Here is a 72,089-nt window from a genome sequence, read left to right on the forward strand (position 1 = left end):
TTATCCGTCCTTGAGGTAGAGATGCGAGTTTAGAAATCCCTGATTACTATCAGTATGTATAAAAGTAGTTTTATTACTCAAAATAAAACAATGAAGAGTAGATTCCGTAAACCAAAGTTAGTTTATACTTATTTGCGAGTCGTATAACCACACTTGATATGACCGAGAGACCTTTACAACGTTCTTCAGGTGTTGAGCTAAATGACATTTGTTCACCACAGGCATGCCTGCCTAACTGTAGCTAGCAGTTCAGGTGTGGGATTGTCAGTTCCGAATAGATCTATTCATAAATCTCACGCTCTCCCTCCAGGAGACTCTGGTTATACTAAAAGGATTTATCTCTGTACACCTAAGGGTACAGTGTTGAAGTAGAGCCTCACAGTATCGTACAATCTAGTTTACATTTAGTGTTGTAGCGTTATACCGTAGTGAAATCCATATGTATACCGTATGTAGTGACAATTACAGTTATGAATGCCATGTTCATGTTGTGATGTAAACTATAACTAAATTTGTCATATATGTTTAATAGTGAAAGTTTTTGTACTTGTTATGTTTCGAAAATCCCAAACTATACCGATTATAGTTTGCATGTATAGCGTAGTGAATATCGAGTCCGGAAAACTATGCAATTTAGTGATAAGTTGAAAAACTTCCCTTATGCTCAACATAGTACAAAAGGGTTAACGTATGAGAATTGCATGAGTTTTATATTTGTTAAAAGCTCTTTGTATAAATTTACAAAAGCATTTATGGTTTAGCTTGTATTCTCCCCCTGAAAACGTTTAAAAACCAGTAAAAGTGTAGGGGTATGAACTCACCTGTAGTGAGTGGTTCTGACGTGTGGTTGGAAGAGGAGTGCAGAATGTCAGGTGTAACCTTGAGCACACAATGATCCTAATAGACACATATAGACATGTATGTGTATGAATTTAGTGTATAGACGACTAAAAAAGAAGGGTAACACCCTTATTGGCTAGGAAACTCTAAGATTTATGGGATACAATCACATATAATTGCATAACTAGGGTATATGGCCACCCTATAGAGTTTACGGTCAAAGAGGTATAACCATTGGAGTTCACGGTCCAAGTGTTCATGGTCTTAGGTGTTTACGGTCTTAGTGTTTACGGTCCAATGACCTTACGTTCATGGCGTTCACGGTCTAAGGAGATTCAACCGTAAACTCATCAATCTTGCACAAATGATGGTTTTCAAGGGCTTCATTTAAAGGCATCGGATTCTAGGGACCATGCTTAGCCTTAGGAAGGGTAAAGGCTATAAGAACACCCTTTATAAGGGTTTACGGTCTATGAAGATTCATAGGACCGTAAACTCTTTTGTTCAAGCAAAGAGTGATGATCTTAAGTCCAAAATGAAGGATTTTAACTCGATTCATGAAGGGGAAGATGATACTTACGGTTTTTGAAGGCAAAGAAGGTGTTTTCGGTCCAAAACACAACCGTGTTCTTGAGGATCTTTGATGATCTAGATAAAAGATGAAATCCTTGGATGAATCAAGAGTGAAACATGGATTTAGGAAGGATTAACACCCCAAAGGAAGGAATCACTTACTTGTTTGAAGATTTGGAAGCAAAATCTTATGATTTTTGAGAGAGAAATCGGCTCATATGCTTGAAAAGTAAAAAAGAATGGCTGAAATGATCAACCATTATATATATAGGGAGTGTTTACGGTTACCCTGACCGTAAACTCAAGGTCTCGACCGTAAACTCATTTTTGAGGAGGTTTACGGTTGCTAGGTAGTTTAGAACTTAAACTGACACTTCCAAATACTAATTCCTTTGATTCACTAGAGTTAGAATACTCAAAACAGGTTCCAAACAGTGATAACTGGAAGCAAAATGAGTCTAACACTGATAAATTTGAATGTTTACACAAGTTAGAAATTTCGGGTTGTCACATCATCCCCCCGTTAGAGGGAATTTCGTCCCGAAATTAGAGTTTAAGCAACTAAATTATTACAAATAACTAAGTAAAAAGATGAGGATATTTAAGTTTCATTTGATCCTCGCGCTCCCAAGTGAATTCGGGTCCCCGCTTGGCATTCCATCAAACCTTCTCTATCGGGATGCGACATTGTTTCGTTCGTTTGATCTCTCTAGCCATGATTTCGACGGGTTCTTCCACAAAGTTGAGATTCTCGTTGATTTCAATCTCATCGAGAGGGATTTTAAAGGTATCGTCGGATAAACACTTTTTAGGGTTCGAGACGTGGAAAACGGGATGAATGTTGCTAAGTTCTTGAGGTAAACGAAGTTTGTAGGCTACGGGACCGATCCTAACGAGGATCTCGAAGGGTCCTATGTATCTTGGATTTAGCTTTCCACGCTTTCCAAAGCGTATCATGCCTTTCCAGGGTGAGACCTTTAGCAGGACACAGTCTCCAACCTGGAACTCCAAGGGTTTTCGTCGTTTATCGGCGTAGCTCTTTTGTCTATCTCGTGAGGCCTTCAGTCGTTCTCGGATTTGTATGATCTTTTCTGTGGTTTCGCGGATGATTTCTGGACCAGTGAGAGTGCTGTCAGGGACTTGCCTCTTGGTTAGCTGCGTGTCGCCCACCTCAGCCCAACACAGAGGGGATCTGCACTTGCGGCCATAGAGGGCTTCGAAAGGCGCAACCTTGATGCTGGTATGGTAACTGTTGTTGTAGGAAAACTCAACCAAGGGTAAATGGGTGTCCCACGACTTACCGAAGTCAATGACATATGCTCTCAACATGTCTTCCAAGGTCTGGATGGTTCTCTCACTCTGCCCATCTGTCTGAGGATGGTAAGTTGTGCTCATATCCAGCTTAGTTCCAAGAGCTTTCTGCAGGGACTGCCAAAATCTCGAGGTGAACCTGCTATCTCGATCGGAGATAATAGACACAGGCACACCGTGCAGTCGGACTATCTCTTGGATGTAGATTCGTGTGAGTCTCTCCATCTTGAAGTTTTCCTTGATCGACAGGAAGTGGGCGGATTTAGTCAGTCGGTCGACAATTACCCAGATGGCGTCGTGCCCACTCGAAGACTTGGGCAACTTTGTGATGAAATCCATTGCAATCCTCTCCCACTTCCACGCAGGTATATCCGGCTGGTGGAGTAGACCTGAGGGCTTCTGATATTCGACCTTCACCTTGGCGCAAGTCAGGCACTTGCCCACGAAGGTAGCGATCTCTGCTTTCATGTTTGGCCACCAATACAACTTCTTGAGATCGAGGTACATCTTATCCGAACCTGGATGAATGGAGTATTTGGTCTTGTGAGCTTCGTTCTTGACAACCTCTCTGTAACCACCGAATTTTGGGGTCCAGATCCGGTCCATGAAATAATAGACTCTGTCTCCCTTGATCTCTAGGTTCTTTTCCATTCCTCTCAAGGTTTCACCCGACATGTTCTCTGGTTTTAAGGCTTCCAGCTGAGCCTCCTTGATTTGCGCGGATAAATGGGAATGGATAGTCATGGTCAGTGCCTTCACTCTACGACCTGAGCACTCCTTCCGGCTGAGGGCATCTGCCACCACATTGGCCTTGCCGGGATGGTAGCGTATTTGCACTCGTAATCGCTGAGTAGCTCAACCCATCGACGTTGTCTCATGTTCAATTCCTTGTGGTCGAAAATATGCTATAGGATTTTATGGTCAGTGAAGATAGTGCACTTGGTTCCATAGAGATAATGTCTCCATATCTTCAATGCGAAGACCACTACTCCCAATTCTAGGTCATGCGTTGTGTAGTTGACTTCGTGTGCTTTCAGCTGTCTTGAGGCATAAGCAATGACTTTTCCCCGCTGCATGAGCACACAGCCTAGGCCCTGATTGGATGCATCACAATAGACAACGAAGCCCTCCGTCCCTTCGGGCAGAGACAAGATAGGTGCGCTGCATAGGGTCCGCTTCAACGTTTGGAACGCAGTGTCTTGCTTTTCACTCCAACAGAAATGTACACCTTTCTGAGTCAAAGTGGTTAAGGGTTTGGCAATTCTAGAGAAATTCTGGATAAATCTGCGATAATAGCCAGCAAGACCCAAGAATTGACGGATTTCTGTGGGCGTCTTCAGTGCTGACCAGTTCTCTATCGCTTTGATTTTAGAGGGGTCCACGTATATGCCTTCCTCGCTTACCACGTGACCTAGGAAGGTTACTTTTCGAATCCAGAATTCGCACTTGGAGAATTTCGCGTACAGCTTCTCCGCCCTTAGAGTTTCCAGCACCAATCTCAAGTGTTGTCGGTGTTCTTCCTCACTTCTGGAATAGACAAGTATATCGTCGATGAACACGATTACGAACTTGTCCAGGAAAAAACGGCACACCCGATTCATCAGGTCCATGAATACCGCCGGTGCGTTGGTTAGACCGAAGGGCATTACTACAAATTCGTAGTGACCATATCGAGTCCGAAATGCTGTCTTAGGAACATCACTCTCATGGACTCGCAGCTGATTGTACCCTGATCTTAGGTCTATTTTGGAGAAGTAGCTGGCTCCTTGAAGTTGGTCGAAGAGATCATCGATTCGAGGAAGAGGGTAACGGTTTTTGATGGTCAGCTTGTTCAGTTCTCGGTAGTCGATGCACATCCGGAATGATCCGTCTTTCTTTTTCACGAATAAGATCGGAGCTCCCCAAGGTGAGGAACTCGGTCTTATGAATCCTTTGTTGATCAGCTCATTGAGCTGGCTGGATAATTCTTGCATTTCTGCAGGCGCTAAACGATAGGGAGATTTAGCTACAGGAGTAGCTCCAGGGATTAGATCGATACGGAACTCGACTTGGCGCTCGGGAGGAATTCTTGGGAGATATTCGGGGAAAACATCAGGAAAGTTACAGACTTCGGGGATGCTCTCGAGGTTTTTAACCTTTTGCGTCTCATCAACAACATGAGCTAGGAATGCATGGCATTCCTTCCGCAGATATTTCTGAGCTTTGACGCATGAAATGATACAAAGGTTCGAACTGAGTTTATCACCGTAAACCATGAAAGCTTCACCAGAGGGAAGATTGAGATGGATCGCTTTCCCGAAGCAAAGAATATCAGCACGATTGGGGCTCAACCAATCCATACCGATAATGACATCAAAACTCTTATTAGATACATGCATAAGATCGATGGGAAAGTAATGATTGCCTAGGGTAAGAGTACAACCTATGAATATGTCGTTAGTGCTCTCTTTATTTCCGTTAGCCATCTTGACAGTGAATGTTTCGGTTAGAGGTTGGGATTTACACTTGATTAGATGTTTGAATGCATGACTAACAAAACTTCTCTCCGCACCAGAATCGAAAAGAATGCATGCATAAGAGTTGTCAAGGAGGAACGTACCCGTAACAACGGTAGGATCAGGGACCGCTTCCTCCTAGCCCATCGCCAACACTCTTCCTGTATTACCGCCCGTTGTCGCCTTGGGGCAGTTTCTTTTGAAATGCCACATCCATAGCAGGCTTGGCTGGCACCCGCACCAGGAGTCGGATTAGTTGGTTGGGCTGGTGCCCTGCAGTATCGGGTTGTGTGTCCCTTCCTTCCACAATTGTTGCAATTCAACTCACGGCAGGGTCCGTGATGATGAAAGGTACACTTGTTGCACAGAGGTAGTTTCCCTGAATAACCACTGGTAGGAGCTTGGGTGGTCGGAGCAACAGTTGGAGCAACAGTAGGAGTAGTGGCAGCGTGGACTGCCACCGTTTGTTGTTTCTTGGAGGGCTCCTGGGGAGACTGGCCCTTGCGTTTGTTCCAAAATTTCTTCTTCTTCTCACCACTCTCATTTTGCGGCTCGGCGACCACTGATGCCTCATCCAGATCGACTCCATGATCGATCAGAGTCTGCGCCAGATCCTTGGCGCTTTCAAATGTAGTTGGTCTAGCAGCCAAGACATTTCCTTTGGTTGGTTGTGTCAGTCCCCAAATGTACCTCTCGATTTTCTTGCTTTCCGGGGTGACCATTCCCGGACAGAGGAGAGCCAGATCACAGAATCTAGCGGTGTAGGCAGCGATGTCAGAACCCTTCATCTTCAAGTTCCAAATTTCGTGCTCCAACTTTTTCACCTCGCCCCTCGGGCAGTATTCCGCAAGCATGAGTTCCTTCAGTCTTTCCCAACCCATGGAATTAGCCGCTGGCAGGGTTAGGGTTTTGACTTGACCATTCCACCAGGTCAAAGCTCTGTCGGTGAAGGTGCAGGCGGCAAACTTTACCTTGTTTTCTTCGAAACAGACGCAAATTTCGAAGATGGATTCGATCTTCTCGAACCATCGAGTCAGAGCGATAACACCTCCATTTCCGTCGAAGGACTTGGGTTTCGCGGTCATGAAGTCCTTGTAGGAACACTCCTTTTGATGTCCCTGACCTCCGTCTTGTCGTTGGGGGTTAGTTCCATCTCCAGCCCCACCAGAGTTCACTTGTGCCATCGCTGCAGTCACGACGGCTGTAACTGCTGCCTGGAACATGACGGGGTCGAACTGAGGGGGTGGTGGTGGTGGTGTGTTGTCGTTCCTTCTGATGGGTCTTCGTCGGGGAGGCATCTTGTTCTAGAAACAACCAGGAAGAAAAGGATGGTAAGTCCTCAAGATATATGAAACAAGATATATCTCATCCTGATAATAATGAAAATGTTCTACCAAATGACAAGCACAGAAAAGGTTATTACTGCAAGAAAGTTATCGCTTAAGAAAGAAGAGGTAGCAACACTTGGAATGAATCTATATGCGGAATTTGGCTCTAGCTAAAATATTCCTATAATATTTTATGTTGAATGTTTTTGTACTTGGTAAGTTTTAGGCTTGTTGTAACACCACAGTCACTCCTAAGCACATGTTGCTCATGTCTCGAATGAATATAGTTGATCAGGCTATATCGACCCTAGACATGATCACATAACTGCCCAGGTTTAACCGTAGTGTCCCAACATCCAAATACTTTTGTTTTGTTCTACTTATGATACTCACTTCAATACCTAGGTATACTTGTTTACTTTTTATAAAAATACTTATATTTCTGAAAGTATACTTTTAGTTTAGAGCACTTAGGCCCCTTGATGTTTATAGTTGTATACCATGTAAGGTTCGGTATACTTGGTTCGCAATAAACAAGGGCTCTGATACCAATCTGTCACACCCCGAAACCAGGATGACGGAAACATTCCGGGGTGGAGGACGTCATGTTTAGCATCACAACTAATGTATAATAGCAATCATAGTAAACACAACCAAACATTGCATACATGAAAATTTAATAAGTTTACATCGGTTTTAAATCTTATTCGAATACATTGAAAGTATAAGGAAAGTATAAAGACAAAATCTTATTTTCTCCGACTTCTTCACCATGTGCGGAAGGTACCTATCTAATGATTCCCTGAGAATACAAGCAGTTTAAAAGAATATCAGCATAAAGCTGGTGAGTTCATAAGCATTTAGTTTTTGTGGAAAATGTTTCTTTGATCCTTTTTGAAAAGTGTTCCTCAAGAAAATCCTATATTTTCTTATGAAAAGCAGTTTTGAAAGAGTATCTATTAGTAGAAAGTAAACCATCAGTTTTAGAAATGTCAGTGTTATCCTGGGAAAATCCCATATTTTCCCTAAAACAGGTTATCCGTCCTACAGGTAGAGATGCGAGTTTAGAAATCCCTGATTACTATCAGTATGTATAAAAGTAGTTTTATTACTCAAAGTAAAACAATGAAGAGTAGATTCCGTAAACCAAAGTTAGTTTATACTTATTTGCGAGTCGTATAGCCATACTTGATATGACCGAGAGACCTTTACAATGTTCTTCAGGCGTTGAGCTAAATGACATTTGTTCACCCCAGGCATGCCTGCCTAACTGTAGCTAGCAGTTCAGGTGTGGGATTGTCAGTCCCGAATAGATCTATTCACAAATCTCACGCTCTCCCCTCAGGAGACTCTGGTTATACTAAAAGGATTTATCTATGTACACCTAAGGGTACAGTGTTGAAGTAGAGCCTCACAGTATCGTACAATCTAGTTTACATGTAGTGTTGTAGCGTTATACCGTAGTGAAATCTGTATGTATACCGTATGTAGTGACAATTACAGTTATGAATGCCATGTTCATGTTGTGATGTAAACTATAACTAAATCCGTCATATATGTTTAGAAGTGAAAGTTTCTGTACTTGTTATGTTTCGAAAATCCCAAACTATACCGATTATAGTTTGCATGTATAGCGTAGTGAATATCGAGTCCGGAAAACTATGCAATTTAGTGATAAGTTGAAAAACTTCCCTTATGCTCAACATAGTACAAAAGGGTTAACGTATGAGAATTGCATGAGTTTTATATTTGTTAAAAGCTCTTTGTATAAATTTACAAAAGCATTTATGGTTTAGCTTGTATTCTCCCCCTGAAAACGTTTAAAAACCAGTAAAAGTGTAGGGGTATGAACTCACATGTAGTGAGTGGTTCTGACGTGTGGTTGGAAGAGGAGTGCAGAGTGTCAGGTGTAACCTTGAGCACACAATGATCCTAATAGACACATATAGACATGTATGTGTATGAATTTAGTGTATAGACGACTAAATAAGAAGGGTAACACCCTTATTGGCTAGGAAACTCTAAGATTTATGGGATACAATCACATATGATTGCATAACTAGGGTATATGGCCACCCTATAGAGTTTACGGTCAAAGAGGTATGACCATTAGAGTTCACGGTCCAAGTGTTTACGGTCTTAGTGTTTACGGTCTTAGTGTTTACGGTCCAATGACCTTACGGTCATGGAGTTCACGGTCTAAGGAGATTCAACCGTAAACTCATCAATCTTGCACAAATGATGGTTTTCAAGGGCTTCATTCAAAGGCATCGGATTCTAGGGACCATGCTTAGCCTTAGGAAGGGTAAAGGCTATAAGAACACCCTTTATAAGGGTTTACGGTCTATGAAGATTCATAGGACCGTAAACTCTTTTGTTCAAGCAAAGAGTGATGATCTTAACTCCGAAATGAAGGATTTTAACTCGATTCATGAAGGGGAAGATGATACTTACGGTTTTTGAAGGCAAAGAAGGTGTTTTCGGTCCAAAACACAACCGTGTTCTTGAGGATCTTTGATGATCTAGATAAAAGATGAAATCCTTGGATGAATCAAGAGTGAAACATGGATTTAGGAAGGATTAACACCCCAAAGGAAGGAATCACTTACTTGTTTGAAGATTTGGAAGCAAAATCTTATGATTTTTGAGAGAGAAATCGGCTCATATGCTTGAAAAGTGAAAAGAATGGCTGAAATGATCAACCATTATATATATAGGGAGTGTTTACGGTTACCCTGACCGTAAACTCAAGGTCTCGACCGTAAACTCCTTTTTGAGGAGGTTTACGGTTGCTAGGTAGTTTAGAACTTAAACTGACACTTCCAAATACTAATTCCTTTGATTCACTAGAGTTAGAATACTCAAAACAGGTTCCAAACAGTGATAACTGGAAGCAAAATGAGTCTAACACTGATAAATTTGAATGTTTACACAAGTTAGAAATTTCGGGTTGTCACATCCAACCCCCTTAGTCTACAATAAGGTGTTTCTAATATCTACTTTTGTTAAGAACATGTATAAAAGTTTTGGGTGTGGGAAAATGTTGATAGGCCCTTTTGTTGATAAGCCTCTACTATTGATAGCTCCTTTTGTTGATATCCCTTTTGTTTACAACCATACAAACTATAAACTTTGGGCCTCTTGATCATGTTTTTGGGAATTTACACAACTAGCTATAAAACTTGTTTGGCTTTGGTTAATATTACTACATGTTCTATAATTTACATTGTTTATGTTTGGTTATATTGATTCCTTGTTTATATGGTTCCAGTCATGCATACATTACTTTTGCTTACATTGTTTACTTATATGGATTCCAGTCATGCATGATTCCGGTCCATTATTAGGTCCTTTTCTTTTACTGACTCATTATGTATTTAGTCCACTATTAACTGATTACAGTCATCCATTGATTCCATTCATTGATTACAATCAACACATTTATAGTTCATACATAAACTAGTTAGTTCATTCATAATCAAATGAGACACAAAATACTACATTCATAGTAACCTAACAACCCTTAGTCATAACCAAAACAAACACAAGCAAAATACATTAAAACAACCTTCTATCCTACCAATCCTTCATCATAACCAACAAAAACACAAAAGAAACCAAAAAGACATAAAACAATGATTTCCATCTTCCTCCTTCCACTACTTGTTTGTGCAACTGGTTGTTGTGCCATTGGTTGTTCCACAACGTCTCCAAAAAAGTTCTCAGCTGGTTGTTCTTGCCTAAACTCCCCAAATGTTCCATCGTTCTGCAAATTGACATTTGTTGTGAAATGATAATAAGAGATTTGCATACAACTGGTTTGGTAGAGGAGGATCCGCCCAACCGAAGTACTTGCAATCTTTGAGTTCATTTTGGTAATTTGGGCATCCTACAAACCTTCTTCATGGGTTTAATGGAGTCCATGAAGTCCATCTTCCAACTGGATCACCACAATAGCACTTGTTTCTGAGATGATTCATCGAAGATGAAGAAGACGAAGAAGACATTTTGCTTGGTCCTCCACTGCTCCTGCTTCAATTGTCATCTGCTAGGGCACGAATGAAGTTTTGCATGATATTTACATTTAATACAAGGACATTAAATGACTCATCAACCACCTTAGCAACTCTTTTCCACATAAGCAATTTTAACCGACTAAATGAGAGTCGCCGGTAAAAGAGGGTCGAATTGTTCAATTTATCCGGTTTTTGGGTTTTTTTTTTTGTTAAAAAAAATGTTAGGACAAACGTGTAACTTTTCCCAGAAGTTTGAGACATTTATAAAGATTTCCCTAAAAACTATATTGCCCAACTCTAAATAAAAGTAACAACTTTCAGTTTCCAACTTCCAATTTAACTATTTTTGCCAATGATGCCATATGTTTATTAATCTCATTTAAAACCCGAGTTCACTTGCGAATTCGTATTTGGAGGTGGAAATGTGTATTCTTCTAGCATGAGAGTTGAGGAAATAAATTACATTTATATTGACATGGAAAGTTATAGCTTTCTTTTTTAGAGAAAACTAGTGAAAACGAAAATTAAATTCGTGATTTCTAATATATTATTTTTAACATAAAATTAACTAACATAAATTACATAATATCTCATGATTAATATGTACCTCAATTTTAAAATTAAGTCATGTGCTTTACCATAAGTGATATCTAATCGGGTCTCCAATGATATCTTTTTCTAAAGATTTTTATTACCATAAAAATGTGGAAAACTTTTTATCATTGTACAACAAAACTTTTTTAAGAGGTCACTCTAAAAACTTATTATTCTCCAAATTTATAATTTCCTTTTAAGCTTTGTCATATTTATCCTTACATTTAGTAATATTTTACTTTATACCCTGCTTATACTTAGTTCTTAGATTTTTTCATTAGTTAATCAATTGCTTTAATAAACAAAAAAAATTGAATATATTTTATAAAAAAGTTATATAATTTAAAATTAACTGTCAAAACTTTCAAAATTAATTTTTTTAAATAATATAAAACATTAGGATTACATAATATTTTATCGTTTTTGAATTTCTAAGCGATATATGTATGATCTTTTATAATTTCAAGAAAAAATACTTAACAAAGTTTTACCATATATTACTAAAATTATAAATTATACGAGTGGGTCTAATAAAATATCTAAGATGGATAAATGATAAGTTAGTTAACTTTAGAAAAAAGCTTTTGAAAAAGTTAACCATTAGAGATAATATTTAGTAAAAGCTTTTGTCAGATAGAAATGAATAGATATATGATGTGAACATAGTAATAAGTCTTTGTAATGTTAACCATTGAAGATGTTCTAATAGACAATTGCTAGTTCATCTTCTAAATGAAGATGACATACAATCAATGCATTAACCCCTTTAATGGTAGGATACCACATAGTGTCCCATATGGTTGGGGTGTCATATTGTAACGACCCAATTTTTCAAAATAAATTTTCATTTTTAATTATCCAAAATGCATGTTTACCATCCACAAAACCAGTTCCAATTGTTTTCAAAAACATATCAATTAAAACTTTGTTTAAAACATCAGAGTGTCCCGTAACATAATAATGAGAGATAGAGTGCACGCCGCGCCATCAAGCCTTGCCCTTGCCCTTGGGCTCAGATGTACCTGAAACAATTCCACAAACTGTAAGCGAATGCTTAGTGAGTTCCCCAACGCATACCACACATACAATTCAAGTATCATATATCATACTAGCCCTAAGGCTACATACATCACATAAGTCATGCATACAACATATATGGATGCCCTGGAAACCCTCCAAGGTCTTACTCTGGGTGCCTCAGGAACCCCCAGAGGTCTTAGCCCACGTGCCTCGGGAACCCCCCGAGGTCTTTCATGCAAATGTCAAAAATAAACAAGCATAACACATCACATAACAATTAATGGGCCGACCTTGGTGCCTTAGACCCATTGGTATGGTGAGGAGACTCACCTCTGTCTGCTGAATACAAAAGCAGCTCTCCTAACAGTCCGAAACCTCCCGAGCTGAATAATAATATTAATTAATTGTCAGGACCTTACTTAATCATAAGAAACCCAAACTTCGAACCCTACCATGAGGCCCAATTATTCTACCCTTACTAATGGGCCCAAAGTCCAAGTCCAAAATCATTAATGGCCCTCTTGGCCCAATAAGGCCCAACCAATATATCCATGGCCCATAACAAATGATCTGACTCATAGTTCCTAGAATACAACCATGCCCAATAATCAAATGAGGCCTAATAGGTCAAAGGCCCAAAACAGATTCGGCCCAACTGTGATGCGTACGCTCGGCGTACCATCCTGGTACGCGTAGCGTACTGGGGTCTTGGGACTACGCGCGGCGTACATTGGGTTACGCCCAACGTACTACCTGATTAAGCACTTTCTCCATTAAGTGTTTAATACTCGTTTCCTTTATGTCTAAAAGGCAGATCTAAGTTTGTTAAGACGTCCTAAGGCATAAAGTTGGCAACTTTATGCCTTTGCATGCCTCATATTCACCCAACACCTCCATTAAGACCTTTCCAAGGTCTTTAACCCATGTATGATGCCAAAACTCCCATCAAGACTCCATTTTTATGATACTAAAGGATCAAGGGACCTCATATTTGTCATTCACACCTTCTGGAGTTGCTTAACTTACAAGTGGAGGTCCAACATCAACCAAACGGACAAAACTAGAAAACCCTAGCTAGATCTAGAGATTTAAGTGGAAAGGTGCAAGCTTTTTATCTCCAGAAGCTTTGCAAGAAGACCAAGATGTAGATTCTTGAAGCACCAAACCGTCCCAAGCTTGCTTAGCAACTCCTCCTTCTTAAAAGAACTCTAAAATGGCCACAAAACCCACTCCTTAAGCTCAAAAACCCTCTCACACAATATCTCAGCTGAAGGTGGACGAAAAGAGGCTAAAGAGGCTGATAGGGTTTGGTCCAAGGGGCTAAAAGATGTTTAAATTGGGAACAAGTCCGAGATTTAGGGTTTTGGACCCCTAGCACGTACGCCCAGCGTACGTCCAGCTCCTCCGCGACCATCCATACATAGTACGCTAAGCGTACACTTAAGTACGCCCAGCGTACTTAAAGGACCAATCATGCAAAAAGTAAATTCTTGAGAGTTTCAAGTCGTACCTGATTTAGGGTGTTACAACACTCCCCCACTTGAACTAGACTTCGTCCTCGAAGTCCGCAGCTGTAAACAAATCGGGGTAATGTTCCTGCATCTCCTCCTCCGACTCCCAAGTCCATTCGGAGCCCTTCCGGTGCTGCCATTGCACCTTTACTAACTTCACTTCCTTGTTACAAAGCCCCTTTGTCTTCCAATCTAAGATGGCGACCGACCTTTCGACATAATTCAGACTCCCATCCACCTGAATGCCATCCAAGGAAATAACCGTGGACTCGTCAGCAACACACTTCCGAAGCTGAGATACATGGAAGGTGTTGTGAATCTGACTAAGCTCCTCTGGCAACTCTAAGTGATATGCCACCTTGCCCACTCGGGCCGTGATCATGAACGGGACTATGAATCGAGGCCCCGACTTGCTCCTCTTCCGAAACCTAATGATCTCTTTCCAGGGCGACACCTTCAGCAACACGAAATCTCCCACCTGGAACTCAATATCTGATCGCCGTCGGTAAGCATAACTTTTCTGGCGGCTCTGCGCAACTCGCAGCCGGTCATGCACCTGCTGAATCAGTCATGTGGTCTTGAGAACTACCTTAGTGCTCCCCATGAATCGATACCCAACCTCGTCCCAACACACCGGAGTTCTGCACCTCCGACCATATAACATCTCAAATGGAGCTCGGTCAATACTGGCATGATAACTATTATTGTACAAGAACTCTGCCAGTGGGAGGTATGTATCCCAACTCCCTCCAAAATCTAGCACGCATGCAAAAATCATGTCCTCCAGCGTCTGGATCGTCCTCTCACTCTGACCGTCAGTCTGAGGATGGTACGCCGTACTGAAATATAGCTGAGTGCCCAGTTCCTTGTGGAACTTCTTCCAAAACCTGGAAGTAAACCGGACATCCCTGTCAGAGACTACAGACACGGGCACCCCGTGTCTAGCCACCACCTCCCGGACATAAATGTCTGCCAACTTCTCCGCGAATATACTCTCGGAAATTGGAATAAAGTGGGCACTCTTCGTCACTCTGTCTACGATCACCCATATGGCGTCCACACCCCTCGCCGTCCTGGGTAACTTCATGATGAAGTCCATAGTGATCTCTTCCCACTTCTACATGGGAATAGGGAGCGGCTGAACCTTGCCATGAGGCCGCTGATGCTCGGCCTTGACCTTCCTGCAGGTCAAGCACCGCTCCACGAACCAGGCGATCTCCCGCTTCATGCAGGGCCACCAATAACCCAGCCTCAAGTCCCTATACATTTTCGTAGCTCCTAGGTGTATAGAGAACTTGGACTTGTGCGCCTCCTCTAATAGTCTCTGCCTCACTACCTCTGTCTCTGGTACCCATACTCGACCACATTGCGTCAGAAGGTTGCGACTATTCTTTACAAACAAAGGATACTGTCCCTGAATCCGCTCGATCTTCCAATTCTCCTTCTTCACCCCCTCGACCTGAGCCTCTTTGATCATGTCCAACAAAGGAGAAGTCACCGTCATCCTCATACAAATTTCCCTAATTGGGGACCCCGCCGTCTTGCGGCTCAATGCATCAGCCACCACGTTGGCTTTCCCTGGGTGGTATAGGATCTCGCAATCATAATCCTTCAGCACATCCAACCACCTCCTCTGTCACATGTTGAGGTTTTGCTGATCCATCAAATACTTCAGACTCTTGTGATCGGTATAGATAGTGAACCGCACTCCATACAAATAGTGCCTCCAAATCTTGAGGGCAAACACTACCGCTCCCAGCTCCAGGTCATGTTTGGGGTAATTCGCCTCGTGAGGCTTCAACTGCGTCGATGCGTATGCTATCACGTGCCCTCTCTGCATCAGTACCGCACCCAAACCTGAAATCGATGCGTCACAATACACCACCAGATCATCCAACCCCTCAGGTAGTACTAGAATCGGAGCCCTGCATAACTTCCGTCTCAGGGTCTCAAAAGCCATCTGCTGATCCGTGCCCCATCGGAAGTTCACATTCTTCTTGGTCAAGCGAGTCAATGGTGCAACAATCTTGGAGAAATCCTAGATAAATCTCTGATAATAGCCCACTAAACCCAAGAAGCTACAAATCTCTGATGCGTTTTTGGTACTTCCCATCGCATCACAGCCTCAACCTTGGCTGGATCAACCGAAATGCCCTCCTGATTGATGATATGCCCCCAAAAACTGTACTTCCCGCAGCCAGAAATCACACTTGGAGAACTTTTCATAAAGTTTCTCCGCCCTCAGGGTCTCTAATACCTCCCTCAAATGCTGCTCATGCTGCTCCCTGGTCTTAGAATAGACCAGTATATCATCAATAAAAACGATCACCGACCGATCCAGCATCGGTCTACACACCCTGTTCATAAGATCCATGAACGCTGCTGGGGCATTGGTGAGCCCAAACGGCATCACTACAAACTCATAATACCCATACTGAGTCCTGAAAGCCGTCTTCGGTATATCCTCATCCCGAATCCTCATCTGATGATATCCCGACCAAAGATCAATCTTGGAAAACCAAGATGCACCCTGAAGCTAATCAAACAAATCATCGATCCTCGGCAACAGATAACAGTTCTTCACCGTTAATTTGTTCAGTTCCCTGTTATCGATGCATATCCTGTGGGATCCGTCGTTCTTTTTCACGAAAAGGATTGGTTCCCCCACGGGGAACTTCTCGGACGAATGAACCCTCGGTCTAGCAGCTCCTGAAGTTGCGTAGATAGCTCCTGCATCTCCGGTGGTGCCAACCGGTATGGTGCCTTTGCTATCAGCGCGGCACCCGACACCAAGTCAATGCGAAACTCCACCTGACTCTCTGGAGGAACTCCTGGTAACTCCTCAGGGAAGACGTCTCGAAAATCCTATACCGATGGCACGCTGTCCACATCCGTCACGGTCTCTATTCTCGTATCCGCGACATAAGCCAGAAATCTCGTGCAACCCTGCTGTAAAAACCTCCTAGCCCTCGCAGCTGAACAAAGGGTCGGTCCATGCGAGGCCCTCTCACCATAAATAACTAGTTCTCCCCCACTTGGGGTTCGAACCATGACCAACTGGCGCTCGGAATCAATCATGGCCCCGTTGGCCCCCAACCAATCCATCCCGACAATCACTTTCAACCCTCGCAACGGTATCAGAACTAGATCAACACGGAACCTCTCGCCCAACACATTCAGGACACAGTCTTGATATACCCTCGCAGCACTAACGGTGCGATCGTCAGCAATCTCTACCTCAAGCGGGGAATCCAAGGTTCCCGGCGCGTCCTGAAACTTCCTGCTAAGCGCAAGAGACACATATGATCGGGTAGCTCCCGAATCAAACAAAACATGAGCTGACACACCATCGACCAAAAAGGTCCCTATACATAAACACAATGCACATATAAGCAATACAAATTAATAGAGAGCGGGGAGAATAAATACATACCAGTCACGACATCTGGCTCTACCCGAGCCTCCTCGGTAGTCAGCTGAAAAGCACGGCTCTTCACCGCCGGGGCATCCACCTTAGGAGGGCAGCCATCAGTGATCCTCAGAGTGGCGGGTGCAGGCACCGCCACTGCTCCTCCCCCTCCCTACAACTTCGGACAGTCGGCCTTTCTATGGCCCGTTTGGTTGCAGTGAAAACATATCAAGCCCTTACTGGGGCAATCTCTGCTCACATGGCCTTGCTGATTACATGTATAACATGTCAGACCCGTCCCCCGGCATGTTCCACCATGAGATCTCCCACACTTGGCACACCAGCCACGGCCCTGCTGGCCCCTACTCGATGAATCCGAGGTCTTAGGCTTTTTAGCCTGACCCACTGCTGTCTGAACCTGCTCTGGATTCCGCTTGCTGCAGAAGTCCAACTCCATTTCCCGCTCACGGGCCTTCTCCACCATCTCATTCAGGGTTTTGCACCATGTAAAACTCACAAACTCCCGGATGTCATCCCTCAACATGGAATGATATCTCGTCCTCCTCATGTCCTCGTCAGTAGCATATTGCGGAATCAACAAAGCTCGTTCCCAAAACATGGCAGTGATCTCCGCCACCGTCTCGGTAGTCTGCTGAAGGTCATGAAACTCCCTCACAATTCGATGCACCTCAATAGCTGGTGCAAACTCCAAATCAAATCGCCGAACAAAATCGGCCCAGTCATCTCAGCCACACCGGCTGCTCCCACCTGGTTGGTAACCTCGCCCCACCAATCTTGGGCTCTGTCTCTCAACATGCAAGACGCAAACCCAACCTTCGCCACATCCGGGCAAGAACTCGTACGTCGGGCGTTCTCGATATCTGCCACCTAGCGTCAGCTGACAATGGGGTCCCTGGCCCCGAAAAACTTCGGCGCCCCGCACGCCTTGAACTCCTGGAACGAGGGAGTTCGGGCCCCAATCTGCCCCGCATCAATCTCAGCCCTGAATGATCTGCGTCTCTCCTCCATGATCTCCATCATGTCGTCCTTGACCGTCCCAAAAATGATTGGGGTAGCGTCAAGGATGCCCTTCGTAACCTCGGCTGCAATGATATCGCGCAGTCTCTCATCAATATGCTCAGTACCGCTGCCCGATCCAGATCCTGATCCCGATCCAGACCCAGATCCTGATCCCCCTACCCCAAATCGTGTCACCACCATGCTGAACTGAAATGTCATAAACCATAATAATCAGGACATATATATTTATAGGGGATTTTCCCATACCGGTCCTCCTTAGAACTGTCAGATCTAGCATTGGTTCGGGTACAGGTCCTGTGCTTTCAGTAGTACAGGCACAATACTACCTTCCACACCTACCTGTACCTTTCCCCAAGGCTCTACCTGATAACTCCAATTCGTCCTAAAATAAATCATAACCCACAAACCACTGCATAACCCAAATCCCAGGATGTCCTAAGATTTTCTCTACCCATATCTATCGGACCAATCATAACAGGTTGCCTTTATGAATGCAAATTATACACAGAAAAGGATCAAATAGACTTTCGAATAAGAGATTCTACCCTAGGACCACAACCAAACAAGGAACAGGAAATAAGGCCAAATCAATCATTCTGAGGCTATAAGCTCCTAACCGTATACAATTTTAAAAGCATACACATAGCAAATCTCATACGATCATCAAGCTCAAATATCAGTATAACATGGCTAACACATTGGGAACTACTTACTTGGCTCGGCCGATCGCGCGCGTTGCACTCTCTTCTTTTCATTTCTTAAAAGTTTTTAACTTTTATTTTGAAAAAAATTTATCATTTCCTTAGTTTGAGTTCTGACACACCCGAGAGTGTGCCCGAATCCCTCAAACCAAGGCTCTGATACCAACTTGTAACGACCCAAATTTTCAAAACAAATTTTCATTTTTAATTATCCAAAATGCATGTTTACCATCCACAAAACCAGTTACAATTGTTTTCAAAAACATATCAATTACAACTTTGTTTAAAACATCAGAGTGTCCCGTAACATAATAATGAGAGATAGAGTGCATGTCGCGCCATCAAGCCTTGCCCTTGCCCTTGGGCTCAGATGTACCTGAAACAATTCCACAAACTGTAAGCGAATGCTTAATGAGTTCCCCAACGCATACCACACATACAATTCAAGTATCATATATCATACTAACCCTAAGGCTACATACATCACATAAGTCATGCATACAACATATATGAATGCCCTGAAAACCCACCAAGGTCTTACTCCGGGTGCCTCGGGAACCCCCAGAGGTCTTAGCCCATGTGCCTCGGGAACCCCCCGAGGTCTTTACCGAGGATGCCTCGGAAACCCTCCAAGGTCTTATACCCAGGTGCCTCGGGAACCCCCCGAGGTCTTTCATGCAAATGTCACAAATAAACAAGCATAACATATCACATAACAATTAATGGGCCGGCTTTGGTGCCTTAGACCCATTGGTATGGTGAGGAGACTCACCTCTGTCTGTTGAATACAAAAGCAGCTCTCCTAACAGTCCGAAACCTCCCGAGCTGAATAATAATATTAATTAATTGTCAGGACCTTACTTAATCATAAGAAACCCAAACTTCGAACCCTACCATGAGGCCCAATTATTCTACCCTTACTAATGGGCCCAAAGTCCAAGTCCAAAATCATTAATGGCCCTCTTGGCCCAATAAGGCCCAACCAATATATCCATGGCCCATAACAAATGATCTGACTCATAGTTCCTAGAATACAACCATGCCCAATAATCAAATGAGGCCTAATAGGTCAAAGGCCCAAAACAGATTCGGCCCAACTGTGATGCGTACGCTCGACGTACCATCCTGGTACGCGTAGCGTACTGGGGTCTTGGGACTACGTGCGGCGTACATTGGGTTACGCCCAACGTACTACCTGATTAAGCACTTTCTCCATTAAGTGTTTAATACTCGTTTCCTTTATGTCTAAAAGCCAGATCTAAGTTTGTTAAGACGTCCTAAGGCATAAAGTTGGCAACTTTATGCCTTTGCGTGCCTCATATTCACCCAACACCTCCATTAAGACATTTCCAAGGTCTTTAACCCATGTATGATGCCAAAACTCCCATCAAGACTCCATTTTTATGATACTAAAGGACCAAGGGACCTCATATCTGTCATTCCCACCTTCTGGAGGTGCTTAACTCACAAGTGGAGGTCCAACATCAACCAAACGGACAAAACAAGAAAACCCTAGCTAGATCTAGAGATTTAAGTGGAAAGGTGCAAGCTTTTTACCTCCAGAAGCTTTGCAAGAAGACCAAGATGCAGATTCTTGAAGCACCAAACCGTCCCAAGCTTGCTTAGCAACTCCTCCTTCTTAAAAGAACTCTAAAATGGCCACAAAACCCACTCCTTAAGCTCAAAAACCCTCTTACACAATATCTCAGCTGAAGGTGGACGAAAAGAGGCTAAAGAGGCTGATAGGGTTTGGTCCAAGGGGCTAAAAGATGTTTAAATAGGGAACAAATCCGAGATTTAGGGTTTTGGACCCCTAGCACGTACGCCCAGCGTACGTCCAGCTCCTCCGCGACCATCCATACATAGTACGCTAAGCGTACACTTAAGTACGCCCAACGTACTTAAATGACCAATCATGCAAAAAGTAAATTCTTGAGGGTTTCAAGTCGTACCTGATTTAGGGTGTTACACATACATAATTTCTTTAGTTTAAGAAAATAAAAATACATAATTCATTATTTTAGGAGTTTATCATAGTTCTAGTTGATTGATGGATGCCAAATGCTTAGATATCGTAACAATGTTTCAATTTTCTATGCCTATGCACCAATGTGGTTTTTATAACGAGTTATATAACATTTCAATTTGTAACCAAAATATAATGAATCACAAAATGGAATCAGTTTTCTAATGACATGGCATCAGTTTTTAGTTTTAATGGCAAGTCTTATGCATAATTGTAAGGTTAAGTACTCATTTTTGCAACTATATCTTTTATTTCTTTTATCAGTTCATATAGTAAAATGATTTTTAACACAAATTATGTGCCTACGTTTTGACAAATTATATTAATATAAGGTTCCATCTTAGAGCTATGATAGTTTTAATTAATATATTTTGATGACTGTTGTTTGATGAATGCTTTGTATGGCCAATGTACTTTATCAATTTTAAGTTAATGGTAAACCCTAAAATGGGTAATGTAACTTTAATGGGCACTTTGGCATTGTGGGCAATGTAGTACTTTTATTGGTGTCAAACCAAGTATATTAAGTATATTGAGACAAAAAAATGGGTATTTTAGGCAATGTACTTTAATAGGAAGTGTTCTTTGGTAATGTACTTTTATGGGCCATATACTTTTATGCAATAATACTTTCATGGACAATGTACCTTTATGATTGTCAAGCTAATAATGTGCAATATGACAAGCTTGGGGCATAAACTTTTACGGGTGTCAAACCAAAATTAGGCGATATGACAAACTAGTAATGTCATTAACATGACAAACCAACAATTACATTTTTCATTGACAAACCAGTAATGCAATTAACACAACAAACCAACAATTGCATACTAACATGAGCAGGAAAATTTTAGGACATATGAGAAACCAACAATTACATATGAACATGGGCAAGAAAGTTGTAATGTCATTAACATGGTCAATAGGGACTTGGGATTCATTGCCCACTTCTTTAGATAAAACACATTGCTGTTATTGGTTATCTTGAAAATGTTAAGCTTGTGACTCCATGGTGCTAAAAAAAGGTTAAAATTTGATGCTAAAAATATTAACCTTTGTATAATTCGAGAATTTGAAAGTAGGATGTTACAAAATTGATGCTAAAAAGCCAATTTGAAAGTAAAAAATTAAAAATTGATGCTTACTTTCCGGTTTGAATTCATGTTATAGAAACTTAATTTGACAGTCCGATTTTAATATTGTATTTTAATTGAAAAGTAGGATGCAATAACTTAAAAAATATAACCATTGACCTTTCTACAATTCAAGAATTATAGGATGCTATAATTAACATTTCTGAAAATTAATGCAATGTTACATTGTGCTTTGCAAATGAACAATTCGAGAATAAAAAGATGCTATAATTAACAATTGGAGGATAGAAGGTAGTATCTAGATTCTACATGATTTTTATGAATTTGCATAACAAATGCAATGTTTCCATGCCTCCACATAATAAGAAGTTATCAACACATCTTCTTGACTCCTTTTTATACCTACTTGACTAGTTTTATATAGTGAAGTAATCTGCTTATTTTTTTAAGTTTGACTACCAGGGTCCGTTTGGAATCATCCAACAAAACAATCTTTATCAAATGAAATTTTTATATAGCCATTTCCTAGAAAAAAAGTTTAGGTTAAAAAATGTAACTAAAATGGTTTTTATGTCATTTTTCCTTTAGTTAAGATAATTCAATAAATTGAACGAATTTACACCCAATTGAATATGCGAATAAAAAATATAGAACACAAGAATTAACATCGGGCACACAACCGGTTTAATTGTGCTAGGTCCACATACGGACTATAGATGTTTTTTATCAATTTCTAAACAATAAAGTTTACAAGATATCTAATTATATAAATGAAAACAAGCATAAACTTGTACAAAATTAACATGGATCACACAATTGGTTTAATCGTGCTAGGTCCACACACTAATTAGAGATGCTTTATCAATTTAAGAACATTAAGATTTACTAGATAACCCCCTGAGTTACATTTGACGCCAAAAGATAACCTCGAATATCGTTGGTCTTCAAAGCACCCGATTCTAGATATATTATCACCTGATAATGTGGTAATTCTTGTAAAGTCAATATGTGGAATAGCCGAGACTCCCATTTCCAATCTCACTTGCAACAATGAGGACTCCACTCTGTTAGGAGTATCATAAAAACAAATTTCCGAAGAAAATCCATATATATCTCAGTAGAATGACATCATAGACTCTTCAGAAGAATACACACAAACCATATGTCAATGGCCTTAGATGATGTGGTGGTGTCAACTTTCGTATCCATGCCACACAATGCCTTTGAACTACAAAAGAAATAAAAAAAGCTGGGTTATATAAGAAATAAACAAATAGACACAATTTAGAAATAATGATCAGACTTTGTAACATTTGTGCAAAGGTGCATAAAAAGAAGACACAACTACACAACAACATTTCTATGTGTTCAAGATAAGATTATGGTTTGTCATTATGGAGCAAAACAAATGAACCGAGCACAACTGTTTAGCTTATAAAATTCTACAGTACACATTCTTATGGGTATTTGTGAGTGTGATCTAATGATTTGATAGCCATGTTTGAAACTGCATTAATTTATCTTGGTATGTTGCATCACATAAGCTCATAAAACAGCAAGCACCTACAATTGAGTAAAGGCAATCTAAAAACTATTGATATAAAAACACCTTAGAATCCCCAAGACGAACATTCTTTAATTCTTTGTTCTTATAAATATTGAAAGCAAACAACGCATCCAGAAGCCCCAAAGGAAGAAATAATTACTAAAATAACTTAATCAAACTAAGAAAACAAAGAAATATAGGCATGTGACAAAACAACAAACAGTTGTGAGCACACTAACAAAAGAAGAAGTAATTGCTAATAATCATCTATGATCTGTTCATGATCAGCATAATAATTTCACATCATTTGGTGTGCAACCCTGGTAAAGCAAACACCAGCACAGCAACACCGTTTTATTCTATGTAAAGCAAATTGGAAAAAAGAAAGAAGAGAGATGAAGGAAAACGCTTATAAGTTATAAGTATATGAAAGAAAACGCTTATAGATACGTGATTCTCATCCTTGTGGTTTAACTAAGACGGAAGAGATAGGACTCAGGAGGCCGGTGATAGCAATGGAAGAATCAGGATTAAAAGAAAGAAGAGAGATGAAGGAGAAAGAAGGTAGCATCATTACGTAAATAACAATTCCAAAAGAAGAAATATAAGAAAAGCAAATTACAAAACCAGGTATCCATTTAGGGTTGCTCAGCCGGCATACGCTACCCATCTATGGTATAAAAGTATCCGTCAGGCCATCACGTGAATTTGTAATTTTCCAAAATTTCTAAGTAAAACAAACATTTGAAAAAATGGGAAGTAATTCGTTATGTTTTAATTTATAAAATATATAATGATACTTTATATATAAAAAAAAGGTTAAATCTTTTCAAAATTTTATACAATGATCGAAATTTATAACTATATTAGAAATCTCAATCTCAATCTTTATACATAGTTCGACTGTTCGAGTTAGAACCCCATACGTTGGAATTCCAAAAATAACTATTAATTTTTCTTTTACATTTTTTTGTCGGTTCCAATATAATATGAAGACCCTTGTATGAGTAAATTTATTAGTTGTCGTGAATTCAAAGTACAATGCCTTAAGTAGGAGAATATTGAAAGTAAAACACTGAAAAACATAATATCTAACATAATGATAGTTTTTGAAAGTTAAACATGGTGATCAATATTTATGGACATCATATGCTATCTACAATGGGAAAATAAAATACAAGTTGGCAGAAAAAAGATGGTTGTTTGACATGTTAATACAACGGATTTTGCCTACATGACACATTGACACCAACAATGACAACATGAACCAACATGCTTTCATAATGGCACCAAAAGTGACGATATAGATTTTTGAACCTTCAAGTATGAAACTACGAAGGGATGGCAATAGGACAATTATAAAGATCTAATACAAACATTATCAATTCATTAACCAAGTAAAGCATACAGTTGATGTCATTTGTTGGTCATTTGCTACTCAAGTTCGGTTTTTGATTAAAACCAAAACCAAACCTTAATTTTTGGATGTTGAGAACCGATAGTGTTTGGTTTTTGATTAACTTGAACCATGTACAAAGGTTGAGGTTTTTGATATACTATAAGCTAATAATCGGAAAAACACTTTATTAATTTCATGTATAAAGCCATTCTATTATTGAAACATCTAAATAGATGACTTAGTCGATGAAATGTTTATAATTTATTGTGTTTTTTCAACAAATTGTTTGTTGATATTAACATAAAAGGCGTTTTCAAATAATGGGAGGATTCTTTTGTATGTATTAAAATTATGTGGGAGTTTAATAGAACTTAAAATCAATATACTGATTTTTTTGGGTTATTAACCTATAATAAATTGTGTTCTTATAATATTTACCATATGTAAAATGTACTTTATTATATTTGCATTTAGTTGAAAACAAAAACAAAATAAAAAAAGAAAAGAATGAAGGAAGGAAGAAAAAACATAAAAAGAAATAAGGAACACCAAATAATGAGAGAGAGAGAGAGAGAGAGAGAGAGAGAGAGAGAGAGAGAGAGAGAGAGAGAGAGAGAGAGAGAGAGAGAGAGAGAGAGAGAGAGAGAGAGAGAGAGAGAGAGAGAGAGAGAGAGAGCCCACAGCTGGGTTCACTAATTTGTTGGGCCGCATACGACATGATAGTTTTCCTATGTTGGGTTGTTGCTCCACCTCATCGCCCTATACCAGTTGGGACGACCATAACATATGGTGAAGGCTATCCGCGATGGGCCTTCCCCCAAAACTATCACTAAGGTCTGTAACTTCCACGGTTTTGCTACCTTCTATAAAAGGTTTGTCGGAATTTTTAGTAGTATTGTGGCTCCAATAACATAATGTATGAAGAAGGGACAATTTAGGTGGACATATGAAGTAGAAAGAAGTTTAAGGCTCATCAAGGAGAAGTTGATGATCACATCTACTTTCTCCCTTCCTAACTTTAACAAAAATTTTGAACTTGAATGTGATGCATGTATTAGACTACAGATGTTTTATTAATTACTAAACATTAAAGTTTACAAGATATCTAATTATATAAAGGAAAACATGCATAAACTTGTATAGAATTAACATAGATCACACAATTGATTTAATCGTGCTACACGAATTAGAGATGTTTTATCAATTTAAGAACATTAAGATTTACTAGATAAACCCCAAGTTGACATTTGACGCCAAAAGTTAACCTCTAATATCCTTGGCCTTCAAAGCACCCGATTCTAGATATATTATCACCGAATAATGTGGTAAGTCTTTGTAAAGTCAATATCTAGAATAGTCGAGACTCCCATTTCCAATCTCAACTCCACAACTCAACGCCCAGTGGCAAAACTAGAAATTTTTTTTAGGAGTAGCACAATAACAACTTTCCGAAGAAAATCCATATATATCTTAGTAGAATGACTTCACAGACTCTGCAGAAGAATACACACAAACCATATGGCAATGGCCTTAGATGATGTGGTGGTGTCAACTTTCGTATCCATGCTGCAGAATGCTTTTGAACTACAAAAGAAAGAAAGGAAAAGGGATGGGTTATATAAAAAATAAACAAATAGACAGAATTTATAAATAATGATTAGGCTTTGTAACATTTGTGCAAAGGTGCATAAAAAGAAGACACAACAACATTTCTATATGTGTCCAAGATAAGATTATGGTTTGTCATTATGGAGCAGAACAAATGAACTAAGAACAACTATCTAAATTGTTTTCTATACCATGATTTAGCTTATAAAATTCTACAATACACATTCTTATGGGTATTTGTGAGTGTGATCTAAATTGTGTTATGTGAGAGTTTAATTGACTTAAAATCAATATAGTGATTTTTTTGGGTTATTAACCTATAATAAATTATGTTCTTATAATATTTACCATTGATATGTGCATATTTAGCTATATATTTAGTATAGATTTTCATTATTTATTAGCTAATTATTTACATATTATGGACAAAAGGTACTTAACAGTGTTCAAATTGTATTTTCAGTCCAAAAGATATGCTCGGAAGCAAAAGGAAGCAGGAGAAGCAGTTGGAAGTTCGGGAGTTGAAACAACGAAGAAAAATGCCAAAAACAAGAAGGACTCGGCGAGTCAAAGCCTGACTCGACGAGTTGGATCGAAGATTCGCGAAGCTCTAGAAATCCTTGCCGTACACGGATTTTTAATGAGGGACTCGACGAGTTGAGACCTTGACTCGACGAGTCACCTCTGTTTCCAGAAAAATATAAATAGGGACTTTGAGATCGAGATGGGGACTTCTCTGGAACCCTAGGAGGCTCAGATTGTGATTGAAGGTACTGCTAGACCGAGAGAAGCTGAGGAATCAACCCTAAGTTCGATTTTGAAGAGGATTAAGGCAAATTCTAATTCATTCTTAGTTAAGCTTTTGATTGAATCATGTTTTAACTAATTGAATTCGTTTTTGAGTTTGTTTTTACTGCAATTATAAACTAAAACCTTTATCTTTTGTTTAGGGTAGATGATTTTGTGAATATGGATTGATTTTATGGTTAGAATTAATTTTAATTGGTGATATTGTTTTGTTAAGCTTGTTAAAGAACCTCATATATTAATAACCACTATTTTCTGTTAATAAATCAGTAATTAAGTTGTATGAACATCTCTTAGTTATTAATTTCATATGATTTATGTGACCACATAGTTATATGTCTAGGAATAACGAATGTGAAACTAGAATTAACTAGAAGATAGGTAAATTAATACGTGAGCTTGTGTGATACACCATCAACAAGAGGTTAATTGAATCACCAATTCAATTAACCATTACAAGTCTTACTTAACCCGAATTAATTAACTAGGGAACTTATTAATTTAGACAACTGGCCACTGCTTGAATTAATCTATTTTCTAAGGATTAGCAATAACGAACGTGAACCTAATCATCTCAATCGGTAGCCAATGAAAAGTTAATCAGAAATATTTACTATAAAATCAACCATAGGATCAAATGACTCGAACCTAGACAGAAGTCCTTTTTATCATTGAATTTAGTTGCAATTTAATCGTTTAGCTGTTTAATTAAGTGCTAGGTAAGTTTTACTTAAGTTTCTAGTCTTGTAAAACTAGAGAAACCCCTCCTATCTTATTATTTGTTTTAGATAATATTAGTAATTAGTTTAATTTCCGTTCCCTGAGTTCGATACCCTACTTATTTAACTATACCACAATTGATAGGTCAACTGCCTTCATGTGTTAAATTTACATTTGAAAAGTAGGATTAAAACTAGCTGGTTTTACACACATCAAGTTTTTGGCGCCATTGCCGGGGAACAGTTCTAAAATTAATTCTAATTTCTAGTATTACCGACCCTTTGTGTGAGATTAATCTTGCACAAAGTTACTGCTTTAGTAGTCTAGGTATTAGGTTTAGTTTTAATTTTAACTGATTTGTTAGAATTTTTTGTTTGATTTTTTTTCAGTTTTAGCCTTGAACTCGCCGAGTGCAATCGAAGCTACTCGACGAGTTCATCGCTGAAACTCAGTTTCGTTTTATTTTATTTTTTGTTCGTTTTACGCGTGTTTTCTATTTTGTTTACAGTTCGTTTATGACCAGGGGAGGAGGTACACCTTTGATTCCACCGCTTGAAGACCCAGAAGCAACCTTGAGGAAAAACAAAGGCAAGAACGTAGGAGAAACTGCAACGTCGAAGAATTCACCGTTAAAGAATTTAAAAGTTGTTTTTAGTAAGAAAAAGAGCAAGAAAGAAGGAGAATCCAGCTTCTCTTCAGTGGCGGACGAAGACCCGAAGAAGGAGGACACCGAGTACGAATCTGAAAGAGAAGAAACCGACTCCGAAGAAGGTAGCGATTTAGAAGGCGAATTAGCTAACCCATGGCTAACATCGATGAAGTTCCCATGGGCGAATGGAAGAAGAGAATACGTGACGATACCGGATCGGGACTAGTGAAACCCATCATTCCCGTAACTGCCACCTTCGAACTTAAAGGCCACATACTTGCTCAACTTAAGGAGATTCCATTCTACGGGAAGGATCATGAAGACGCATACAAGCATCTTGACGAAGTCAATGACATAGCCGACTACTTCAATGTCCCTAATGTGGCTCGCGACACTGTCTTGCTTCGTATGCTACCTGTCACATTCAAGGGAGCTGCAAAGGATTGGCTGAAATCACTTCCCCCAGGAGCCATCACTACATGGGCTAAAATGAAAGAAGAATTCATAGACAAGTTTTGCCCTCCTTCAAAAATAGCCAAGTTAAAGAAAGCCATAGCTAATTTTGAACAACAAGCTGGAGAATCACTATATGAAGCGTGGGAAAGGTACAAAGGCTTACTAAGGAATTGCCCACATCACGATCTAAACAGCCAACAAGAAGTCTCCATTTTCTATGATGGAGTAAATGTGACAACTAGGCAACTCCTTGATTCGCAAGGATCACTCACAAAGAAAGCACCCCCAGTGATAAAGGCCCTAATTGAAGAATTCTCTAAGCACTCTAGAGAATATCATAACCCAAGGAATGAACTGAGTCCGGGGGACGTGAACTCAGTTAATGATAGCATGGCAGCAATGATGGCTCTACTAGAGAATTTGGATTGAAGAATGACTAAGATGGACCAATCGATCCATGCCATTAGGGTTGGTTTTGAGAACTGTAGAGAACCTCATCTCACTAAACATTGTGATCTTGACGAGAACGAGAACCGGAGGGTGCAAGTGTGCTATTCAAGTGGTGATAGGTATGATGACAATTGGCGAAAACCCAAAAAGGATTGGCTTCCTTATGATGAGTACAAAAAGGCAAAGGAGGAGAAATTTAAGCAAAAAGAAAGGGGCTATTATCAAAAAGAGGAACCGGTGCTGGAGAAGAAAGCTAACTGGGAAGATATGTTCACAAGATTTGTAGCTGCGTCTGAGAAGAGGCATAATGATTCAGATGCTGAAATGAGAGAGCAACGAAATATGCTTAGAGAACATCAAGCTATGATGAAGGATCAGCAAAATATGCTTAGGAATTAGCAAGCATCTATTCATAACATCGAAAAACAGCTAGGTCAGCTTGCACAACAAATCCACCAAAGAGCACCCGGTGAAATTCCTAGCAATACCGAGCAAAATCCAAGAATGGCGCATGTGAATGCAATAACAACAGATTCTGAGTCAATTTACACTCCTATGACCACTATCCAGAAGAATCCCAACAAAGTGCGAACAGAAGAAGAAAGTAGATGGGATTTGAGTAAACCAGACTCGACTCGCCGAGTTGCCATCATGGACTCGACGAGTCGATAACCTGATACCAAAAACTGCTCTCTTTTGAAGCCTTACCAACCCTCTTTGCCATTTCCGAGCCGAGACATACCTGATGGGCAGCTTCAAGAATATAGGAGGTTTATGGAGCACATAAAGGCACTCCAAGTAAATGTCCCGTTTGTTGAAACGATATTACAAACACCGAAATACGGTAGTTTACTTAAAAACCTCTTTACCACTAGAAGAAATATAAAAGAAGTTGTTGAAATAGTGCTGAGTGAACTGCCAGAAAAGAGGGGCGATCCGAGAAGCATCACCGTACCTTGTCAATTTGGGAACATAATGACCACACGAACATTGACGGATTCAGGTGCAAGTATTAATATTATGCCATATTCCTTCTTCCAAAAGTTAAACCTTCCGGTCCCAAAGCCTATTCAAATCAAGATTCATCTAGCCGACAAAACGATAATACATCCAATGGGAGTATGTGAAAATATCCTTATCAAAATTGATAAATTAGTATTTCCGGTTGACTTCATAATATTAGACATGGAGGAGGACTCTAAAGTACCAATCATTCTTGTGCGGACGTTCTTGAATACCGCTTGTGCCTTGGTAGACATGCATGAATCTACACTAATTGTAACGCCCCGATTCTCATGTATTGTTTAAATTATGAAGTTCTTTGATTTCAAGGTCTACTCGACGAGTTGGTTGCCTTACTCGTCGAGTAGAAGCGGGTTGGTCCACATGTTTTAGTGACCTACTCGCCGAGTCCATGAAGGGACTCGACGAGTAGGAGCTAGCAGATGAAACCCTAAATCCCGGGGTTTTGCACCCTATTTAAGGAAGTATAAGCCTCATTTGGCCTCTTTGCGGTCCATTGAGAGCCCAGAAAACCCTAATTCGTGTGGTGTTTCATTCTTGTGTGTGTTAAGCTTGGGAGGAAGATCCTTGGAGAAAAGGAACTTGGAAGGTAAGGGAATTGGAGCAAGGAAAGTGTGGGAACCAGAATCTACCTCAGTTAGCATCTTCCAGAGGTATCAAGTCGCCACCTTTACTTCTTTTCCCTTCTAGATCTCTTTTTGGTTGAGTTTGGGGCTTTTATGGATCTTTGAGTTGATATGGTGGACTATGGTCTAGATATGAAGTTGTAACTTCAGATCTGGACCCTTCTTAAGTCCTAGAGTCATAAAGTTTCTGGTTTGGGCGTGAATGAAGCCTTCCTTGGGTAGGAAACCCCATTGTGAGCTTGGATTTGGCATTTAGAGCCTTTGTAGCTATGCATGCACGTAAAGTTTGGAACTTTACATGAAAAGCATGCCTTAGAAGCTTGGATCTATAGTTTGGAGCCGCTGCATGGCTCAAATGAGTCTGTATGGCAAAAAGGACTGAAGGGACTCTGCGAGTCACATGGTCAACTCGGCGAGTCATATGAAGATAGGCATTGAACTCGACGATTTGGATGAACAACTCGGCGAGTCCGATGAAGATTGTCGTAGACTCGACGAGTGGATGAACAACTCGGCGAGTCGGTTGAGGTTTCCCCCAACTTATGTACATGTGTGTAACCGTCGAGTTGCAAGAAGGAAACTCGACGAGTGGTCTTAGGGTTTCGATCGTAAACCGAAGGAACTCGGCGAGTCACCTCGGTGACTCGGCGAGTGGGCAAGTACTTCAAGGAACTCGGTGAGTAGCCGAGGGTACTCGGCGAGTTAGGGTCAACATGGACTGTTGACCTTGACTGAGAACTTTGACTTTGTCCAAGGGTTGACTAGTTGGTCTAAGGAGTACCTTGTAAGGTCAAGGGATTATGGGTATTTTCGTATTATGGTAATAGGTGGTGGAGTCTTTGGCAAGTGATCCGAGAGTTGGAGTTTATCTACCGAGTCAACATCTGCAAGGTGAGTTATCCTCACTATATCGGTAGGATCTAAGGCACCAAGGTCGGCCCTTTAGTTGTTATTGTTATGGTATGTTACATGTGGTTATGATTTGTTAGATCAGAATCAGGATAGACAGTATGTTATGCTCTTATGATCCATAGGGATTGATATGTTAGTGACCTGCTAGGTCAGTGCTCTAGTTATGAGAGATTTCTATGATTGGCGATCAGTGAGATAGATGTGTTTGATGTTTGTATATACCAGTATATGTTAGTTATGCGCACATGGTTATTTGCTTGTTGCTTGGGTTGAGGCGGTCCTGCTTTGTGCTGAAGGCCAATACACCCTATGAGCGGTCCGGGGAGACTGTAGGCCCACGTGGCGGTCCAGTTATTCCGAAGGCTCGGGACAGAATCAGATAGACTGTAGGCACTGTAGGGCAGTCCAGTCAGGCCGAAGGCCCAGTCTGCATGTTGTTGTTTATCTGTTATTGATATGGTATTATCGGTGGGGTATTGGTATTTTAGGGGTAGCTCACTAAGCCCTCGGGCTTACAGTTTTCAGTTTATTTTTTTAGGTACTTCAGGAGATCATGGCAAGGCGAAGGCGTGACCGTACCGCTCCGCATCCTTACGATCTGGTTATTGGGACACTCTGATAAATAATGATTGAAAACATTTTTGTAAACAGATACTATTTGGTTTTATTTATGATTGAAAAAGTTTAAATTTGGCGTAAAATTTATGGATGTTACAAGTTGGTATCAGAGCCTTGGTTTGAGTGAATTGGAGGAACATTCGTGTGAATCCAGTCTCAAACCAAGGGAATATTCGGAGAATAAAAATTTTTAAAATGGTTTTCAAAAAAATAAAGGATGGAGGATGCAGAGGGTACGATCAGTCGGAGCCTGTAAGTAAACCCCAAAATATCATACAATTATTTGATATTATGATATGTTAGAACAGCATGCTAGAACTAGGCTAGGGATCTTCAGGAATCGCATGATAGACTTGCCTGATTATATGATGCCTACTAGCCTAGGGTTTCTTGTATATGGAATTGACATCATTACTGTATTGTTAGTGTATGCATCACGGCTGTGCGTAATCAAGATCTTATAGCCTGAGAATGTTGAATTCAGTCTTCGGATAGGATTATATATTCGAAAGTCTATTGGGTCCAGTGTTATGCGCGGCTAGCATGCACTAGCACTGCAGGGGTCGATGAAAGTTTCATGGATGTGTGAGTTGGGAGGAGCTGTGATATCAGTTGCGAGATAGGCGATGTTTCCCCTAGGAGAGAGGGTTAAGCGCATATTATGTTGATAATATTGTTAGGGTGTTGTGGTGATACTTGAGACAAATATGGGTAGGTGTGGAAGGTAGTATGGGCTCGTACTACTGAAAGCACAGGACCCATACGCGTGGCAAGGAAGTCACAACCCCTAGGGTTTGTGGGTTTTGGTCTCCCAATATTATGTTATTTATCTAATGACTTGAGTATATTTTCAGTATGGTGGTGACGATACATTTTGCTGCTGGGTCCGGATTAGGATCGGGATCCGGATCAGGGTCAGGGTCGGGAGACGGAGGGTCAGAGATGCCGGTAGCACCACAGCCCGTGGTACAGATATGGATGGAGGAGTTGGATGCCAGGATCCGGGAGATTCTGCACGATGAGGTCGCTGCAGCTTTTCGAGCGCAACTACCGGAGATGTTTGGGTCGATTAAGACCGCGATGGCCGAGTATTTTGATGAGCGATATGCAGCTCTGGCAGAGACAGCCGCCACTGTAGCCATATCGGCTGTAGCCGCGGCAGGGGTTGGAGGAGGAGTCGGCAGGGCTTTCCAGTACCGGGACTTCGATAACACGAAGCCCCCAACGTTTGATGGGACACAGGATGCGATTAGGGCTATGAGGTGGTTATCTGACGTGGAGGGCTGTTTCTTCACGTGTTCATGTCCTGCTGACCAGAAGGTCAGGTGTGCCCTGAACCTGCTGAGGCTTGGGGCAAAGGACTGGTGGAGATTGACGACGGGGTCGTACACTGATGATCAGCGAGCTGTTGTTACTTGGGAGCAGTTCCGGGATATGTTCCGCACCCGCTACGTTCCACGTGTTGAGCGGGAGCGGCTGGCTCAGGAGTTTTTGACATTGATGCAGGATGGGGAGTCTGTGATGGAGATTACTCTAATGTTCACGGAGAGGGCTATGTTCTGCCCGGAGTTTGGTTCAGAGCAGTCTCAGATGACTCGTTATCTGAGTATGCTCAAGACGGATATTCGACAGTTTGTGGCTACTCAGCGTTGCGATACCCTCCTGGATCTTCAGGAAGCCGCGAGGCGGCGTGAGTTACAGATTGAGCTACAGTTGAAGGAGCAGCGTCAGGTTCCGGCACAGTCTCAGCCAGCACCTAAGCGGTCCAAGACCACTGATACTCGGACCGGGGGTCAGCAGAGCCGCACTTGTGGAAAGTGTGGCAGGGGTCATTCTGGGGTTTGTCGAGCAGGAGGTGGTTGCCACAAATGTGGCAAGGAGGGGCACTATGCCAGGGACTGTCGCCAGTCCGCCCCGCCAGCAGATATGAGGATTTGTTACCAGTGTCATCAGGTTCGTCACGTGAAGACCAACTGCCCACAGCTCGCCGCCAAGCCGGCGCAGGGATCCGCACCGGCTACTTTGAGGATTGGGGATGGGAGGCCAATCAAGGTGGAGCCTCCGAAGGCTCAGGGGCGCGCCTTCCAGCTCACGGCCGAGGAGGCCAAGGCAGCACCGGATGTGGTTGCTGGTATGTTTCTATTTTCTGTTTCAGTTATTATATATATGTTGTGCTTATCGTTGGTACCTGTGTTTGGGTACGTTTTTAGTAAACTCTTTGCCTGCATTGGTTTTATTCGACTCGGGGGCGAGTCGGTCGTTTGTATCTCAGACTTTCAGTAGGGAGTTCAGTGTGCCGTTAGATGGGCTTGAGTGTCCGTTGCGAGTTTCTATCGCCAACGAACACGGGATTTCTGCTTCTTCGGTCTACCGGGGATGTGAGTTGGAAATTTGATTTGATTCCTATTCCCATGGGGGAAGTATGCGTGATCGTAGGGATGGATTGGCTAAGTCGTTTTGGCGCCATGATCGATTGTGAGGGACAGCGGGTAGTAGTTCGAACCCCAAGTGGGGGAGGACTGGTGGTATATGGTGGGGGCACCAGGGTAGGATCAGGGTTTTGTTCGGCAGCCAAGGCTCGACAGTATATCCAGCACAGGTGTGCCGGTTATTTAGCGTGTGTGGTGGACACGCGGGTCAGGGATCAGACTTCAGTTTCAGAGGTCCCAGTGGTTAGAGAGTTTGCTGACGTGTTTCCATAGGAGTTACCTGGAGTGCCTCCGGAGAGGCAGGTGGAGTTCAGGATTGATCTGGTGCCGGTGCGGCCCCTATCGCTAAGGCGTCGTACCGTTTGGCACCGCCAGAGATGCAGGAGTTATCGTCTCAGCTGCAGGAGTTGTTGGGTAAGCAGTTTATTCGTCCGAGTAGTTCACCCTGGGGAGCACCGATCCTCTTCGTCAGGAAGAAGGACGGTTCACACAGGATGTGCATTGACTATAGGGAGTTGAACAAGCTAACGGTGAAGAACCGTTATCCACTTCCGAGGATAGACGATCTCTTCAATCAGTTGCAAGGTGCATCTTGGTTTTCCAAGATAGATTTGAGATCCGGGTATCACCATGTCAGGGTGAGGGAGGAAGACGTGGAGAAGACCGCGTTTCGGACTCGTTATGGTCATTACGAGTTCGTGGTGATGCCGTTTGGGCTCACCAACGCGCCGACAGTGTTTATGGATTTGATGAATCGGGTTTGCCGACCGATGCTCGATCGCTCGGTCATTGTATTCATAGATGATATCTTGGTGTATTCCAAGACCCGAGAGCAGCACGAGGAGCACCTCAGGGAGCTGCTGGAGGTTCTGCGATGAGAACGGCTGTATGCCAAGTTCTCGAAGTGTGAGTTTTGGTTACGAGAGGTCCAGTTTCTCGGACATCGCGTTAACCAGGAGGGGATTTTGGTCGACCCGGCCAAAGTAGAGGCGGTTATGCAGTGGGAGATTCCGAAATCTCCCTCAGACATCAGGAGCTTCTTGGGATTAGCAGGGTATTACAGGAGATTCATTCGAGATTTCTCCAAGATTGCAGTACCCCTCACTCGTCTAACGAGGAAGGGGTGGATTTCAGGTGGGGCCCTGAGCAGCAGAGGGCGTTTGAGACTCTCCGGCGGTGTTTATGTGAGGCGCCAGTCTTGACACTCCCGGAGGGAGTTGAGGATTTTGTGGTGTTCTGTGATGCATCCATCACAGGGTTAGGGGTGGTCCTCATGCAGAGAGGACGAGTGATAGCTTATGCGTCGCGGCAATTGAAGCCGCATGAGACGAGATACCCTACGCATGACTTGGAGCTGGGGGCGGTGGTGTTCGCCCTCAAGATATGGAGACATTACCTTTATGGGGTCCGCTGTACTATATACACGGACCATAAGAGTTTGAGGCACATCATGGATCAGCCGAACCTGAATATGAGGCAGCGCAGGTGGTTCGATGTAGTCAAGGACTACGATTGTGAGATCCTTTACCATCCTGGTAAAGCGAATGTGGTTGCGGATGCCTTGAGCCGCAAGATAGCTAGGTCTTCTACCCCAGCAAGGTGTATGAGGATAGCGGTGGATTCCCCGCTTGTGAGCTTGATTGGGGATGCTCAGGTCGAGGGCATAAGACTAGAGAACTGGAAGATGGAGCGGATTAAGGGAGAGAGCGCCCGGTTTGTTCAGGATAGCCGCAGATTGTTAACCCGATACGGTCGGGTTTGGGTTCCGATGTCCGGAGGGGTCCGGCAGACAGTGATGGAGGAGGCTCATAAGTCTCACTTTTCTATACACTCGGGGGCCACCAAGATGTACCAGGATTTGAGTTTGAGTTACTGGTGGTCGTGCATGAAGCGAGAAATCGCTTGGTACGTCGATAGGTGCTTGACCTGTAGGATGGTCAAGGCCGAGCATCAGAGGCCGCATGGTAAACTGCAGCCCCTGGAGATTCCCATGTGGAAATGGGAACAGATCACGATGGACTTTATTACCAAGTTGCCAAGAACGGCGAAGGGGTTTGATGCTATATGGGTCATCGTGGATCGATTGAACAAGAGTACCCATTTCTTGGCAATACGGGAGAGTTCGTCGGCCGAGAAGCTGGCCGACATATATGTCTGCGAGATCGTTGCTCGCCATGGAGTTCCGGTCTCTATTGTCTCCGACCGGGATGTTAGATTTACCTCCCGTTTCTGGCAGAAGTTCCACGAGGAACTGGGCACGCGACTGCACTTTAGTACATCATTCCATCCGCAGACCGACGGTCAGAGTGAGCGGACCATTCAGACCCTCGAGGATATGTTGAGGGCGTGTGTTAGTGATTTCGGTGGGAGCTGGGATTCTCACCTACTGCTTGCAGAGTTCGCCTACAACAACAGCTATCATTCCAGTATTGGCGCCCCGCCTTTCAAGCTGTTGTATGGACGGAGGTGTCGCACCCCAGTTTGTTGGGGTGAGGTCGGACACAGGGTGATGGGACAGACGGAGGTAGTCTTGCAGACTACCGAGAAGATTCAGCAGGTTAGGCAGCGGCTGCAGACCGCTCAGAGTCGGCAGAAGAGTTACGCCGACCGGCGCCGATCCGAGTTAGAGTTTCAGGTTGGTGATATGGTACTCCTGAAGGTCTCGCCCTGGAAGGGTGTGATCCGCTTCAGGAAGAGGGGAAAATTGGGTCCCCGATATATTGGTCCGTTTAGGATCATTGCCAGGGTTGGCAAGGTGGCTTACAGGCTAGAGCTGCCGGAGGAGCTTAGTCGCATCCACAGCACCTTCCACGTTTCGTAGTTGCGGAAGTGTATTATGGATAAGGAGGCAGTGGTATCGCTGGATGATATTCAGGTCGATGAGCGCCTGAATTACGTAGAGAGGCCTGTGGCCATCTTGGAAAGGAAGAAGAAGATTTTGCGGAGCAAAGAAATACCTTTGGTGAAAGTGCAGTGGGAACATCGAAGGGGATCCGAGTGGACATGGGAGCCAGAGGCGGAAATGCGAGAGCATTACCTAGCGTTGTTTATTCCAACAGACTTCGAGGGCGAAGTCTAGTTCAAGCGGGGGAGAATTGTAACGCCCCGATTCTCATGTATTGTTTAAATTATGAAGTTCTTTGATTTCAAGGTCTACTCGACGAGTTGGTTGCCCTACTCGTCGAGTATCAGCGGGTTGGTCCATGTGTTTTAGTGACCTACTCGCCGAGTCCATGAAGGGACTCGACGAGTAGGAGCTGGCAGATGAAACCCTAAATCACGGGGTTTTGCACCCTATTTAAGGAAGCATAAGCCTCCTTTGGCCTCTTTGCAGTCCATTGAGATCCCATAAAACCCTAATTCGTGTGGTGTTTCATTCTTGTGTGTGTTAAGCATGGGAGGAAGATCCTTGGAGAAAAGGAACTTGGAAGGCAAGGGAATTGGAGAAAGGAAAGTGTGGGAACCAGAATCTACCTCAGTTAGCATCTTCCAGAGGTATCAAGTCGCCACCTTTACTTCTTTTCCATTCTAGATCTCTTTTTGGTTGAGTTTGGGGCTTTTATGGATCTTTGAGTTGATATGGTGGACTATGGTATAGATCTGAAGTTGTAACTTTAGATCTGGACCCTACTTAAGTCCTGGAGACATTTAGAGCCTTTGTAGCTATGCATGCACGTAAAGTTTGGAACTTTACGTGAAAAGCATGCCTTAGAAGCTTGGATCTGTAGTTTGGAGCCGCTGCATGGCTCAAATGAGTCTGTATGGCAAAAAGGACTGAAGGGACTCGGCGAGTCGCATGGTCGACTCGGCGAGTCATATGAAGATAGGCATTGAACTCGACGAGTTAGTTGAACAACTCGGCGAGTCCGATGAAGATTGTCGTAGACTTGACGAGTGGATGAACAACTCGGCGATTCGGTTGAGGTTTCCCCCAACTTATGTACACGTGTGTAACCGTCGAGATGCAAGAAGGAAACTCGACGAGTGGTCTTAGGGTTTCGATCGTAAACCGAAGGAACTCGGCGAGTGGGCAAGTACTTCAAGGAACTCGGTGAGTAGCCGAGGGTACTCGGCGAGTTAGGGTCAACATGGACTGTTGACCTTGACTGAGGACTTTGACTTTGTCCAAGGGTTGACTAGTTGGTCTAAGGAGTACCTTGTAAGGTCAAGGGATTATGGGTATTTTTGTATTATGGTAATAGGTGGTGGAGTCTTTGGCAAGTGATCCGAGAGTTGGAGTTTATCTACCGAGTCGACATCTGCAAGGTGAGTTATCCTCACTATATCGGTAGGGTCTAAGGCACCTAGGCCGGCCCTTTAGTTGTTATTGTTATGGTATGTTACATGTGGTTATGATTTGTTAGATCAGAATCAGGATAGACAGTATGTTATGCTCTTATGATCCGTAGGGATTGATATGTTAGTGACCTGCTAGGTCAGTGCTCTAGTTATGAGATATTGCTATGATTGGCGATCAGTGAGATAGATATGTTTGATGTATGTATATACCAGTATATGTTAGTTATGCGCACATGGTTATTTGCTTGTTGCTTGGGTTGAGGCGGTCCTGCTTTGTGCTGAAGGCCAACACACCCTATGAGCGGTCCGGGGAGACTGTAGGCCCACGTGGCGATCCAGTTATGCCGAAGGCTCGGGACAGAATCAGATAGACTGTAGGCCCTGCAGGGCGGTCCAGTCAGGTCGAATGCCCAGTCTGCATGTTGTTGTTTATCTGTTATTGATATGGTATTATCGGTGGGGTATTGGTATTTTGGGGGTAGCTCACTAAGCCCTCGGGCTTACAGTTTTCAGTTTATTGTTTCAGGTACTTCAGGAGATCATGGCAAGGCGAAGGCGTGACCGTACCGCTCCTCATCCTTACGATCTGGTTATTGGGACACTCTGATAAATAATGGTTGAAAACATTTTTGTAAACAGATACTATTTGGTTTTATTTATGATTGAAAAAGTTTAAATTTGGCGTAAAATTTATGGATGTTACACTAACATTAAGGGTGGGGGATGATTTGGTAATTTTTGAAGCAGAGAAAAAGGAGAAGCCCAAAGAGTCAAAAGAAGATAAGGTTTCCTCAATAATTTTAGGTGATGAAGTATTGGAGAAAGAACTTGCTTACGTGCAAGAGGTCAATCCAAACCAATTCTTATCCTTGGAAGAGAATTCTGATGCCAAGGGAGATCTGGAGGAGATAGAAAGGCTAATCAAGGAAGCTGACTGCAAGAAAAATCTCAAAAGTGTTAAAAACTCTCTGACTCGCCGAGTCGTATCTGCGGACTCGATGAGTACCAGCGGAAATTCCCAATCTGATGGACATGTTAGTCTGCAAGCCATTAGTACCCTTTGTGAACCAGATGTGCATGTTTTGAATGATTACTTGAAGAATCCTCTTAAGAGAAACAAGGCTATTAAAGATCGTATCGACTTTGAGGATGCACAATTGTCTTTTCTTGAAGCAATTGCAGAGGATGATGCGGCTGTTCAAGAGGAGGATAGAGGAAGTTTGAAAGATAAAGGGGATCTTAAAAATGTGAATGGTGATAATCATACCTCTTCTATTGAATTACATATGCTAGATCAAGAAGAGATGTCAATCAAAAGCAAAAGAACCAAGCCTCGTGCCATTGTCTCTACTACGTGTGAAGTTTTCACTTTCAAAGCACCGTATTCTGTAACAACCAAAAAGGCAATCAAGAAAGATAAGAAATGAAGGGAAACGATGGAGCGTGAAAAGGAAAGAGTGGAGTAAAATAAGCACGATAAAGGGAAAAAGCGTAAAGTGGAAGAAATCACTGCAAGGACGAGAATGGAGGAATTGAAGAGGGCATACAAGGGAAAAATCTACTTGTACAAGACAAAATACAAAGTACAAAAAATAAAGAAGGAGATCCCAATGGAGGAAGCAGCATAAACGTAAAGTGGGAAGGAGTCCAGCTAATGACTCCTTAAAAAGAAGCACTTAACGAGAGGCAACCCGTCAAGAGAGTTTGCTTTTCTTTTCTTTTCGTTTTTCGTTTTTATTTTGTGAGGATTACTTAGTTTTTTTATTTCAATCTTAATATTCATCCATAATTGATTGCTTGAGGGTAATTAAGGCCTAAGTGTAGGGTGCGGTGTTATTTTTAAATAAGGAAATAATTTCGCGATCAGACTCGCCGAGTCGGAACGATGACTCGACGAGTCGCTCAAAATTACTGAAAAAAATAATTTTTACATTTTTGTAAAACTAGGGTTTTAACCTAATTGATAAATATTTTCACTTCATACGGCCGACACCCCTATACTCAACGTGCCAAGATTCTCTCAAGCAACTCATCTCATTTTTCTTGATTTCTTCCACTATCTTCTAACAAGGTAACATCTTTTGTTTATAATCTTCTCAAAGCTTTAATCTTTGTAGAATATTGATCCCAATTTGTGCAACCAGTTTCCTTTGACTTGATTAGGATTCTAGGGTTTTTAATCTTTGCCTAAATAAGATGTTATAGATGCAATTGTTTATGAATTTATACTTATTATGCATCCCGAGACAAACCCCTGGGACCAATTTTGAGTTTTGTTGGATGAATTTATAAATCTCAGACATTCGACTCGAGCAGTTCATGTGACACGTCGAGTCTGTTCGTGGACTCGACGAGTCAGTCCCTGAAGACAGTCGAAATTTTTAATTTTTAATGTTTCTGTGTTTTCTGTTCTGTATGGTTTTCTTATGTTGCAGAAAATGTTTTCAAGAGGTGGACAAAGCTCTAGGGGTAGCCAAGGAGACCATCCTTGGTTAAATTTTCCAAGAATTGATTCGGAATCCACAATGAAAATATGGAAGAAGAAGCTAGTTGAAGTTAAGAAGAAAGAAGTTTGTGTACCCAATGCAATTGATTGGGAATGGTTGGGAAGAGTTCGTTATGAAGAGGAGTTGGCCCCGTATCTTGTCAAAGTCTTTATGAATGATGGGGTATCCATCACTTGCGATGGATGGAACCGGCTATTCCGCATTCAAGAACCGGTGTTCAAGGAGCTGTGTTGGGAGTTTTTCTCAACCATCAATTTCCGTGAAGGGAACGATTATTACAACCCGGGAATTGTCACTTTTTGCCTTGGTGGTGAATTATGCCGATGTAGTATGGTGGAACTAGCTTATAGGTTGGGTATTTATGACCAACAATTGGTGTCTACTGAGGGTTTTGGCACATTTCTTGAGCATTGTCATAAGGAGTTCCCGGAGGGTGTTGTGGGTTCCACTTGGTGGAACACCATTGCTAACAAAGTTTATATCCCCAAGTCCACTCAAGAGGGGAGTATTCGATCACCCACTCATAGATTGATTCACCGCCTCATCGCGAATACAATCAACATGCGGAAGGATGATGACAAGGTTCCTAACCTTGATGTTTTCTACTTATGGAGTATTATTACTCCAAATACTTTTTGCAATCTTCCGTACTGCATGGCGTCTTATTTAGCTGGGGGCGGTCAAGGATCGCAAAACTTCAAAGATCAATGGCGGCATGTTTGTGACCCGCCTAGCCAAATCCTATGGGTTAATGGAAAGAGGAGCATGGAACTTGATGACGATGGTCCCGACCCCTCCTTTTAGTCCCATTCTTTTTAGAAGAGCCCGAATTATTGAAGATTACGGAGGGGGCCATTATGCTATTCCTCATGATGATGCGGTGATAGGACCCGAGGAGCCGGGAAGGAGGGTAAGGCCGAGACGCGAGCAAGCACATCCCGATCCACTGGTGATCCCGGTCGAAGATGATATACCCCCGGAGTGGTTAAATGGGGAGGGAAGAAGATATCAAGATGATTTGGGGAGGGGCTTGAATTTTTCCAACCGGTCCTTTATCCAATTGCTTAATCACTTCAACATTCAACATGTGGACGGGGGTCAATTTCCTTATGTGCCTACTTGGGAGGAGAGGATAAACACAAGACGGAGCGGAGCAAGTGGGAGTGGAGTGCGGAATGATGATGAAGAGGATGAGGAGGAAGGAGATGAAGATTGAAGTTCTATCCTTTTTATTTTGGTTGTGTTTAAACAATTTTTCATTATTGTTTGTTTTTTTTTTGTTTGTTTTGGACGAGTAATTTAGGATTTGTTTATGGTTTGTTTTTCCTTTTTATTACGTGTTTGTTTTAGTCTTTTCAGAATTTGGATAAAGGGTTTGCAGACGAAGAGTCTAGAGAGTCGTTTCATAGAAGCATCGAGTCTAGGCGAGCGAGAATGGAGTTTAAGTATCGAGTCCGGATTTAGAGAGGGTTGAAGAGTGCGTAGATACTGAAGAAGAGAAGGGCCTAAGTGTCTTTTTGATGTTACTTTAGCACACCAAAAGCCGAATTTAAAGCAGAATATATTTTCATTACACAGCAATGGACTCGCCGAGTGCACATACCGACTCGACGAGTCCCAGTGTGATTTCATGATTTCTGCCTTTTCTCACTCTTACTCGGCGAGTCGCCATTCCACTCGACGTGTTGGTGATCATCGCACCTCTAAAGTTACTGATTTGATGCTATTTTATACGCCACTTGACTGCATTATCTTTAAGATTGATTCTTCGAAATTTCCAAGAATTTTTCCCTTATAATTGGAGCTGTACCACACGAGATTTTGACACCCAAGATATGGATGAGCTGTTCCCATGTCTAAAGTCAATTGAAGATGGAGCTTAAAGACGAAATATCAACTTCGCACTACTATCACAGGGGAGTTTGTTCCAATTCTCTCTTTATTTTATTGTTCTTTATCATGCATAATATGCAATGGGGACATTGCATAAATTAAGTGTGGGGTAGGGGGTTGGTTAAATTAGTTTAAATTTTAGTTAAATTTCGAAAGAAAATCTTGAAATTTTAGTTAATTTTTAAAATTTTTGCATAAATGAAAATTGCTAGGACTTAATTTAGAAAATTTGGTAAAAAGCAATTAGGAAATCATGCTAAGTGTTATGTTTGATGATTGCATTAAGACCCAAATGTTTAGTTGAGCCTATATACTTTCTAGTGCATTTGTGGCCTCCTTTATTCTAGTAAAATCATGGGACAAAAACATAACCTCGCTTAGTTTGAGGGATGCAATATGTTTAGCATCGTGTACCAGAAATGTATCCAGGAAATTTTTTATCTCTAATCAATAAAGGTTGAAGTTGAGTGCCCTTGCTTAAGCATGTAGATATTGAGTGAAAAAAAAGTGAGTTACATGTAAAAAAAGAGAGATAATTACAAGAAAATTTGTAAGAATTTTGGAGCAGTTAAAGTGAAGATCAAAAGATCAAAGTTCTGAAGAAATTCAAAAAGTTGAAGATACCAAAAAATCAAACAAAGAAGGTGGTGAATTCAAAGAAATAAAGATCAAATTATTAAAGAAGTGAAGAATTCCAAAGAGCTCCATTGTGGTATCAAAATTTGTAATTTTCTAGTTATGTATGTTTGGGTTGCTCAACCAAAAATACCTTGAGGCAAGGAGGTTTTCTACGGATGGATTCGGAGGGATGCATAAAATGAGCATTGTTCAAAAGAAGTGGGCGAGTGTTTATGAGGATTGTGAGTAATTAGAATTGAGGGGGTCCTTAGGAAAAACTTTAGACACAAATGCATGCGTTGCGGTCTTGACATAATGGTTGGGTTTGATTGGGATTGTCTTATGTAATATTAGTGTGCTAAAATTCAGTTTTGCTTGGGGGCAAACAAAATTCAGGTGTGGGGTATTTTGATATGTGCATATTTAGCTATATATTTAGTATAGATTTTCATTATTTATTAGCTAATTATTTACATATTATGGACAAAAGGTACTTAATAATGTTCAAATTGTATTTTCAGTCCAAAAGATATGCTCGGAAGCAAAAGGAAGCAGGAGAAGCAGTTGGAAGTTTGGGAGTTGATACAACGAAGAAAAATGCCAAAAACAAGAAAGACTCGGCGAGTCAAAGCCTGACCCGACGAGTTGGATCGAAGATTCGCGAAGCTCTAGAAGTCCTTGCCGTACACGGATTTTTAATGAGGGACTCGACGAGTTGAGACCTTGACTCGTCGAGTCACCTCTGTTTCCAGAAAAATATAAATAGGGACTTTGAGATCGAGATGGGGACTTCTCTAGAGCCCTAGGAGGCTTTGAGTGCGATTAAAGGTACTGCTAGACCGAGAGAAGCTGAGGAATCAACCCTAAGTTCGATTTTGAAGAGGATTAAGGCAAATTCTAATTCATTCTTAGTTAAGCTTTTGATTGAATCATGTTTTAACTAATTGAATTCGTTTTTGAGTTTGTTTTTACTGCAATTATGAACTAAAACCTTTATCTTTTGTTTAGGGTAGATGATTTTGTGAATATGGATTGATTTTATGGTTAGAATTAATTTTAATTGGTGATATTCTTTTGTTAAGCTTGTTAAAGAACCTCATATATTAATAACAACTATTTTCTGTTAATAAATCAGTAATTAAGTTGTATGAACATCTCTTAGTTATTAATTTTATATGATTTATGTGACCACATAGTTATATGTCTAAGAGTAACGAATGTGAAACTAGAGTTAACTAGAAGATAGGTAAATTAATACGTGAGCTTGTGTGATACACCATCAACAAGAGGTTAATTGAATCACCAATTCAATTAAACCATTACAAGTCTTACTTAACCCGAATTAATTAACTATGGAACTTATTAATTTAGACAACTGGCCACTGCTTGAATTAATCTGTTTTCTAAGGATTAGCAATAACGAACGTGAACCTAATCATCTCAATCGGTAGCCAATGAAAAGTTAATCCGAAGTATTTACCATAAAATCAACCATAGGATCAAATGACTCGAACCTAGACAGAAGTCCTTTTTATCATTGAATTTAGTTGCAATTTAATCGTTTAGCTGTTTAATTAAGTTCTAGGTAAGTTTTAGTAAAGTTTCTAGTCTTGTAAAACTAGAGAAACCCCTCCTATCTTATTATTTGTTTTAGATAATATTAGTAATTAGTTTAATTTCCATTCCTAGAGTTCGATACTGTCACACCCCCAAACCAGAGGGTGGAAACGTCCGGGGGTGGAGGACTTTAATTGTAGTATCACAACACATGCATCATAATAATCAAAGTAAAAACAACCATTGTATTTAAAAAGTATAAGTATTTACATGTGTTCAATCATTGTATATTGAACCAAAATAGTTATACAAAAGAAGATATGACTCAACATAGCTCCATCTTCTCAAAAAGCTCGGTGAGTACCTGTGTATTATTTCCCTGAGAATACAAGTAATTTGAAAAGAGAGTATCAACATAAAGTTGAGTGAGTGCATAAGTGTTTATGTTTAAAAGAGTATCTATGTATCTTGTATATGTAAACTGTTCCAGAAAATCCTATATTTTCTGTTGTATATGAAAAGTAGTTCTATTCCCATAAAACTGTTCTCTTTGTATCAATGTTTTGTATTTGTATTCCTTTATGAAAAACTTGTAACTGAGAGTGTGCCTGGCTCCACCAGCTGTTATTGAAAACTGTATTGAACCATTGTAGTTTGTATTCTGTAAACTGGTACTTTGAAGGTGTACTTTCGTTTAGTTGTTTATACATTAACGTATTGTTAATATCTTTTTAATGAGTAATTATAACCATACTATGACGGATGGCCTGAAACAAACGCTTTGTGGGCGTTTAAACTGTTGATAATAATTGCCACTCATTGGCGTATATGCCTGACTGTAGCTAGCAGCCTGAGCGCGGGGTTGTCTATCCCGATATAGATCTACACACAACTTGTTTCGATCCCCGGGCTGGAGATTCTGGTTATAAGGTCAGGACTTTACATTGGTTGTCTAAAATGAATTAAACAACCTGAATTGAATGTCTCATAAAAAGCATATAAACGTTACATGTATATTAGTTATGAAAACTCAATCATTCTGAAATAAATGATTGGCAGTATGTTCTTGAATTAGTATTCCGAACATATATTTGACAAGTGTAAACCCTTGATTTGTTCTGAATCAAAACCCTTGTTTCTTGTAAAACAGTGTATTCTAGTATGCTTGAATCATGAATTATTGTTCTATGTATCATAAATTATACCTATTATAATTTATATGTACTTTCTGAATCGGTATTTAACTGTTTTTAGCATGTAACCCCTTGCTCAACATGTTACAAAGGTATTTGAACTGATGAAATAACTTTTATATTTATATACATACACAATTTTATATATAAGTAAAATTTAAACGACACTCGGACAAATAACCGGTACTATAAGCCCACATCCAAACAAGGAAAAGGACCCAGAATGAGTTATCAGTCCTAAGCCTTTTAAATCTTATATATATATATATATATATATATATATATATATATATATATATATATATATATATATATACAAATATGAATTTTGAGGAAAAATATAAGATTATAAAAGAGTTTAATGTTTTGAGTATTTTTGATGATTTAATGTCGTTTTATCATGATTTGAAATCATGATTTTATAACACAAAGTTCTTGTGTTATGCTTGTATTCTCCCCCTTAAAACAGTAGAAATTATGAAAATACGTGGGTATGAACTCACATGATAGGTGGTGATTCGGACAGCGTTTCGTTTCCCGGAAAGGAATTTATTTGACGAAAAACCGGCTCAAATTGGGCAGAGTTTCGACTGGAGAGAGGTTAACTTCTCGGGAATCTCGGGGCTTCGAGGCTTGCTTAGGGTTTGAAATAGGATATCGGGGCTTTAGGGATTGTAAATATGCTTGTGGGGGTAGAAAGTGTGAAGAAAGATGAATTTTGTGGTGAAATATGTGAATTCTTCGGAAGTCCTCGCATGCCTTATATAGGCCGGAGCCTCGGATCCGAAGCTGTGGGAGGCTGCCGCGTGTTCGGACAGGTGACGAAGGGAGAAGGCTCGCTTCGGACAGCTGGCGAGGCGTGTCAGATGGCCATTGGACCGGACTTCGGACGAATCAGAAGAAGGCACGGTGCGAGGGGGTGTCCGTGGGGTGTCCGAGGGGTGTCCGGGGGTGTCTCATGCGAGGGTGTCGGCTGCTTAGTGGACCTCGGCTACGGTCCAATCAGAATGTCACACAGTGAATTGCGGTCCAACCAGAAGATGACACGTGGAGGCCTTGCATGCGAAATTGCCCGGTTTTCAATATTTCTTGATTTTTGTGCCAAAAACTTGCAAAAATCATAACTTTCGCATACGAGCTCCGTTTTCAACGTTCTTTATATGCACGCATAGGTAAAATTATACTCTACGACTTTCGTTTAGATTTCGTCGGCTGATTTTGATTTATTTTTAATATTATTATTTTTAACAGACCGGGACAGGAAATCCTTTAAAAATTCATAACTTCTTCATCCGACGTCCGTTTTTCTATCTTTTTACCGTTGTACTACTATTGACGAGACCTTCAATTCTCGTTTAGGTTGTGTCGGCTAAAAATCACTCGATCTTTATTTCAAGTTTTTAGCTGTACACTGCTATACTGAAACTTAGAAAAATCGTAACTTCCTCATATGAAGTCAGATTTTGCCGTTCTTTTTATGAAAGTTCTCGGTTTAACATAAACTACACCTTTCATTTAGATTGTTAAGGCTAAAAAGCCTTTTATTGAAAATTCAGTTTTTACACTGAACAGTGTTTTGCCGGTTTTGTCACGGATCTTCGATTGGTCATAACTTCTTCGTTATAACTCGGATTTTAGTGTTCTTTATGTTTTTGGAAACGTTGTTACAATCTCTATCACTTGGTTCATCCCAATCGAGATTGTTTAATAATTTATTTTTGAGGGTCACTGATAAGTGTCTCACCTTCCGCAGTAATATGGAAACCATAGTAGTGCTCAGGTGCATTCCTAACCCTTGTGGAACGCCTTAGAGGTACAGACTTGTCAATTGGATCAACAGGAGTTTCCTCCTCAAGTTGACTGCTAGGGTTTAAGGTTCCTTCACCACTTGACTCTTGAATTTCTTCAAGGTCAATTTGCCTCCCACTGTTTCCTTGGCTTATGAACTCTCTCTCTCGAAAGACACCCCTCCTTGCTACAAAGACCACATTCTCACTAGGTCTGTAGAAGAGGTAACCAAAGGATTTCTGTGGGTAGCCAATGAAAATACACCTCTCACTTCGAGGTTCAAGCTTGTCGTGAGTCTCGCGTCTCACGAAAGCTTCGCAACCCCAAATCTTGATGTGGGCTAGACTAAGAACTTTTCTAGTCCACATCTCGTGAGGTGTATTGGCAACCTTCTTTGTAGGGACCAGATTAAGGATATGGGCGGCAGTCTCTAAGGCATACCCCCAGAATGAGATTCGTAGCGAAGCTCGACTCATCATGGAACGAACCATGTCCAACAAGGTTCGATTACGCCTCTCAGCTACACCATTCAACTGTGGTGTCCTGGGAGGTGTCAATTGTGAGACAACCCCACATTCCCTAAGATAGTTGAGGAACTCTGTACTAAGATACTCACCACCACGATCGGATCAAAGCATCTTAATGTTCCTGCCTAATTGATTCTCTACTTCCTGTTTAAACTCTTTAAACCTTTCGAAAGTCTCTGACTTATGCTTGATTAAGTAGACATATCCATATCTACTATAATCATTTGTAAAAGTCACATAATAACGATTAGCATCCCTTGTGGCAGTTTTGAAGGGTCCACACACATCCGTGTGCACTAGATCCAACAAACCTTCACCCCTAGCACACGAACCTGTGAAGGGTGACTTTGTCATTTTTCCAAGTAAACATGATTCACAACTATCATCTGACTTTAGGTCAAATGACTCCAAGACTCCATCCTTTTGGAGTTGGCCTATGCGTTTCTTGCTTACATGTCCAAGACGACAATGCCATAATGATGCTTTATCCAAGTTATTATCATTAGTAGAATCAATACACAACACATTATTTCCTAGATTATCTACAACAGACACAGCTTCATACACACCATCACAAGGTAATGCTTTAAAATAAAATACATTATTAAAGAAAGCATTTATTCCACCAACTTCATAATCAAAAGAAAAGGTAAAACCTTGTTTGTACAAAGCATGAAAGGAAATAACATTTCTTGCCATTTCAGGCGAATAACAACATTTATTCAAATCTAAAGTGAACCTACTACTTAGCAACAAAGTATAAACTCCAATCTTGGTGACAGGTGAAACTTTCCTATTCCCCATGATCAAGTTTATCTTTCCATGCTCCATATTCTCACTTCTTCTTAGTCCCTGCAAATCAGAACAAATATGAATACTGCAGCCGGTATCAAGGACCCAAGAGTTAGAATAAGGTGAGTTATTAGATAATATAGTGTAAATACCTGCATGGTTGGGTTTCACTTTCCCATCCTTCAAATCTTGCTGGTACTTCGGGCAGTTCCGCTTCCAGTGTGCCTTTTCATGGCAATAGAAGCATTCAACCTCTTTTGGGTCAGCAAAAGGAGTGATGAAACCTTTCTTGGTTCCGCTTGAAGAGGAGTCATCAAGGGTCTTACCCTTGGTACCCTTCGAAGGGTTCTTCCTCTTCTTCCCTCTACCTTTCCCGATTGCCAGGACAGTTGCAAAGTTTGGAGTAGGAGTAGGAGTGGTAACAACCGACTTACCTTTAAGACCTGATTCTGCGGTCTTTAGTAGTCCTTGAAGTTTGCTGAGGGTGACTTCTTCCTTGTTCATGTGGTATGTCATGCGGAATTGATCATAACACGATGCTAAGGAGTGCAAAATGATATATATTGCTAACTCCTCTGGGAAGTTCACATTCAGCTTCATCAAACGGTCCACATACCTCTGCATTTTCTGCATGTGGCCCGTGATGGGTTCACCATCTTTCATTCGGGTTGTTATCATGGAGGAGATGATTTCATATCGCTCTTGACGAGCACTCAGATGGTAGCGGTCCATCAAATCCTGATGCATCTCAAAAGGATAGTAGTCCTCATAGGACTTTTGGAGCTCGGCTGACATAGTGGCCATCATGATGCATGCCACTTTGGTAGCATCTCTTTCATGTGACTCATATTCAGCAAACTCCTCAGGAGTAGCAGTTGGCTCAGGTACCTTAAGCTCCTTGTCGAGAACATATTCTTTGTTCTCGTAGCGAGTGACCAACCTGATGTTTCTGATCCAATCAGTAAAGTTGGATCCATCAAAGATGACTCTCCCATAAAGGTTCATGAGAGAGAAGGAGCCAGTAGGGTTTGAGACAAGAGCAGCATTGTTGGAAGACATCTGAAAAGAAGAAAACAAGTTTAGTTTAGATATAAGGTAGTCCTTAATAAAACACCCAAATGTAATATTAAGGCTAGGATCCAATCACAATATATTATAACTTAGAAGAGGGATGCCGTAATCTAAGCTAAAACATATTTGAAAGGTAGGTGAATGACGATTCACCAATTTCCACCATGAAAACGAAGTATAAATTATTAGGCTTTATTTGGTTTTTAGAATTTCCTAGATTCTTTTGAGATTCATTGAACTTTTCCAATGGCATGTTTCAATCTCGAGTGTGCCCTTCATGTTTTCTGACTGGGATACCGAGGATCACAAAACAAGGTGTGAAGTAACCATGCAAATTACTTGGTACCCTTAATGTTTTTCACTTAATCGATGTGCTGGTAAACCACACGTGCTCCACCGACCTATGAAAAACCTTAAGTCACCCGTTGGCTACCTTGTTAAGTCCAAGTTAGTGTGCCGGTTAACCACACATGCTCCACTAACGACTTAATCAAAGTGCAAAGTGTAATTTCATGGGTTAGCACCTTATTCACATTTTCCTAAAGTAACTAAGATTGGGAATTTATAAAACATTTAGTTACTTTATAATAATCATTATACTTTTTAATGAGAATTTTAAGTCATTGTCCTACCCGTTCGGCTAACGACCCTCCACCAGTCAAGGAAGCGGTGGGTGAGAGTGGACACCCATTAAGCTGCCATTTTATAGGCAACAACCTTATACCCCCCTTATAGACCGGCTTCGTGAATGAGGCCTAATAACGGTAAAACGACTTGATCTTATACATATATATATATATATATATATATATATATATATATATATATATATATATATATATATATATATATATATATATATATATATATATATATATATTATTAAACTTATAATATTATAAAGTATAAGGGTTGAATTTTAACATTTAAAATTCTAGAGGTTGGAACTAAAGTTTATTAAGATGGGTTTATATGTTCCAAAACTTGAGGGCAAGTTTTGTAACTTTACAAAACCTTTCAATTCATAACTTATGAGTTATTAAAATGAAGACTCTTCATTTTTTTAACTTATGTGTTCTTTTAATGGCTTTAATACGAAGAGGCTTTTGTTTATCCATAACTTGAGGACAAATTATGGACTCCATTAAAACACGTAAAGATCATGAATTCAGCAATAATCAAGTAATTCCTATGATCTATCAAGAACTCATAAGAACATGAATAATCATATCAAAATTTCAAGAACATATGAACACATATAATCATGTAATTTTGATATTAGCCATTGTAAATGGATTAGAACAATCATTACACCATCTAAAACAAGTTTAATAACACCAAAACAGTTTAGGGTAATGTTTCTAGTCCATTTCCAGCAGCAAAAGTTGAAAAACTGCATTCTGAGGCTCCTACTCGTCGATTGCACGAACCTACTCGACGAGTAGGATGAGTTTGGTCATGGACTCGGCGAGTCCCCCCATGGACTCGGCGAGTTCATCATGCAGACAGCAAGAAAATCAACTTTTTTCACTATTTTGCATCAAGTATCAAACAAGCAAGCCTAGGCTCTGATACCACTGATGGGTTTTGAGCATTCTAACACTCCTAAGTGTACATGCAACCCTAGAAAACCTTGGATCTATGTTTATCTAAAATACATGCAAAATATGATTTCCAAGGTTCATAATCCTATCTAGCATACATGGGGAACTTTTAACATAAAAGATGGCTAGAATTACATACCTTGTAGTTGTTATGATTCCTTGAAAACCTTGAGAGCCTAGCACCCCAAGTTTGATGTCTCAAATGTTTCACACAACACCAAATGCTTTGGAATAACTTTAGAGAATGTATAACACTTGTAAAATCGGTTTGCCCTCACTTGTGCTTAGTGTAACCGATTTTGGTGAGTATCATGCTCCTTATATAGTGTGTCACATCTAGGAGTACTCCATGTAAACTCTAATTTGACATGACTCTTCATTTCCATGACCCATGGGTTTGTAACTCCCATGGAGCCTCCATGGAGCATCCAATGGGTTTAACCCAACTTGATAATCCATGGAGCCTTTTAGCCCACTATACAAGTTATGGATGATTTACATAATCAACCCATATATTTAATTAGTCATCTTTTGATCACTTAATTAATTCTTGATTAATACTAATTAAATAATACTATTAATATATTAGAACTTATAATATATTAATAAACCACAAGTGTTATTTCTCTCATTTAGTCTATCCAAATGCATGATGCCATGCAACCCAAATGGACCATGCCGGATCGGGTCAAGTACATACCAGGAATAGTTATGGACTTAGACACCTTATCCAACAGTTGCTCCACCTCATCGCTCTATACCATTTGGGACGACCATAACGGTGAAGGCTATCCGCGATTGGCCTTCCCCCAAAATATCACTAAGGTCTGTAACTTCCATGGTTTGGCCACCTTCTATAAGAGGTTTGTCGGGATTTTTAGTAGTATTGTGGCTTCAATAAAATAATGTATGAAGAAGGGACAATTTAGGTGGACATATGAAATAGAAAGAAGTTTCAGGCTCATCAAGGAGAAATTTATGATCGCACCTGCCTTCTCCCTTCCAAACTTTAACAAAGTTTTTGAACTTGAATGTGATGCGTGTATTGGAGTAATGTTATCCCAAGAAGGCAATTATGTTGTCTACCATAGTGAGAAGCTCAATGAAGCACATCGGTATGGTCTACTTATGATCAGGAACTATATACAGTAGTTTAAGCCCTCAAACATTGGGAGCACTACTTAATTGGATTCTGAATGTTTATTTTTAACCCAGAAACCAAATAAAAACAATTGAGAATAGTCATCATATTTCAAATATTTTGATCTCCCATTCTCTTAAAAAATGGCGTCATATGCATGAAAAAGACGAGACAAAGTGCATCCATGCTCTCCTACTTCCATACCATGAAATAAACCCTGGATCACAACATCTTCAATCGCAACGTGAAACCCTCCATACATATAATAAACAAAAAGGCAGATAAAGGATCACCTTGACGAAAGCCACGTTCCAAAGGGAATTCCTGAGTATGACTTATTTTGAGGAGAATGGAAGTAATGGGGTATGGGCTCCAACTCATGTAGCACCAGGCCAGCCAATGCACCTGCCCCGGTTAAAAAGCCACAAGAGGAAGAGTGATACTGAGCACGTAGGACAAGAATCACCCTACTCTCGTATACAACCTATGAAGCATCCTAGGAAACACGGAAAAGACAAGACTATTTTAATAAAAAAGAAGTTGTACCCCCATGACCTAAGGACTAACGCATAAACCAAAAGAAGGGATCATGAACCGGTCCGAGCCCTGATTATAAAGCAAGGCCCCATCCAACCCAAAGGAGGTAAGCCATAACTCTTAGCAATTCTTGCAAATTCAATTTCCATGCCCCAAATATGACTTCTAACATAGCCATCAAAAAGCATTATCGGGCTCCAACCCTTGGTATGGCTTTCTAACCTAGATTTGTAACATCCTGTTTGAAATAGAGTAATTAAATAATAAACCCGAAACCCCAAGATGTAAATTTATAATTTATATTAGGTTATAATGGCCCTAAAACTAATAATATTTGGTGGAGAGTGGTTTCGGGGAGCCAAATGATATAATTTTGGACTTTCGGGGGTTAAAAGTGTAAGTTTTGGATTGGTTTCATAAATATTTTTGAAGTCAGGGGCTCCGTGGTAATTATTGGAACTTAAGTTGAAAAGAATGTGAGGAGGAGGAATGAATAATGTCAACATGGCTGAAGTTTGATCATTCAGACCTAATTTGTAATGGATTTTAGATGGTGCGGGTTCAAATGGTAAATTTTGGGTTAGTTTGAAAATAATTTTGGAAGGGAGGGACCATTTCTGCCATTATGGCATTAATCTTCCTAGGGCACGGGTATATAACCCATACTAACCCTAACCCTAGTAAACCCTTCCAGCCGTCACCCCTTATGCCCCCACTGGCCACCCTTGTTCCTCCGACCACCAAGCCGCCGTTGTGCTGCGGAGCCCGCTGCCGTCGCTAACCGCCACCTCCTTCGCTTCCGACGTCAACACCAGCCGTCACCGTCCCTCCACGACTTCTTCTTATTCTTCTTCTTCTTCTTATGCTTCCCTCTAGCCGCCGCCTCCGTGACGCCATGGTGGACCGCCGATTGTGTGAATCTGGCGACAAGAGTGAAAACCGAGACAGCGGTTGCTGTTGCTGCCCTAGATCGCTGCTATATCGCCACCACACCCACAGCGGTTCCACCGCCACCTTTTGCCGCCGCCGCCGGTTTAATTCCTTGTTGTTACGGTTATTGTTTACCACCCAAAGGGCTGTTGCGTTCGCAGGTGCGAGCTTTCGTCGAGTAGGAGTCGTGAAGACCCACCATGGCAGCCGACCATGGTGGCTGTTACCGCAATCCACCGCTAAGCCGCCATGGCTGCCGTTTGTGTTGTCGTTGTTGTCGCTGTGAGCCACCAGGTGGGTGGCAGGGTCCATTTCGCAATCCATAGTGTGGGTGTGTGTTCTGTTTGGTCAGAAAACCAAGTAAGGGCCACCACCACCACCGTGAGGTGGTGGCTGCCGCCACATGCCACCGCCAGCCACCACAAGGGTGGTTGCGAGTGTGTGTTTATGTAGTTAGTGTGTGTATTCATTCTTGGTTAAGGCATTGTAAATTGTAATTGGCTAAAGTATAATAAAAGAAATTGAAAATCACCACCTTAGGGTGGTGGCTGCCGCCACCAGCCGCCGTGTCGGGTGGCGGTGTGCTTACCTCGTAGAGTTTGATTCGTTTAGGGTGCTTGAAACCCTAATGGGCCTTGTAAGCCCTAATTGACCCAATAAAACCCTAATGGGCTTAATGATATTCTAATGGGTCTAATAGGCCCAATAAAACCCTAATTTTGAGAATTAATCGGGACACACACACGGGAATTATTTAATAGTCTGAAATATTAAATAATAATCATTGGCAAACTAAATTAAGGCAATAATGGACTTAATGGATTAAGTCCTTAAGGGGTTAAGTAGGAAACACTTAACCCTAATCATCATTTCATGTGAAAGCCCTAATCTCACTCGGGCCTTGAATTGGGCCTTCCTATTGGGCTTTGGCGATTGGACTAATGATGGGCCTTCCAAGAACAAGTTAATGGACCCATAGTGTGTTGGCATTCCAACCTCTTGGTTGAGGGCCTGGGGTATTCCAACCTGATGGTTGATTGGACCCATAGTGTGTTGGCATTCCAACATGTTGGTTGAGGGCTTGGGGTATTACAACCCGATGGTTGATTGGACCCATAGTATGTTGTTTATGATTATGTGTGTATTGTTATGGGTATGGGTATTTTGGGGGAACTCACTAAGCTTTCGGGCTTACAGTTTCAGTTTATTGTTTCAGGTGCATCAGGGGATCGTGGCAAGGCAAAGGCGTGATCGTACAGCTCCTCACTTTTTATGACTTTGTTTCTGGGATACTCTGATATGATGCATTTTGAAAACAAGTTTTGTAATGATTAATGGTTTTGGAAATGTTTTAAAAGTTTTAAATTGGCTTGAATTTTATGGGTGTTACAAGTTGGTATCAGAGCCTTGGTTTGAGTGAATTGGAGGAACATTCGTGTAACTCCAATCTCAAATCAAGGAAAGGATTTTCAAAATGATTTCTAAAATGGTTTTCAAAATAAGTAAAGGAGGATGCAGAGTGTACGATCAGCGGAAGCCAGTAAGTAGACCCCAAAATACCATACAGTTATTTGATTATGTGATATGTTAGAACAGCATGCTAGTGCTAGGCTAGGGATCTTCAGGAATTGATTGATAGAATTGCCTGATTACATGATGCCTGCTAGCCTAGGGTTTCCTTTATATGAGATTGACAGCATTACTGTAGTTGCTTAGTGTATGCATCACGGTTATACATAATTAAGATCTTATAGCCTGAGAATGTTTGATTTGGCTTTATGTTCTGTTCTTGTTTGATTGGGAGCTTAGGGTAGGATTGGATATTCGAAAGTCTATAGGGTCCAGCATTATGTATGGCTAGCATACACTAGTGCTGCAGGGTTGGTGGAAGTTTCATGGATGGGTGGGTTGTGTGAGACCGGTAGGTCAGTTGTGAGACAGTTGGCCTTCCTCTAGGAGTGAGGTTGAGCAACCACCAGGTGTATGTATAGTGTTAGGGTGTTGTGGTGATACTTGAGACAAATATGGGTAGGTGTGGAAGGTAGTAGGGGCCCATACTACTGAAAGCACAGGACCCATATGTGTAACAAGGAAGTCACAACCCCTAAGGTTGGGTTGGGAGTTGGTTCCCTGTCTCTATATGGGTTATCAGTGATCCTTCTGGTGTTTTACCAGAATGGTGGTTACGAGACGTCTTGAGATCGGATCCAGGTTAGGATCGGGAGCTGGCAGCCAGGATATGCCAGCATTGTCAAAGGACCGTGTCAGTGAGATCATCTAGGAGGAGATGATCGAGTTTGTCTAGGGACAGTTTCCGGGGATGTTTCGGTCTATTAAGACCGCCATGGTTGAGTATTTCGACGAGAGCTATGCATCCATTGCCAAGACGGTTGTCGCGGCAGCTATATCAGCTGTAACGACGGCAGGGAGAGGAGCTGGTCGAGTTTTCTAGTACCGGGACTTGTTATTGGCACATCATCTGATGAGCAGAGGGCTGCAGTTATCTGGGATCAGGGAGATGTTCTGTACTTGTTACATTCTGCGGGTTAAGCGGGAGAGTCTAGCACATGCGTTCTAGATTGAGGCTTCGGGGGTTTTGCTCGAGGCCGGAATATGAGTCGCGGGGACTCCGGAAAGGAGTAATGATTATGTTTAGTTGGAGTTATGCAGCTGGAATTAAATGGTTAATTGATAAGATTGGGATGTCGTCTTCTAGGGTAAGGATTGTGCCCTTTCAGTTTACGAGCTCGAAGGATTGAGCAGGCTTGTGACCCCAGGATCAGGTTATGTTCCAGCTCGGGTCAGTTAGTCGCAGGGGTTGGCGACAGTATTTCAGCACAGGTGGGTCGATGTGGAATGAGTATCTTGTGAGGCGTACGCGATTACCGTTCCGACCCATAGGAGCTAAGATCTGATGCATCTTGGATCTCTTGCATCTGACGGTAGGGATTGATTGTGCGATCTATTTCACTTATGGGGATTGGAGACTATGTCTGGGGAGTAATTTGTGGCCGGTATAGGGAAGAGGTTGCTTCAGCTACTGCAGTTCAGCTATGGACGATTAAGCTGGTGAGTAAGTCAGGGTGCGAGACCCTGAATGATATTATTTCTAGAGCCGAGGGCGGGAGATTTGTTGGAGCACTCTGGGAAGAAGGGTATTATGTGGGAGGTATGCGGACAGGGTCCCGCAGTATGGTTATTCAGCGTTATCAGGATTCAGTAATTCAGTAACCGTTATTGATTGATAGAGGAAAGCGCCAAGGGAAGTAACTCGTTACTGAGATGATAGTTGGAGCATCTACCTTTTGGACTTCAGGATTTGAGTGTGGGATCATTCAAGTTTTAGGGACTGTCGGTTTCACTGGGATTCAGGAAGTGTTCAGCTAGTTCTTAGAAGTGTGTGATCACTTGTGGTTGGCGGGTAATGGAGCCCTAATTGGAAAATTATGGTTGTCATCAGATCGATCGTTGGAAAGTGAGAAGGATTAGGAATTCTCGAATTTTCATGTATTGTGAAGACTTAGTAGAATCTAAGTGGGGGAGAATCATCTCGGAACGCAGAAGTCGGATCGGTTTTGAAACTGGGATAAGTTTCTCATCGTTTTCAGGAAGGAAGAGAACCCTAAGGGCTGCTTGGTTGGAGTGTTGTGTGAGTTGGGAGTTCGATAACACTCCCCATCATATGAATCGTGTCTTCTCTGTGCTTGATAGCAAAACTTGGGGAAATCAGGTTGGGATTCTAGCCATGAATTGAGTTCGGTTGTGTGTCAGGTCGAGTGCGTGTTCGACCGGTATGGAAAGTGTTCTAAGACTGCGGGTGTAGCCGTAGCATTCACCAGGTTGGCATATAGTGTGAGAAGTGTTGTAAGTTTGCGGGTGTAGCCGTAGCATTCACCAGGTTAGCAGATAGTGCTACAGTGATGTGAGTCTGTAGGTGTCGCCACAACATTCACTAGGTTGGTAGATAGCATGAGCGCGTTGTTAGGACGCGGAAAGGACAGTAGTACTCACCAGTTTGGGTGTAGCAGTGAGGATATGGAAATCCACGGATGGGTTTATGGGTTTTCCCCCGAGGGACTAGACCTGGGTAAGCCAGTGATAAGACTGTAGGAACATCACTACAGTTATGAGACCAAGGAAGCAATAGATTGCTTAAGGTTGTTTGTGATTTAAGTCTACCGTTAGTCAGGTAACAATCACTTTTAGCCTTGGATTTGGTGACGTCAAGATTTGACGCATGGATCCGATCGGTTGGAGCAGGAGGTTGATAGAGTCATGGTGGCATGACAACTAGTGGCAACTAGTTCCAGGGAAGGATTTCGTTCGGAAGTCGTGTGAGACAACTATGTGGGAGTCCTTTAGCTCCACGACCGGGCCAGAACCCGGTATTTTAGATGAGTGTTACTCGGTTGTGATGAATCAGAGGATTTGGATGAGATGCAAGGATAGGTCCTTGGATTCCAAGTTACGGGTTAGACCCGGGGTATGTATATAGTGGTATTCCAATGTAGGGTATTCCATCGTGAGGATGACCGGACCCTACGATTGAGTGGAACTGACGTGTTTGGTATTCCAACCCGAGTGTTGATTGGACCAAACATGTGCGTGATACGAGGGTATTCCATCCTAGGGATGATTGGACCCGCCGTAGGCATGCCTGGTATTCTAGCCCGAGGCTGATTGGGCCAGGAATGAGTATTTGTGCTTATGAGCCGGTTATTATATGTATGTGGTTCGGGAACTAAAGGATCATAGTTAGCAGTGTGGGATTTGTGATTCTGTTTTCTAGTGGGAACCTCAGGTTATCAGAAGTTGAGTATCTAGTTGGGAGATAAGAGCAACGACTTCGACAATGATTCCGGGTGAGCGGTCTGCCAGGGAGACAGACCATCTCGAGACTACAGATTTCAGACTGAGTTCATGTGATCATGTTTCAAGGAATTCGTTTCATAATCGAGTTTTAGAACCCTGCGGGGTTGGTTTTGGTTGCCATGGGAAGGCTGGGGTATGCTTGTGGTTTTGATCATGTTATTCAAGTTATCGGGCGTGTAAGGGATGGTAAGGAATGATTTCGAGGACGAAATCTAATTTAAGTGGGGGAGAGTTGTAACATCCTGTTTGAAATAGAGTAATTAAATAATAAACCCGGAACCCCAAGATGTAAATTTATAATTTATATTAGGTTATAATGGCCCTAAAACTAACAATATTTGGCGGAGAGTGGTTTCGGGGAGCCAAATGATATAATTTTGGACTTTCGGGGGTTAAAAGTGTAAGTTTTGGATTGGTTTCATAAATATTTTTGAAGTCAGGGGCTCCGTCGTAATTATTGGAACTTAAGTTGAAAAGAATGTGAGGAGGAGGGACGAATAATCTCAATATGGCTGAAGTTTGATCATTCAGACCTAATTTGTAATGGATTATAGATGATGGGGGTTCAAATGGTAAATTTTGGGTTAGTTTGAAAATAATTTTGGAAAGGAGGGACCATTTCTACCATTATGGCATTAATCTTCCTAGGGCACGGGTATATAACCCATACTAACCCTAACCCTAGCAAACCCTTCCAGCCGTCACCCCTTATGCCCCAACCGGCCACCCTTGTTCCTCCGACCACCAAGCCGTCGATGTGCTGCTGAGCCCGCTGCCGTCGCTAACCGCCACCTCCTTCGTTTCCGACGTCAACACCAGCTGCCACCGTCCCTTCGGGACTTCTTCTGCTTCTTCTTCTTCTTATGTTGCCCTCTAGCCGCCGCCTCCGTGACGCCATGGTGGACCGCCGATTGTGTGAATCCGACGACAAGAGTGAAAACCGAGACAGCGGTTGCTGTTGCTGCCCTAGATCGCTGCTATATCGCACCACACCCACAGCGGTTCCACCGCCACCTTTTGTCGCCGCCACCGGTTTAATTCCTTGTTGTTCCGGTTATTGTTTACCACCCAAAGGGTTGTTGCGTTCGCAGGTGCGAGCTTCTGTCGAGTGTTCTGTTTACCAGGTGGGTGGCAGGGTCCATTTCGCAAGCCATAGTGTGGGTGTGTGTTCTGTTTGGTCGAAAAACCAAGTAAGGGCCACCACCACCACCGTGAGGTGGTGGCTGCCGCCATGTGCCACCGCCAGCCACCACAAGGGTGGTTGCGGGTGTGTGTTTATGTAGTTAGTGTGTGTATTTATTCTTGGTTAAGGCATTGTAAATTGTAATTGGCTAAAGTATAATAAAAGAAATTGAAAACCACCACCTTAGGGTGGTGGCTGCCGCCTCCTACCGCCACCAGCCGTCGTGTCGGGTGGCGGTGTGCTTACCTCGTAGAGTTTGATTCGTTTAGGGTGCTTGAAATCCTAATGGGCCTTGTAAGCCCTAATTGACCCAATAAAACCCTAATGGGCTTAATGATATTCTAGTGGGTCTAATAGGCCCAATAAAACCCTAATTTTGAGAATTAATCGGGACACACACACGAGAATTATTTAATAGTCTAAAATATTAAATAATAATCATTGGCAAACTAACTTAAGGCAATAATGGCCTTAATGGATTAAGTCCTTAATGGATTAAGTCCTTAAGGGGTTAAGTAAGAAACACTTCACCCTAATCATCATTTCATGTGAAAGCCCTAATCTCACTCGGGCCTTGAATTGGGCCTTCCTATTGGGCTTTGGCGATTGGACTAATGATGGGCCTTCCGAGAACAAGTTAATGGACCAACGTAATGAGATGGGCTTTAGGATAAGGCCCATGTGAGGACTTGGGCCCAATTTGGAAAATTGGGCCATAGATGGGCCATAATTGGGCCTTTATGATTATGTGATAATGGACCATGGAATTGGACTGGAATAATTGGATGGGCCTTAAGTAAAGACCATGTAGAGGTCTAGGCCCAATTTGGAAAATTGGGCCATATGTTGGGCTTTGGCCAATTACTTTTCTTTTGGGCTTTTGGAGTGTGAGTTGGACTTTGATCTTGGAACCCAATTATTAATTGGGTATTATTTGATGTTGACAGTTCGGGAATCGGTCAATCAGCAACTGGAGTGTACCTGCCGGACTTCAGCAGTGCCAGGTGAGTTATCCTCACTATACTCAAGGGTCTAAGGCACCAAGGTCGGCCCTTTGAATTGTTATTGGTTATGTTATGCTAGTATGATATGTTAGATCGATATCCTAGAGGGTAGGATGATAATATGTGATATGTGGTATGACCTGTTAGTTAGATATCCTAGAGGGTAGGATATAATATTATATGTTATGTGGTATGATCCGGTAGATCAGTTTGTTGTCTATAGACTGTTATGTGATTATCTGTTATATGTGCACATGTTTGTTGGCGATTGAGGCTTATCTACTTTGTGCGAAAGCCAATAGACCTGGGCATTACAACCTGTTGGTTGTGGGCCGTGAGTATTCCATCCCGAGGATGATTGGACTCATAGTATGTGGGCATTCCAACCTGTTGGTTGTGGGCCTGGGGTATTCCAACCTGATGGTTGATTGGACCCATAGTGTGTTGGCATTCCAACCTCTTGGTTGAGGGCCTGGGGCATTCCAACCTGATGGTTGATTGGACCCATAGTGTGTTGGCATTCCAACTTGTTGGTTGAGGGCCTGGGGTATTCCAACCCGATGGTTGATTGGACCCATAGTATGTTGTTTATGATTATGTGTGTATTGTTGTAGGTATGGGTATTTTGGGGGAACTCACTAAGCTTTCGGGCTTACAATTTCAGTTTATTGTTTCAGGTGCATCAGGGGATCGTGGCAAGGCAAAGGCGTGATCGTACAGCTCCTCACTTTTTATGACTTTGTTTCTGGGATACTCTGATATGATGCATTTTGAAAACAAGTTTTGTAATGATTAATGGTTTTGGAAATGTTTTAAAAGTTTTAAATTGGCTTGAATTTTATGGGTGTTACAAGATTTGTCGACTTCAAGCAGTGTGTTGCCGGGAGTGCTCATTGGAAGAAACTCGTATGCGGACAACCACACATGCACCCGGGCAACCACGTAGCAACATGAAGCACTAGATGAAACCAAGTAAGAACAAATCCAACTTATCTATTTCTGATCAAAACCCATAAATCTTAATAATTGTGAAGATAGTTCCAACTAACCGAATCATAAGCCTTATCGGAGTCCACTTTGAAAACCATCGCCTTCTTTTTTTTTCTATTGCACCAATCAATTAATTCATTCACCATCATGGGGCCATCTAGAATTTTTCTACCCTTAACGAAGGCATACTAAATTGGGCTAACTAAGTATCAAGCACTAACGTCAACCTATTAGCTAAAAGTTTTAGCAATAATTTTGTATTGCACACTAATTAAACTCATGGTTGTAGAACTCGTTACTCGCTACCTGTTCGGCCGACTACCGAGTAGCGAGTACTTGGGGCTTGTAATGGCATTATGGAGGATATATGCCATGCATGAACGTAAAGATCGAAGCTTTACGTGGCATTCAAGCCTAGGGAGCCTAGATCTAGTGTTTGGAGTGTTAGATCTGCCCAAAAGCGTCTGAATGGGAGTATGGACTGGATGGACTCACCGAGTCCGTGTGCAGACTCGACGAGTCGATTAGGGTTACTCGATGAAGTCTGAATACGCTGTAACTCGACGAGTAGACGGGTCTACTCGGCGAGTAGAGTTGGTCTTCATAAGGTCTCTGAGGGAACGAAGGGACTCGACGAGTCCTCCCAGTGCACTCGACGAGTTGAGTCAACATGGACTGTTGACTCAAGTTGACTTCCGTTGACTTTTGGAGTTTAGACCAACTATGAGTAATGGAGACCATGGAGGGGTAGAATAGTCTTTTACCCTTAACAAGAGTTAGAGAGGGATTAGTAGGAGCTTATTAGAATAATTGTTCTAATTAGAGATAATCACCATATGTATTAGGCGGAGGCTGTTTCGGTGATTCGAGTACGAGGTGTATTAGTTTGCTTACTTCGAGGTGAGTCTTCTCACTATACTTTACCTTAAGTGGTATTTATGTGTGACCAGAGGGTCTTATGTGCTTACTTGAGTTGTGCTTTATTTGATATATATTATGATATATTATGTGAGGTTGAGACCGGACCGGAGGGTCCAACGAGCCATGGGACTGGAGGGTCCCAACCAGACCGGACCGGAGGGTCCAACGAACCGTGGGACTGGAGGGTCCCACTGAGACACATATACTGGAGGGTCTTACAGTGTTATAGCCTCGAGTGGCTAATATGTTGGATGTGGTATTTTGGGGAACTCACTAAGCTTTGTGCTTACCGTGTTATGTGTTATGTGTTTCAGGTAGTTCCGAGGATCGCGGGAAGGCACCGGCATGATTGTACACACTGGCGAGAGATTGTTATATGATTCTTATGCTTTTGAGAATATTTAACTGATTGTTATTGTGTTTGAAAATGAAAATTTTGTTTGAAAAATCACGTCGTTACAAGTTGGTATCAGAGCCTTGGTTTGAGGGATTCGGATGCACCTTCGGGTATGTCTGGACTCAAACTGAGGATTTGAGAAGAATTTTCAAGAAAAACGATTTTTCTAAAAACAAGTAAGAGTTTCTAAGAGAAAAGCGGAAAAGAGCAGTGTGTACAATCAACCAGCGCCCGAACGGTGATTTCCCAAAATACCCTTACTTTATGTGTTATGAGATATCCACGAGATAATTATGAGATATTATGCATGCTAGAGAGTAGGCTAGGTATTTCATATCTTAGGACTAGAGTGGCCTGAATTGTGATGCCTTAGCCTAGAAGTTACTGCTACCGTGAGTTGTTTGAGTGCGAGTAGGTAGCAGAGAGGAGCTTATGAGAGGTCTACTAGAGAGTGGCCTGTGTCTGGAGAGGCATAGAGAAATTTCAACCTGGAGTCCTAGGAGGAGGACTTGGGGTGGGTGTTGATGCGGTGTGGAAGGTAGTATTGGGCCCATACTACTGGAAGCACCGGATCAGTAAGCAGCCCAAGTAAGAATCTTTAGGATGCTAAGGAGCAAGTAGGGGCGAGTGATCGAGTGTGAGTATACTTGAGCGGGTCTCTGATGATTTTATGTTGTGTTTCAGAGACATCATGGTGGGTACGCGCCACAACTCAGGAGGCAGTGGTACTAGTGGTACTAGTGGCGAGGAGATTCGCAGGATGATCCACGAGGAGGTGGCCGCAACCATTCAAGCAGAGATACTGGAGATGTTTGGGTCTATTAAGACCACCCTGATTGAGACGTTTGATGAGAGATATGTTGCTCTTACCGAGGCGGTTGCTGTTGCAGCCACCGCAGCTGTCGCTGCTGCCAGGCCACAGGCGGGTGACTCATTGCTGTAACGGGAGTTCAGCAACACGAAGCCACCAGAGTTTGATGGGACTCAGGACCCGATTTCTGCGATGAGATGGATCTCCGACATCGAGGGATGTTTCTACACTTGTTCCTGTCCGGAACATTTGAGGGTACGGTTCGCGCTGAACCAGCTTCGCTTGGGGGCGAAGGACTGATGGAAGTTTGTGACAGCCAGCTTCACTTCTGCAGAGCTCAATGCAGTGTCTTGGGAGAGGTTCACTACTATGTTTCGAGATGAGTATGTTCCCCCGGTTGAGAGGGAACGGTTGGCCCAAGAGTTCTTGTCCCTCAAGCAGAGGACAGAGTCTGTGACAGTGATTACGAGGATGTTCCATGAGAGGGCGATGTTCTGCCCTGAGCACGTGTCTACCGAGCAGGCACGTATGAGTCGATATTTGAGCATATTGAGGAGGGATATCCGCGAGTTCGTGGCGAACTTGACTTATCGGTCATTTGCTGAGCTTCAGGCAAATGCCCGAAAGAGGGAGATTGAGCTGGAGACTCAGGCCAGGGAGGAGGCGGAGTCTCAGGGGAGGGATCGGCGGCCGGCACAGTCTCAGCCGGCAGCCAAGCGGGCGAAGCCCGCTGATTCGAGATCTGGAGGCCAGAAGGGCCGCACTTGTGGGAAGTGCGGCAAGAGTCATGAGGGGGTGTGTCGAGCGGGCGTTTGCTACAAGTGTGGCAAAGAGGGGCATATCGCGAGGGATTGCCCCAAGGGATTTTCAGTCTGCTTTCACTGTAACCAGACCGGCCATCGGAAGGCCGAGTGTCTCCAGCTGCTTCAGGGATCAGCGCAGGGATTTGCACTTGCTGCTATTCGAGCTACAGAGAGTCGGCCAGCGAAGGCCGAGGCACCGAAGGCTCGCGGGAGAGCCTTTCAGCTGACAGCGGAGGAAGTCCGCGCAGCACCTGATGTCGTGGCTGGTATGTGTTATTTTACTTAGTTTATTCGATTTATTTTGTGCTTATATTGTGTTATGCATAGGTACTTTTCTTGTGAGTTCTGTACCTGCCTTGGTGTTATTTGACTCGGGTGCGAGTCGATCCTTCGTGTCATTAGCATTTAGTCGTCACATCGGTATCTGACGTGAGGCGTTTAGTCGACTTCTGAGAGTTTCCATAGCCGATGAGCATGCGGTGCTTGCGACTGATGTTTTTTGAGGATGCACGATAGAGATTTTCGGAGTCGAGTTTCCGATAGACCTGGTACCGATCGCGATGAGGGATGTCGGTGTCATCGTGGACATGGACTGGTTGAGTCGATTCGGAGCTGTGATCGACTGTGAGCATCAGCTGGTCACCATACGAGACCCTAGTGGGGGAGTGCTTACAGTGTATGGCGAGGGTACCCTGTCTGGGTCAGCATTTTGCTCTGCCGCCCGAGCGAGACAGAGTTTACAGCAGGGTTGCATGGGTTTTCTGGCATATGTCATGGATACGCGGGTTATTGTTGAGAGACCGAGTTCTATTACTGAGGTTCCAATAGTGAGTGAGTTTCCGGATGTTTTTCCCGAAGAGTTACCGGGGGTGCCTCCCGAGAGGCAGGTGGAGTTCCGGATTGATTTAGTTTTGGGAGCGGCGCCTATTGCCAAGGCTCCTTATCGCCTTGCGCCGCCCGAGATGCAGGAGTTATCCTCGCAGCTTCAGGATCTGTTGGGGAAGGGCTTTATACGACCAAGTAGCTCGCCTTGGGGAGCGCCGATCCTTTTTGTCAAGAAAAAGGATGGTTCACACCGGATGTGCATTGATTACCGGGAGTTGAACAAGCTGACGGTCAAGAACCGTTATCCACTTCCAAGGATCGACGATCTGTTCGATCAGTTGCAGGGTGCATCTTGGTTTTCCAAGATTGATTTGAGATCTGGGTATCACCAGATGAGAGTGCGCGAGGAGGATATTCAGAAGACAGCTTTTAGGACTCGTTATGGGCATTACTAGTTTGTAGTGATGCCTTTCGGGCTCACCAACGCACCGGCGACATTCATGTACCTCATGAACCGGGTGTGCCGGCCTATGCTGGATCGATCGGTGATCGTGTTCATTGACGATATCCTCGTGTACTCGAGGTCCAGGGAACAGCACGAGGAGCACCTTAGAGAGGTTTTAGGAGTATTGAGATCGGAGAAGCTTTATGTCAAATTCTCCAAGTGTGATTTCTGGTTATGAGAGGTCCAGTTCTTGGGGCACCTCGTTAATCAGAATGGGATTTTGGTCGATCCGGCCAAGATTGAGGCTGTTATGAGTTGGGAGGTGCCGAGATCCCCCACCGAGATCAGGAGTTTTTTGGGATTGGCCGGCTACTATCGGAGATTTATCAGATATTTCTCCAAGATTGTCGTTCCTCTCACTAGATTGACCCGGAAGGGCGTTACTTTTACTTGGGGTCCCGAATAGCAGACCTCGTTTGAGACCCTTCGCCAGAGATTGTGCGAAGCCCCAGTGTTAGCCCTTCCTGAGGGGATGGAGAACTTTGTGGTCTACTGTGATGCGCCTATATCTGGATTGGGTGCGATGCTTATGCAGAGAGGGCACATGATAGCATATGCATCGAGGCAGCTAAAGCCTCATGAAACAAGGTATCCCACCCACGATTTAGAGTTGGGGCAGTGGTGTTCGCCCTCAAGATCTGGCGCCACTATTTGTATGGGGTTTGGTGTACCATATACACGGATCATAAGAGCTTGAAGTATCTGATGGATCAGCCCAACCTGAATATGCGTCAGAGGAGATGGTTGGATGTGGTAAAAGATTACGACTGTGAGATCATGTATCATCCGAGAAAGGCTAACGTGGTAGCCGATGCCCTGAGTCGCAGGGCGGAGAGTGCCCCGATTCGAGATGTGTGCATGAGGATGACAGTGGTGACTCCGGTGTTGGATACCATTCGAGAGGCCCAGGCGGAGGCCGTGAGACCGGAGAACCGCAAGAGGGAGCGGGTGATTGGGCGGGTATCCGAGTTTGTGACGGATAGCCGAGGACTTATGACCTTTAGAGGGCGGATTTGGGTGCCTTATACGGGCGGAGCACGTAGCATACTGATGGAAGAGGCGCACAGATCAAGATTTTCGATCCATCCGGGGGCCACTAAGATGTATTTGGATCTGAAGAGAGATTATTGGTGGCCTCACATGAATAGGGATGTTGCGTGGGTAGTCGAGAGGTGCTTGACCTGCCGTCGGGTCAAGGTAGAGCATCAGCGTCCACACGGTCTATTGCAGCCTCTAGAGATTCCCCAGTGGAAGTGGGAACAGATCTTTATGGATTTTATTACCAAGTTACCGAGGACTGCGCGTGGAGTTGACGTGATTTGGGTGATTGTGGACCGATTGACGAAGAGTGCTCACTTCCTTGCTATCAGTGAGAGCTCTTCTGCAGAGAAATTGGCCGAGATTTATGTGAGAGAGGTGGTATCTCGGCATGGAGTGCCGATCTCGATTGTGTCGGACCGAGACGTGCGCTTTACTTCCAAGTTTTGGAAGAAATTTCACGAGGAGTTGGGCACGCGCTTACATTTCAGCACTACGTACCTCCCGCAGACAGATGGACAGAGCGAGTGGGCGATTCAGACACTTGAGGACATGTTGCGTGCATGTGTCATGGACTTCGGACGAAGTTGGGACACCTACATACCATTGGCTGAGTTCTCTTACAACAACAACCATCATTCGAGTATTGGTATGCCTCCTTTCGAGCTCCTGTATGGGAGGAGGTGTCGGACTCCCATTTGTTGGGGAGAAGTGGGGCAGAGGGTGATGGGCAGCACAGAGATAGTGCTGAAGACGACCGAGCAGATTCAGAAGGTCAGACAGAGGTTACTAATAGCCTAGAGTCGCCAGAAGAGTTATGCGGATAGGCGGCGGTCCGAGCTAGAATTTCAGGTCGGGGACTTCGTGCTTCTGAAGATATCCCCATGGAAAGGGGTGATCCGTTTTCGGAAACGGGGTAAGTTGGGACCCCGATACATCGGTCCTTTCAGAGTGACCGACAAAGTGGGTAAGGTAGCATACTAGTTGGAGCTACCTGCGGAATTGAGTCAGATCCATAACACCTTCCACGTGTCCCAGTTGAGGAAGTGTGTAGCCGATGAGACGGCAGTGGTGCCAATGGAATACATTCAGGTTGATGCGAGCCTGAATTATATTGAAAGGCCGATCACAATCTTGGATCGCAAAGTGAAGGTTCTGAGGAACAAGGAAGTTCCCCTGGTTCAAGTCCAGTGGCAGCATCGGAGGGGATCCGAGTTGACTTGGGAGCCGGAGTCAGAGATGCGGGAGCAACATCCAGAGTTATTTGCGGAGCAATACTTCGAGGGCGAAGTCCAGTTCTAGTGGGGGAGAATTGTAACATCCGGATTTCCAGGTATACTATTTTAATTATTTATTTTTTAGGATCATTCATCTACTCGACGAGTTGGCGCTATGACTCGCCGAGTAAAAGCGGGTTTGACACGTGAGTTTAATGATCTACTCGACGAGTCCGAGAGTAGACTTGCCGAGTAGGCGCTGGAATGAGAAAACCCTAAATCCCCGGGTTGGGACCTATTTAAAGGCACTTATAGCCTTCTTGGGCGGCCACACTTCACAGAGAGAAACCCTAACCTGCCCCTTTCGTTGTGTAGAGAGAGAGTCCATTTTTAAGCGTTCTTGTGCATTTTTGGAGGAGAGATTGGAAGAGCTTGGTGGATCTAATCAAGAGAAAGTTGTGGATCTTGCATTCTTCTGTCATTAGCTTCTCTTCTGAGGTAAAAAGCTCTTACCTTGGCCACATATTCGTTAGATCTTATTTTTGGGAGTTTCTAGGGTTTTCTCCCAAATCATCTGGTGTCCTTGAGTTATTTGAACATGGTTGAGGTTAGAACCTCATATCTGGACTAGAGAAGGTCTTGAGAGCCCAAAGATTCAAGCTTTACTGAGCTGGAGGCAAGCTCATGTACATTTAACCTTTCTTGGGGCTTGTAATGGCATTATGGAGCATATATGCCATGCATGAACGTAAAGATCGAAGCTTTACGTGGCATTCAAGCCTAGGGAGCCTAGATCTAGTGTTTGGAGTGTTAGATCTGCCCAAAAACGTCTGAATGGGAGTATGAACTGGATGGACTCGCCGAGTCCGTGTGCAGACTCGACGAGTCGATTAGGGTTACTCGATGAAGTCTGAATACGCTGTAACTCGATGAGTAGACGGGTCTACTCAGCGAGTAGAGTTGGTCTTCATAAGGTCTCTGACGGAACGAGGGGACTCAACGAGTCCTCCTGGTGCACTCGACGAGTTGATTCAACATGGACTGTTGACTCAAGTTGACTTCCATTGACTTTTGGAGTTTAGACCAACTATGAGTAATGGAGACCATAGAGGGGTAGAATAGTCTTTTACCCTTACCAAGAGTTAGAGATGGATTAGTAGGAGCTTATTAGAATAATTGGTCTAATTAGAGATAATCACCATATGTATTAGGCGGAGGCTGTTTCGGTGATTCGAGTACGAGGTGTATTAGTTTGCTTACTTCGAGGTGAGTCTTCTCACTATACTTTACCTTGAGTGGTATTTATGTGTGACCAGAGGGTCTTATGTGCTTACTTGAGTTGTGCTTTATTTGATATATATTATGATATATTATGCGAGGCTGAGACCGGACCGGAGGGTCCAACGAGCCATGGGACTGGAGGGTCCCAACCAGACCGGACCGGAGGGTCCAACGAACCGTTAAAGTTATATTTTTAACAGGCCGAGACAGGAAAAGTCCATTAAAAATTCATAACGTCTTCATCCGACGTCCGTTTTCGTCTGTCTTTTTATTGTTGCGCTACTATTAATGAGATCTTCAATTCTCATTTAGGCTGTGTTGGCCAAAAATTGATCGATCTAAAATTCGAATTTCGGGTTGTGCACTACTATGCCAAATCTTAGAAAAATCATAACTTCCTCATACGAAGTCAAATTTTGACGTTCTTTTTTTTCTATGTTCTCGGTTTAACGTATACTACAACTTTTTTTTAGATCACTAAGGCTAAAAAGTCTTCTATCGTCAATTCATTATTTACGTCTCCAGGTGTCGTGCCGATTTTGCCGTAAAACTTCGACGGGCCATAACTTCTTCGTTATAACTC

At 42.3% G+C, this 72,089-nt stretch overlaps 1 non-coding gene across 1 annotated transcript; it reads right to left on the minus strand.

The window, feature by feature from the left end:
* Nucleotides 1-29,225: 29,225 nt before the first annotated feature.
* On the minus strand, nt 29,226-29,332 carry LOC145151704 (small nucleolar RNA R71). Its single transcript, XR_013732264.1, has one exon. It is a non-coding gene; the product is annotated as a small nucleolar RNA R71 (small nucleolar RNA).
* Between the last annotated feature and the right edge of the window lie 42,757 nt (nt 29,333-72,089).

The sequence above is a fragment of the Lactuca virosa genome, chromosome 1, assembly GCF_052849685.1.
Source record: "Lactuca virosa cultivar CGN04683 chromosome 1, Lactuca_virosa_CGN04683_v6, whole genome shotgun sequence".
In the NCBI taxonomy this organism is placed as follows: Eukaryota; Viridiplantae; Streptophyta; class Magnoliopsida; order Asterales; family Asteraceae; genus Lactuca; species Lactuca virosa.